Genomic DNA, 72,089 nt, shown 5'->3' on the forward strand with positions numbered 1-72,089 from the left:
TTACAACGACAGAGCATGACATTAAATATTAGCGAGTGATTCAAAGATTTGCCTCCTGGAGAAATCGAAGGGCAAAGTCTCCTAGCTTCGAAGCAGACGATGCTCATTGCCCAAACCCCTAAATGAATGATCCTCTTGGGTCGAAAGCTTAACTTCCGCTTTTCGGCAATGTTAATGCTTAATTTAACAGATATTAGCTTAGGGCTGCTTCGAAAGTGATATAGCGCACAGCCGATGCCGTATATTATAAGAAAATGCCTTTAATGTTTTACGACAGTGATGTAAAAAGTTTGGCTTGCGCTCTTGACAGCAGGTCCACGCATAGTTACAGCAACTACGATGAAAAGCAAGCATATGTCTGCTTCTTTCATGTTACGACTAGGACCTGGGACGGCGCGTCCGATAGCTGGTCTTGTGCAGGACACTAAACACTACAATGAATACCACTTACAGAGTGTTTGCCGATTGAATCTCACAGCGGTACAGCATTCGTCCATCGTATTGTTTATTCAATAGGGAGTAAGACTTTGAAGCAGCACAAAGCGGTTATACAATGGCTACATTGAAGAACTCCTTCCACGATCTGTGATCTAACTTTGTTACTGGATAAAACTGGTAGGACGCAATGAGGTTCTGATAAGGTAAGTGATAACGAATCATGCTCCCATCCTATCTCTATAAATAACTGTTGGGTTTCCTGTGGGTTAATGAAATTACCCTGTGATCCCTTATCATATAAAGGAAATTAGCGGGTATTAAAATGCACTTTGAGGTAACTACATGCTCTTATTTATTGCTCAGAACAATATCAAATTAGTCACTGAATCCCACCGCCTGCCTTCATCGAAATTCATTTGGTGAAATTGTATTAATAGAAAGGACCCTTGTGGTAATCAATGTTCATGATTTGATGCCCAATTTGAATTCCGATAGCTGGTTTGTCTTATAGTGATATTGACGTAGACAGGCTACTATTTGGGTAATATATAACATTACAACCACTATATGTTTATCACATTAACGATACCAGGATTCATATTGTGAGATGTAATGTGTACATCAAACAGCGTCTGTTTCTAATTAGTGATTACCTAATTAGCCTGTTAGCTGTCTTCCACTGCGTTCGTTAAGAAACTAACAGCGGGTCACCAAGGGCAAGTTAGTGGTTCTGCCTGTCGAGGGTATTGCAGGTTGTGTTGATATATGTGGGTCTGGTAACTGAAAGCCGACAGACTGATTTTATCACGTACAAACTGCCATTAAAGCAACGTGTTTAGGATGGTTTAACGACAGTATGGTATCTCAAATCGATTTAGCATGATGCGAGCTGATTAAATGAACACCAAAACAAAAAGATCAAACAGTTATAAATGATATTTTGTCTCATATTATAGAGAAACAAGTTAACGCATGACACTATCCAGTATTAATATATTTGCCTGTTTGTAATATCGTAATCGCTCTCCGGCGTCGAAGAAATATTATGCTTTTGCCATTGCCTTTTTTCAATGAATGTGGCTATTTAAGCAACGCACTATTTTAAAAAGCGCTACGCTGTGGACATCGAGGCTTTTACATGAATTTATGGGTGTTGTTCTTACAATGCGTTATGTTAAATTTTAGAAAGAATACTCTAAGTACAGTCTGGGCCATTCACGATAGTGGATTATAATGTTTTGCTCACCGAAGCATACTTTATTTCGAAAAAATGTAAACATGATTATTTTATGGGCATTTGGCATTGCAACATCCAGTTGGAACGTTTACATATTTTCCTGGTGATGTATTCTTAACATCAGTTTAGTTGCTTTTTTGCCAAATATGAACAAGTGTTTTGGCATACATGGGAAAATGACGTATGTCGTAGTTTAATGTCACATGCATGTACTATGGCAACAAATGATCCAATTAGACAATATTTTCTATTGTTTTCATACTTCTGAACACTTTATTTCTATGTACTGAAATATTCAATATGAGGATTTCTTTAACTTAGTTTACATTCATGTGTTGCATAGTAGATTTACTGTTTGTGTTAATTCGACCTGACTGAAAATGACTGCGAAATGATATTATAGGTTTGATATAGTTACTCATCTTAGCCCCCTACATATATTTCCGAACACGCAATTTGTCAGGTAACTGAGTTTGAAAGTATATTTATTACGCTGTATCATGCTGCTGAACAGAATTAATTTCAAAATTCATTTGGAACATTGGTGTTATTGTTTCCAACGAGCAAACCAGAGTTGAAATTTTTCATTTTCAAATGTCTGATTATGTAAAGATTGCAGCCACTCTCAGACATGTAAGGATATATGTGAAGGAAAACACAATTGAACAGTACATCATTGTTTCGACCATAGTTATGAACACCACTGAGTCAATTCGTATTGAAATACAACAGAACTTGCAGAGATCATGTCAAAACGTCTACAAAAGCAGGCCAGTCTCTAAACCTAACGATCTGTAAGTTAGTGACACGACATTGTAATAAACACGAATAAGGTATAATTCAATAGAGAACAAATACGGTAGTAGTAGTGACAGTTCTCAGCGAGATTTGAGAAACGTGTATTCATTTCCCCTTCGCCACTTGACGTGTCTGAATGCATATGATTTCAAATTTAGGCTTGACCCCGACACCGGTTTACAATGTGTTTGTGGCCAAGCTTACGAACAAACATCGAATACCTCTTCAGTGGTTAGTCAAGCATGTGTTTTATTGACTGGCTTTATTGTCACGCTTTTTTGTCAGTGTTAATATCATTGTTCAAATAAATCCTATCGCTTCACCCACGTTTGGGCTTTGGTTTCCTATGAGGTAGTATGAAGAAACAACAACGTAAACATAGACACCTGTTCTTGTTTACTCATGTCAACATAATAAACAAACAAAGTGACTGTGCAAATATGGCTTTGTTGTTGCACATTCCACAGGTGTGACTTTAAAAGAAAAGAGTGAACATTGAGTTGATCATTGCCATTTTGATAGTTCAGGTACAATGCAAGGTATGTGTTGATTATGCAATGGCGAGGTCAGAAATGTGTAACATTTGTGTTCTGGCTAAGAGACGCATAATCCATTGCGAATGACAGCAATGAAAATTGAATTGATCGCCGATCATTGCCAAGTTGACAGTTTAGGTATGATGCCATGTATTGGATATACAATGGTAAAGTCATAAATGTCTACCATTTATGTTCTGGCTGTGAGATGCATTCGTCCATCCTACACGTAACAGTCAAATATCAGCCAACACAATGTCAAACTAGCAGTGACAGATATGATATGAATGAATTACTGTGAATGAGGTATGACAGGTAATCGACACAAAAAAAACATGTTCTTCCTTCCCGGTAGCATCCGCACATAAGAATAAGTGTCAGTTGCCTAACGTCGCAGCGCGATATCTGCATTCCCCTCTCGCTCCGAGAACCATCACCCTTCTGATACAGGAGCCTGTGTGATTTGTAATTCATGTAGTTTTGAAAAGAGTTTGTACTTGTACCTTTCAACACATCATACATGTGTCTATATGCCATAAAGAATGGACCAAAAGAGCATTGAATTCACTGATCATATAATCGCTACACTCTGAGAATACAATGTAAGTTAACGCTTCTGATTCTCAAAGTTGGCACTGTTTCTTTCCATGATGAAATGCTACACCCATGGGGAAATTCTCTTCAGACATTTATTTCTCTAAAATCAGTCCCATTTTCGGCTTATTTAGTAGTGTAACCAGCATCACTCAAGTTGGACAGATGCACTGCTCCCTGTACATTGCTGCTGAGCTAATCTGCTTCGTACACAGTCCCCTTAAGCGTCAAGCTACATAAAGAACGGGATAGGTTTTCATTACATTTGCCTTCATTTGACTCATCACTTAACGCGAACACTCATCAGAAAGGCTACTTCTGGATTTGGGTAGATAATCAGAAGTATTGGATTTTTTTTGTAATGTTGATGTCATTGGTTACCGATAAGCATGACTCCCCCTGAACATTTTTAAAGACTTAGATTGTAAGCATATATGACATATTGATCATGACTTGTCTGCGGTAATGTGATACCAATGCAATGGGACGGCACTGGTGCGTTAACTGAGGGAACCATAGTGTGAGCACATCGTGGTAAATGTAATTCAGCTCTAACAACACCATTTGCACATCATGGCCATTCTTCAATACTTACTTAACCGTCTCAGATGCCATAGCGAGATGGCCTATTCATTGAGCCTTACAAAAACTCAAACACGCGTCTAAACAAAACATTCGCATTGGAAAAGCATCGAGAGTGCTTAATGAAATAATTTAACCACAAATGGATCATGTTCTCGCAGCGCGAACCGTGTACACCCCTGGGTTATAAACAAGCAATGACTCTATCGTTCCATCGACCAGACACCAGAGACGTGTTTAATATGTAAACATGAACTTTTTGTTTCGTATGTATATGTTCCGTCCACTCAGACGTGTTCATTAGACAGCAGTTTGGACAAAGTGTTTCATCTAAACTTTCATTAACGTTCGTCTGTTTGACATTGCAAGTACACTTTAAGATATTACCAGCAGGGGAGTGTTACATGAATATTTCGATGTTTTGTCCCCTTCTGCGAGGGACAAGTCACTTGTTAATGTTGCCAATGGTGTCATGGGTGAAAAAAATGTTTTTGTCAAAAGCTATGTAGTCAGCAGTCTCCCTGTATATAGCCGAACCTCTCTCTTTTTTAAAAGTAAATAAAACAACATGTCATTGGAGAATAAAGTATCAAGCTAAGAGGATTTGGTCTCAGAAGCTGATATATCTCCCCGTGATGTTGTCGGATCTTACGATAAACAGTGACAAATAGAAGCAAGTTTGCAACCGAGTCTCAACGGTTTCATTTTCTGAAACTGTCGGCTTGAGGAACAGATGTGGACGCTTGAGGAACAGATGTGGTCGCTTGTGTATGTTTGTGGGAGTGCAGGGATAGGTACCATGTGGATATTTTAACTTTATTGACCAACTGGTATGACAAAAGTCCATGTCATTTCCCAGCTACGTATCTGATATACATGTACTTGAATATTCAATTGGTAAACATAACACTGGCTAATTCAAATTGCGTGCACAGACACACCTACACGCATGGACGCACGTACGCTTGCGAAATTTAATACGCATATCTAAATAACCACAACGCTTGGTACAGGACACATATCAAGTGAAGCTAAGCAGCGTTGGCCTCTTAATGCTATTTTACGGGTGACTGTGTTCGACACTGTGACTCCAAGAGTTCCACAGCCTCGGGATTGCTCTATAGTGAAGCAGATGGGACAAATGTAGTGTAGACAAGAAACTAAAAATTATGCATCTCATCACGCTTCTAGGATGAGATGGTCATGTGACTGTTACACTTCAAGTCATACAGACGGGATTGCTATTTTACCTCCCAGGGTGGTGAAGTCAAAGAAAACATTATTTCGGGTGTGAATTTGACGTATTATAAATGAACATTATTGAATATTGATATTGAGTTTTAGCAGAATTATTCTTTTGGGTTATCTAAACACATACGTGCGGAGTTGTTCGTCTTTAAACACGTTGCTCGACAGGTATCCTTTTTTCATGCATCATTTCCTTTAACAACAATGCATTTATTGAATACCAATTAGGCCAACTGTATCTATGGGCGTGGTCCCATGTTTGTTACCGTGCATTGTAACAGGCTTGAGCTGACACATATACACTTGTGTGCTTACACCCAATTAAAGCATGTGAACTGATATGTTTTCTCCGCAAGGAATTATTGATCACTGTTACATGTGACAGGGGTCGATTTCAAATTGAATAGGCCTTCCTGAACAGCTGCTTGTTTTCTTTTCCATGGAGTGAATTTCCCGTTTTCGTCACATTTTTGCCATGCATGTGTTGTGCGTTGGTTTAAGTCTGTAACAGGTGAGTGACACAGCCATCCATCTTCCTAAATATAATACATTGTATTCATCTATCGCCGTTCATGTGGACATATCGATGCCAACAGTAAATTATTAAATCGTTATCTGTTTAAGGTATCGTTATACATTAAACGACATGAACAAACCCGTTTAACTTTTCGAGAATTCGCTTTCATTGCAATTGTGCACTTTTGGATGATATTAAGATGCTTAAGACTTAGTCTAGTACAATGGACTTTGCTTTTAGAAGGGACTGCTTATGATTATTTACATGGTCTTGACGTCTTGGTGTACATTAATGATTGGAATTCTTCAAGGAACATCTACGTGAAAGAATGTATTTCCCAAATGCATTGATGCCAAGTGTCACACGAGGCCAAATAACCAACCTTCCAGATGTACCTTGCATTTGGCTGCAACATTTGCATTTATTACACCCGTCGTTAAAGCAAAAAATGAAGAACATATGTCCTTTGTTTTCATATATTTTTTAATCTACACGAGTTGTAAATTTTGTTCTTTGGGGACTTGGAGTTTAGAACCCTTTACATCGTGTATGACAAGGTTTAGAATTAGTCAATAATAACGCTCTTAAGAATTTAGTCATATGTAAATAAACGTTCCATAATGACAGAACTGAGAATTAAATTCAAAGCTATATAACTGCATTAACTGAAGTAATACATGGGAAACTGTCCACCTGACGAAGGCCAAGAAACAGAAATGTGAAAAATATATCAAGAAGTTTTTATCCATTTGAAGAATCTCATTAGCCTGAACTGTTAGGCATTCTACACGTAAGTGTTAGGAATGGATCTTTGACAGTGGTATAAATGTCTATACCGAAACGTCTGTAGTGTACAATAAAATTGCCCATTAGACTGGCTTGTTGGTGAGGAAGCAATTAATAACATATGGTATGCACATAAATTGTATCCACACTTTATCGACGTCTATCATTTAATAGTTTAGTAACTTCACATACCACAGCTTAAGAGGCCGTGGCCTAGCTTGGTGGATAAAGCGTTCGCAGGTTCGATTCCTGGCATGGCTAAAATGTGTGATGCCCACTTATGGTGTGCACAGCCGTTACATTGTTGGAATTTTGCTAACAGCGGCGTAACACCCAATTCATTCACTCAGTACCAGTGCGTGCGGTTGTAAACATGATGTGAACTTAAAGTAACTGCTGAACGTAGTACCACCCTCTCCCAGCCGTGCACGTGTATGGGTTATTTTTAAACCCTTTTTCATGTAATCTATCGTATAGACTATACAATTGCCTTGTGCCCATGGATGTTTGGACTATCAGCATACAATTAACCTTTGGACTGACATCCATTATAAGGCAAGCCGACTGTGGTATATACGTGATTATTTTAAATGGTTTCCAAACAGATGGGCATTCATGTTGACTCAGTTTACACACATTACGGAAATGTGTTTGTCTTGTGCCATATACATGTAAAGTTTGTTCTTGAATTGGACGAGTCTCTTTGAATGTTTCTCATGTATCCACCAAGGTACTGGCATATTGATTACCCGAAGGTAACTACCTAGGTCATGCATTCCGAGAACCGATATTCCAAAACTGGAAGTCTAGAGCAAACGGCATGAGTTGTCTGTTTCGCCAAAGTGAATTATTTGTATCTTGATGTTTCTCGGTCAGCACATTGCAATGTAGGTCAGGATTGTGAGTTCACATTAATTCGTGACCCGAATTTGTTCCTTATGACGCTTAATAATTATTATTCTGATATCGTCTCAGTCTTCTTAATGGTAAAGGATACTTCCTTTTTCTAGAAGGCGTCCAACAGGGGTCCAACAGGCGTCTAGGAAGACGTCTTGTGATAGTGTCCAACACCAAAAAGTAAATATTCTTACTCAGATAAACAGAACAGAATAGAATACTAGTCAGTTGTAAGTCTATTGTAATTGAGATAGTATCCAACACCAAACAGTAAGTATTATTCACCTTACTGATAACTAAGACGCATTTCGTCCATACATATGTTTCAATCCTACTCTTGATATGTTTTCGATATTTGAGCGTTTTGAATTGTCAACGCAACATGGTACAATATTGTGATACTAGTTTACATTTAATGTCTAAATGTGTTTAAACCGAATTTTAGTAACCGATAAGAATATATGATTGATCACTTCAAGACTATCCCACAACGATAGGATTGCCTCTTGTGACGTATGCCTGATGTCACTGCTATATGATTATATGCCCCCATTTTTCTACTTGTTTCTAAGAAGATTTTTACAACAGTACAGTCCGTCTGAGTCACAAAGGTGAACCTTCCTCCAAAGCTGACAGTTACATAAAAAGTAGGGACACGATATTCTGCGACTTCCACCCTATCACTGTGACCTCAACCCCATTGAAATGATATGGGGTATTGTCAAATGAGATGTTGCCAGATCAAACACAACTTTTAGATTACGTGACGTAGAGGTTTTGGTGAAGGAAGCCTGTGGTAAACTCATATCGACCCAATACTGCAGCAGCAGAGATCAGTGTGAACTAGAATGTATCTGATACGGTATAACACGTCACAATGTAATTCTGGACTCACGAAAGTCCAGAAACTGTCATCACTGAGGCCACTCTCTCACAAGGGATTTGGCTTTTGTAATGTGATAGTGTAAAAACTTAACTTCAGTCTGAAGTCCACTCTTCAAATTATAGATTTAGTTCATCTATGTACATGTAGACTACAACAAGAGAGAGTTTTTCACGTGTCTACGTAGTATTTTCTATTGTACATGTTCGCTGAATAATGTTTATTATAACGATGGAAGCAAGTGCTTTAACAATGAACATTAACATGGTAATAACCCATTCAGGGATATCTGATATTGGCCTGGGAAGTATTTAGGTATACCCGCAGACGAGTATGAGCAGGACACGTGTTTTGTACATAGAAAAAAGTGTAACTTCATACACTGGTAACACAAATCATTTCGAAACACTGAAACTACCACACATGAATAATTTTTGTGTTGTGAACATTACGGACAATAAGCCATAGAACATGTGAGGAAAGGCAAATGTGAAACGTGTTGAGCCCATTATTCTACTCAGGTGTCTATAGAATTCAACCCATTCTTTTCCAAAACAACAGCTTGTTAGTTAATGTTACAGTTTACACAATGAGATCGGTGTACGGTGAAGGAAAAATACCCTGTGCCATCCCAGACGGACGCCGATATACACAGACACACACAGACACACACAGACACACACAGACACAGACACAGACACACACACACACACAGACACAGACACACACACACACACATATATATATATACATATATTGAGGTTATGTCCGACTGTCTAGCCATTGTTTATTCTTCATACATATATGTGCCCCTTAAGGCACTTTCGTAATGTGATTTGACACAGTCAGTGTAAAGTTTATGAGTTAGAGTTAGGACCTGATTCACACATATTGACGGGATACAAACGAACCCACGTCGCAATAAAAGACATGATTCCATATCTCTAACAAACATATATCATTCAGGTAGGGAATATTCCATTTTACGAGCATACCAATAACCAATGCCAATGGGTATGGAAAAGGAAATATATGTCCATTCAGATGTAATATTTCTATTGGAATGGAATGAATTGAAACTTTGCTCCTTGGCTTCATCATTTGCACTTTTGTGAATGGTATACCACACTTACTTTAATATCAACATTCATTAATGGCAATGAACATTTCTTGAGAGAGCACTTCTTTACTCTTAATCAACTATACTGAAGTTTTAAACGGTATTTTGTAAAAGTACAGTCACCATTTCTGTCCAGGAATATATCAAATACTAGTATTAAGGAAGGTAAAAATTTATTCTAAGTGGGTGTGGTTGACATCGTTTACCGTCACTGTTGAATACTGTTAGCTTAAGTCACTCATGATAACGAAACAGACTTTATCGCACACTTATGTCATGTGTTACGGATACACGTTTCACAATTGTGGGTGTTCAGTGATTTTGTAGCGATACACCCAAACACAAGTAGTCAATATCTTTAGCAGTGCGCCCAATACCCGCATGCTTGTTTGGCATGGAACTGAAGTCCTATGATAGTTCGATCTTTATTAGTTGGATGACATTTTATATCCGAAAACCTGATACATTGTAAGCCATATGATTTTAACTAGTGTTTCATTGACAGATAATTATAACAATAAACTATCTTATATTTCCTGAAATGTGTTTACAAATTTATCATTCAACAGACAGTCCCCACCCACCGAAAACTAGCCCTAAATCGACGGGTTTGCGTGTATAGCCTTTCTCATGATCATACGATGACGTCTTCCCTCAGTTCCAAATTTGTCAAAATCATGTGTGAATTAATCACTTTCCAACTTTGAAACATCACTCCGAATTGAAATATTTCAACGTTATTTTGGAATGCAAGTCACGCACATGGAAACTGTGTTCTGAAATATTTTATTACTGGTATCGGCGAAAGTTTCAAACCAACGGTGGTCGTGCATTCCCCAAGACTGAATGTCAAACCGTGTGATCTTTCTGTTTAAAATTACAGCAATATTCCTGACCACCATGCCTTTGGTGTTTTAATTTCACACATAATGAGGTACAATCGAGCATGTTATTTTTGCGAAAAGATCAAAGGGCGTAGCGTGACTCGTTAGAACCCAGTGCAATCATTATTAGATACACTCGTGAAGATCCGGGCTAGAATTGGTCTTCTGTAACCCCTGATTGTCGTAAGAGGCGACTAATAGGATCAGCTGGTCGGGTTCGCTGACATAGTTGACTTACGTTCTCGTATCCCACTTGCGTAGATCGATATTCTGTCGATCACTGGATAGTCTGGTCCAGACTTATTTACAGACCGCCGCCACACAGCTGGAATATTTCTGACTGTTAGATATCAGCGACTATTAGATATTGATTCCCAACTACTTATTAATGTTATGCATGTAATTTGATGGAATGACCTCTGCTTTCTACAAAGATTGCTTTTGGTAGAAAGAGGCGTGCCCCTTGCACATATATTTTGTTAAACTGACCAGAGTCAGGGAATATTTTGTTGATACTACTGATGACTCACTACGACTGTCCTTATCTATTGTTGCACGTCATAGGGTTTACACAGGTCATGCTATGGACTGCTGAGCGAACTTTAAAAAGACACAACAAACGCCACCCCCTCCCAAGTAATAGAACGATATATACTGGACAAAAATAGTTAGGGATGTATGCAACGTTTGAAATAACGAGTAGTGATCTATTCATTGACTGACACACTGAATTTCAGTCATGAAAATACCAATACCCCTAACTTTTTTTATCCAGTATATATCTGAATCATGGTTGTACTTAATATGATTGTTTTTTGTTCTGAATCTAAAATAACAACATCACGGAGTATTTCGCAAGCCACTCCCACTGTTCAAATAGCTATTTAAAACATGCTACCTCATCCACCCAAGTCAATACAAAACCGTTCAAACTTTTTCAATAACATCTTTGAGATTAAACAAACCCAATTGCGTTTTATTACAGACATTTGCTCACTTTATGGCACATTCAGCGTATGACTCTTAAATTCCAAAAGCTCTAGGGAAATAAGTTTGGGAAAATGTCTTCGAAGAAAAAGTACAAAAACGGTGTTTGCTTGAAGAAACCCCTTTGGATCTGTGATCTGACATCTAGTAGAAACGCCTTGTGACACAAAGCGCAGTTAATAGAGGACAGAAACATCACAGACTTGAATGTGGCATATTGCTAGCATACTTATAATAAGAAGCTGTTTCGATGCTTTGCCACGTTTGGTAGCGATTGTAACTGCTTCCTGACTTTGTTTGAGAACCGCAACCTTTCTTTTAATGTCCTCACTCCGTTTTTGATCTGAGGTAGTGGTTTAATTTAGTCGAATAAACCGTTCACGCAAGTAATAATATCAGCAAACCCTTTGGGGAATTCAAGCCATCTGAAATACAAGTGGAGTTTCAAGTCAATTATAGAAATTTTCTAGACGGTTGTGCATTTGGATTAGGGTTATTTCGGTTGAAGATCTAACGACACATAGCACACCGCTCTGTAATTTAGTGACAGCTCGGAGTGTTATGAGTATCTATCTTATCATGATGTGTTCATCTTCTGTACAAGCAGTAGATGTATTTACCTTCATAATTCAGAAGACATATGTGTTCCTTCTCTGAACTACATGTGGCAAAATGCAACCGTACTCATAGTATATTACACCAATGCCAGAAAATAACAAGTTTTCGTTATGCGACAAAACAGATTTCATAGTCTTGAGAATTGTAAACATCAGTGGATAACTGAAAACATCAGCCATACAACCAGGTGTTTTCGAAAAAGGTAAACATGTCTTTCACGACTGATGATGAGGAGTATTTGTCAAAACCTTATTCTTCAGAAGATTCAAGATTACGTTTGGTTAGGTTTCAGGAAAATCTCAGTATTATTGATCGTTGATCAAATGAAATGCATACTTCAGAAAGTAAAGAGAAAATAATTTCATATACAAATCTGCTGAAAGCCCAGTCGAGTGTACGATCCCGACATGTTTCTGTTAAAGGGTCATCGCTTGCTGCGCAGTTGTTTCACCTCTCACAAACACACGCCAAGGCAGGTCTACTGTTCACCTGAAAACACACGGGGAACACACTGAACCTTGTATTACCGCATACAAATGACAAGTACTTTCTGGATTGAGAACAATGTAATGTAACATTCTATGTGAAGCTGAGTATAATGTATACGCTAAACCTTCCCCGGCAGTCTTCTTCGAAACGTATTTGATGTATTGACGTTCAGGCTGGAAGGATTAACTGCACTTTGACTAAAACATCTACTTCGATGTCACGTAACTGCAAAACAGATTCAGTTAAACAGAAACGACACAATAATTATCGACACTCCTTGAAAATGTATTCTGAATTACTCACATGTTCTACAACAATCAGTCTTGCCATTTAAACTTCCTCTTGTTGTAATGATATACCACCTTCTACAAGGAAGCGGATGTTAGTGTATAATGACTGTACACTGTCTCCACTGGAAGAAGAGGACCTGCCGGTTTGATATGGTCTCACTGTTCAGGAAATTACCTCCTTTCTCTATTATCCGGTTCTTGTGCCTCCCCATTTCTCACCGGACGCGTCAGTTGGTATCGTTGAAATATTGGTGTGAACTCAATGGAGCCTTTTGCGTGTAAAACTTCCATACTTTGCCGGATAGTTTAAAACATTTTTGACAGTCGATTACACTGAAGGAAGACTATAGGAAATTTTCAGATTTTTAGCTACTGCTTACATTCGGTAGGTTCTGTCCTCGATTGAGTATTTTCTTTGTTCCTGTTTCCGAAAATACCTTACATTGCATGTCCGAAAGGATGCCACAAATGAAGTATGCAAGTAAGTAAGTTATATGACAATGTTTCAAGGAAGTGTTACGTCAGATGCACTCTTGTATTGTTTTCTTCTTGAACGTAAGGAAACAGAAAATAACAAATGTCTATACCAATCCTCAAACACATAATATCTTAAAATCTACTGATTGCCTGGCATATTATCTATAATCAAATCAAAACATACTTTTTTCGACTTTTTCCGTTTCAAGCTGGTTTTGTTTTCACTATTCATTTATTCCTATTTTGTACAGTGAAACATGACAGAATAACATATTGAAGGCATAACCGCAGATGCCATTCATCTGAATAATATCTATTTGAGAATGATCAAAATTCACCAGTGATGGATTACAAAAGGTCGATAATCAATATACATTAATAACGTATACGTTGAATAGACGTACGTGTATACATGTTCTGTATGGAAACGAAAAGTCACAGAGATTGCAGACATTCTCTTCAGAGGATTAGTAAGAGCAGAAAGAATAAACCGACTGAGAAAATTGTAATTTACTGGAATAGAAATAAGGTTTAAGCACAAGACAGCATCATGCTTCAAGATAGCATTTCCATACACTCTGATTTGTGTTTGAGTGAGTGAGTTCAGTTTTGCGCCGCTTTTAGCAACATTCCAACAATAGAGTGGACACCGGAAATGGGCTTTTCTTAATGGGCCAATATGGGGAATCGAACCCGAGTTCTCGGCGTGACGAGCGAACCCCTTAACCATTAGAATACCCCACCGCCCATTTGTGTTTGAAGACAGATGGCCAAGTAGTCTTGGGTGCCATCGTTCGCCTTGAGTTGCGTCCCTTGGGCCTGACATAAAAATTCCATAATGATGGGGTCAAATCTCAGGAACCGAGTTCGTACACGGGTTTCACCATAGTATTACATGTCTAGCACCTGCATCACTTCCGACCCTTTTCACTCAATTACTTGACATACTGTAATGTAAGAAGAGTGCTCTTCAAAAATAATGTTACAGGAATAGTTACAAGTTCTTAATGTGAGCGATAATGACGTTGGTTTCGAGACTAAACTGACAAGCAAAAGAAAGTACACAGATGTAACAGTTTGCTGCAATCTCAAATTTGCGTTCTAACTAGTTAAAATATTGACGAACCCTTACTGAATAGAAGGCAACTATCAAGTTTCATTTGCCAAAATGCAACCAAAATCATTTGTTCGTGTTTTGTACGAATTGTGATTATTGTCCAATGTACGAGGACTTTTCGTACAGAGGGTATAAAACCTGTTTGTCGTAAAGACTGAATATCAAAATGACAAAAATATCACGAGAAAATGCCAAGGTTGTCGTCGGTGCAACGAGAGAGGTCTAAGGAGTGTAAGAAATGGGTGCTTCCAACAGCCAAATTGGAAAGACATTGGGTTGCACAAGACAAACCATGATTCGGCTGGTTAACCGTGTCAGTATGACAGGCAAGACATGTGATGGACTCAGAAGTGCACGTCCCAGAGTCACACCACCCCAAGAGCATCGCTGTCTGCTGGTTTTGTGCCTATGCAACCGGATGGTGATGGTGACGGTGACGTCACCAGCTGCCACATCATTGTGTCATGACGTGAGCCGGTTCAAAGTGACAAGACGACTTCACACTGCTGTCACACGGGCCTACCGACCGCTATGTGGGCTTGACCTTCCAGCATCGTACTGAGCGTCTGGAGTGGTCATCATTACATCGCTGTTTATTGTTACAATGCCATTTTGTGGATGAAACATACATTTTCCATTTCATGAAAATAGGCTTTAATCTTGTTTTATTGGAAGAAACACAACCTGTGTACTGTCTTTTGCTCATGGGTTTAGTAAACGATTTGTAGAAAAAAAACAGGTTTTTTATATGACTTATGAAAGCTCTAAATACATCAATATTTTGAGAAATGATTGTTTTGCATCAAAGGTGCAATTACTGTGCAGAGTTGACATTATCCTTATTAGGGTTTGAATCACAGAATGATCTTGATGGTTACGGAAGGTTTCTCATCGATATACCATTGCTGCTTCGCTACACAGTATCATACAAACATGAACTTGAATTCTCCCCAATTGTCAGCCGGATATGTCATGATAGAACTGAAATTTGTTCCAACTATAAACACAGATCGTTCACTCATTCACATATCTGAGTCACACCCTCTACATGAGTGCTTTTCTAACTGTTCAGGCTTTCCGAAGGGTCATTATTCAGTTTGCTAACATTTTTATTGACATGAAACCTTGAAACTGGACATAATCAATTATAATGTTGATTCGAATTATATGTAAAATCGATTGAAGTTACATTGAAAATTGTACAGTAAATTTCAATTGCTGATGCTTTCGTTTTGAGAAACCACATCTCATTCTCACTAGTTGCTTCACAACGTCGTAAAATACATTTTACGACTCCCGTGATGTGCCAACACCCAGGATGAACCTCATCTGTTGAAAGGAACAATCATCCGTACGAGCAATGATATTTAGTTAATTTCTGCGAATATTTAACTTTAGTATGTCCTTAAACTTTCTTAACATGCAGCTTTAATTTCCCACGGCGCATGATTTATGTTCCGTCGGATGCTCACAGCCTCAGTATTCAGGAACGTATGCGTTTGGAATTAAATGAAGCGAGATACAACGAGGTCTTAACATTGGCCCGAGACCCCAGCTGCAATTTATCAATTTAACTTCAGTTACCCGAATGCTGAAAGGCTAATAAGAACGGAGACTGCGTAGCGTATAAACATGATAATCCAGTTAGGTCATTGGTCACTGAGAACAAGATGAGAACAAATGGAGGCAAACATATACATTATACCAGTATGTTCACAATTTTGCTACTAATAGACACCAAAAATATATTTTAGGCCTTTAAATATGAAACGACACATGACAGTTTTTTGGGGCCTTGACCCCTTGAGATTCGTGGTGGCACTGACTTCCAGCATGTTCATGCGTGTGACCCTACCTGACATACATTTGCACGCTGTAATTAATTGATTGATCATACATCAGCACTATATCGTGACAGCGCCAATGTAAAGGTTTCTTACGAGCAGGGGGTTGTTTTAAGGTTCGGCGAAGCCTGTGCATTATATTCCTGCATATTTGTGTAATTGGTGGCAACTGATTATCTGTATGTCAATATTCGCTTGCTGCTGTGATAATGCACATTAGAACTTCAAAGAATTTGTAGGTTATTATTAGCTGAGCGGAGAAAACGTTCGAACAACAATAGACTTTAACATCCACACACCAGGCTGAAAATTGATGAAATATGGAAGTTATTATATCAACCCAGATCGTTTATATTCTACATTAGAGCATATTCCAATAACCGGTGCGTGGATGGGGTCTCTCCGCTAAACCTGTGTTTAGTGATTGTAGAGATATTGTATAAGTTCCATAGAAAGCAGTTACATTATTCAAAATATTCTTTTAGAAGTAATGAGGATTCTATACGAGTTCACCGTGATTATCTATAACATGAAATAAATCACAGAGCGCACTCCACAAAACCGATTTGATCTAAGACTGACCCTCCTTTTTGAAATAGAATTTACGCGACGCATTAACATAAGAGTTTGTGAAACGCCTCTGGAGTCTCCGTCATGGCGACGTATTTCTTTACAATTACTGAGGGTTCTGTAATTCGGTGTGGCGAGGTAAAAGGCTCTGAACTATACCTTACAACGCTTCCGTTTGGTGCCTCCGGCTCTTGCTTTTATTAGCTTCTCTCAATTTAGGAGGTGAAGCATTTCCTGTGTCAGGGATCTAATGAAAAGCCTCCACTCCGAGGGAAAATACCCGTTTACCACTACAGGTAGTTTCTTGGACCATCTCAAGACGTTTCAAGACCTAAATATTGAACACTTTTCTCGATGCAAATTACGGTCACAGGGAAAGCCGAATTGAGCTTTCTGCACCTGTGTGGTCATGAGAAAAACATTGGCTGCCTCCTCTACAGCCTACACAACATGTATATGTTTCAGTTGAAGGCCAACTCATGCTATCGGGTACCCATTTACTGCAGTGGCAGAAAGGTATAGTTACAACATTAAGGATCTATTATATTAAGATCAGTAGATCATGCTAACGGCTAACAACAATTTAACGTCACAAACAGAGAGAATTTTATCATACGTTCATTCTCAAATCTCTTGTATCATATTATATTTCTATATATCACAGCTAAATCATCATTCATCGATAGTCGTGTAGAAATAAACGCAGCTATCATGTGTATAGCGGAATGTTATAAGTTGTACAAGCACTATGCCAATGGAACATTTACATTGGCATACATCTGCAACCCGAAATTCCTCCACATGCCCTTTAATCTCTGTTAACTACCCATATAACCATTTCGCCACTGTCAGTGGTTTGGCAGCGTAATAAAAAACGATTTCGAAATTCTCAGACAGTTAAATGAGAAAATGGTTTCAGTTGTGATCGAAGGAGTCTTCGATGTCAGCTTAAATCAGAACTACGGATCCTTGCATGATTGCAAATGGTTCTCGTGACTTACTGAAACGGGTCGTTTGTAATTACATCTTGTATGCAGGGCTGTCATCATGAAAACAGCCTGTCGGATGGCCAACGAATGGGTTTGACTGTAGGACTAGGCTTGTCGACATTACCGTAACACACATGAATTAGATGATACTGGACGAAAACGTGGGTTGAAATGAGACATGTTTGGGGCACAAAATAAGGTCGTTGGTGCATTTTGGAATGAAGTATGTCTCTATCTGATAGCAGCATGCATTTGGGTCTCACTGAAAGAAATAGACGATTTTGTTGCGTAGTACTGCGAAAGGGAACATTTGCAAGGGATATTACAAGTGATCACTGCCACTGCATTACGCCCGAGGTAAGCTTGCACAAAAATCGTATTTGTGAGAGACGATCCAAAGGCTTGGCTCACAGACTTGTTTCATGCATCTCATAGTATCCAAATTGCATAGTTTGATGCTCATGATACTCATGATGTTAATCACATGATTGTCTGACCCAGATTCGATTATTTACACACAGCCCTCATACAGCTGCAATATAACTGAGCACGGAGCTGCAGAACAAACAGATATATACAGATAAAATTATGACACGTTTACAGTCCTCGGCAAACCCCAGTCTCCATAAATCTTATGGAATGATCTCAAATAGCCATAAGTATTAAGAATCTAATTCACAGGGCAGGAGAGAAAATTACCTACTTTTAATATGTGGTTGAAACCAAGTCATCATCACATTCACCAGCGCTCACTCATCATCAGCAGATAAAGTAAGCCTCGATAGCACAAATTTCATGAAAAGCCATTGCACGCCATTCAACATGATCTAATTCCAGCTCTCGAAATAACATTTCATCACCTTAAATGGTTTTCTGAAAGACATTGCACACTGCCATGTCTGCAAACGCAGTAATCAAACACAGAATCCAAATATACCCAAGTGTCTATCTTTGTCGACATCCAATAGCAGAAAACAATCATGAAAGTATCCGGTTTCAGAAGACCTAATGAGCACTCCCGAACACAATTAAGTCCAGTAAAATCCCCAACTCACCCATGCAATCATCACGAAAGAATGGAGAAACAAATAGCAAATTACAAGTAGTCATTGAAATAAGGTAAAAGGTAACAGCGACAAAGGCATCTAACAACCAAGAAACATGAAAAATCCCTGATAATTTAAAAAAGGACTTTCTTCCCAGGGAACAGGATCACAGTTTTCTCTTTGTGTGGTGCACTATGGTCCATTGGTTTGTCTTCATTTGCCTTCTACTGATTCCACTTGTAACTCAAGTTTGTTTCTGTTTCAATTTGTTTCCACGGAAGATAGTCCTGTCATGTTGGAAATACACCACCAGGAACTAGCTAGTTGAGTGTTTAACACGACGGAATAACAGGACGTGACGCAGTTAGGGTTCCCTGTTACAATTGTCGCCCAGTAATTGATGCTTGTCTTCAGTCTCGACTGAAGGGATCGGATAGTCTGGCACAGTGACTTAGGTGGCCATACCACGGCGAACCATTGCAAGTACTAAAATACTAATGAAGACTTGATTACTTGCATGTCGTCAGTACAACGATCGACTGTTGCCTGGTGTTGAATAATCAGCAAACAACTGCCATTGCTAAAGAGCATGTAGTATCATACAACACGTGTAGCCATTTCGCAACTGTCGCTAGGTTGCAGCGATATGAAAAACGATTAAAATTTCTCAGACAGTTAAATGAGAAAATGGTTTCAGATGTGATCGAAGGAATTTTCATTGTCAGCTTAAATCAGAACTACGGATCCTTGCATGATTGGCTCTCATGCCTTATTGAAATTACTTCATGTATGCAGAGCTGTCATCATGGAAACATCCTGTAGGATAACTTACGAATAGGTTTGACTGTAGGAGAGCTGTCATCATGGAAACATCCTGTAGGACGGCTAAAGAATAGGTTTGACTGTAGGATGGCTAACGAATAGGTTTGACTGTAGGATGGCTAACGAATAGGTTTGACTGTAGGATGGCTAACGAATAGGTTTGACTGTAGGATGGCTAACGAACAGGTTTGACTATAGAATGGCTAACGAACAGGTTTGACTGTAGGATGGCTAACCAATAGGTTTGACTGTAGGACTAGGCTTGTCGACACTGACGAAAAAAATGAATTAGATGATTCTGGTCAAAAACGTGGTTTGAACTGGAACATGGTTGGTACATTTTGGAATCTTCGTCAGAATGGACGAATTTGTTGCGTAGTACTGAAAAAGGGAACATTTACAACTGTTGACACAATACCTACAAGTCCATACTTGTTAGGGGCGATCCAGTGTACTGACACGCTGACGTGTTTGAAGCATATTGTATCCAAATTGCGTAGTTTGACTCATGACTTCAATCACAGGACTTCCTGGTCAAGACTCGATTATGTACACATATGGCTGCAATACAGGACACTACATAAAAAAAGTAGCAAATTTCAGCCTTCTTAACACTTATGGAATGATGACAAATAGCTATAAGAATTTGGAATCAGATTCACAGGACTGGAGAGAAAATTATCCAGTTTGGATGTCTGACTGAAAGGCGATGATGTAAAGACCAAAACGCTGTCCACCGGAAACCACCCTATTCACCATGAGTTCACCTTTCACCAACAGATAAAGTAAGCCATAATAGCCAGTATTACACGAAGAGCCATAACACGCTATACAATTCCAGACCTTGAAATACAGTTCCATCACGTTAAACGGTTTTCTGAAAGGCATTGTACAGAAATCAGACAAGTCTGAAAACCCAGTAATCAAATGCAGAATCCAAATAGACGACAGTATCTGTAAACGCCTAATAATATTCCCACATCAACCATGCAAACATTACGAAAATAAACAGACGTAAAAAGGAAATTACAAAATATCATAAAAATCCTGAGAACAAGGTAACCACAAACAGAGATGTGAAAATCACTGACTCTAAAAGGAAACTAGCTCATAGTTTTCTCTTCGTTTTGGTAGACTGTACTCAATTATTTTTATTCATTTGCTTTTTCGTGCTAGTTTTTATTTCATTTTGTTTTCTACGTAAGACAGTCCTGCTCTGTTGGAACATCTCCTTACATTCCGACTGAACAAGCTACCTGAACGTTTGACTGGATGGAATAACATGACGTGACTCAGTTGGGATTCCCTGTTACAATTGTCCCCAATCAACTGACGCTTGTCAGCAGACTCAACTAAAAGGATCATATGGTTTGGCTCGATCACTTAGTTGGTCGTACAGGACAACGTCGAACATTGTCAGTACTACAACCGACCGATTTGTACAATAAAGACCTGATTATATATATTTTCATGTTTGCTTGACTATTATGCGATGTTGAATAACAAACACACTCATTTGCTGTGGTAAAATAAAACGATTGTTGATGTTGTTGTTTGCAACGTCGTCTGTTGAAGCGTGTGATCCTAGTTAAATGTGTCTGGATTCGGCTGTTAAGTTTGTTACTTTTGTGCCAAGCAGCTGTCAAGTGACGCGTATCGTCTTATGAAAAGCCGTGTTTCACATGATGTGAGTGTGGAAGCAAGAGACTACATACTTAATGCTGTACCTGCTGTGGCTAAATCAGGGACTGTATTGTGAGTAAAGTATGTTACAGTTTCCATTTTTATATGCCTAATCTGATTTTCAAAGCACATACAACAAGTATTGCTTTTGTGCTTTTACAAAACAACCGTAGGTGGTGCTTGAATACTGCGCGTGTGTGTACAACACGAATACAACTACTGTTGGGTTTTTGTTTTCCCTTGTCACAACTTCTGTGAACTTTCTCATAATGTTTAGTTTTCTGCGGTGAAAACATAGACAATTCATAAAGATCTTCCAGGTAAGGGATGTGATGGAAATATATTTCGCAAAGAAATCCATCAGTGTGTTTGAATACTATGCTTTTGCCATTATGTTTAAAGAATCAATCACCCATATTGAGGAAAACCGCAACGCGAGAGAATAATCTGTCTCGAGTATCTATGGAAACATATTCCTTTGGGTGTGAAAGGCAAAAGAGTGTTGAAATTGATACGCCAAAATTACAAAATAATGGCATCATTTGGAATAAAGATATTTGCAACACTAATGTGCTTGCTGTTGATGTATTGTCCTCGGGACACGCTTGTGATTCCCAGTGGTATGATGACACATCCACTCAACATGTTCACTCTGTAGGTTCTGCCTATGAAGAAAAAATATATTGAAAGGATCCCGTTAAAACGAAAGATAGTATCTGTTTACAAAACAAATACTACACAATCTTAATGTAGTAATTGGTAAGTTGATATAAATACAAAATTACGATTGCAATTGACGACGTATGTCTCTTTAAAGTCAAATGTCATTTCTGATGGAAAAATACAATTCTGTGAGAGTCAGGCCGTTTACTTATTAATAATCGTCGTGCAAGCGGGATTACTTTAACCTTCCAGTAATTGAATTTCTCATTATTCATGAAGATCCAACCTTTGACGCTTACATTTCTCACTTCTGATTTACAGCTGAGGAAGGTTTCAGAGAGCGTCATATGAGCTTCAAATATGTTCTTTTTACAAAAAACCCTATCACATGTGTAGTGAGTAGTATATGTTCTCTAAATGATGTCCGAGGTTGTGTTTTTCTCAGTAAACAATTGACTCGCCTTTGCGTGTGTTTGCAACAGGTGCTACCGGTTAAGGCTGGGCGTGCTCAGCATTTCGCAAGGACCTAGTGTCATGATCGTTTGATGGTGATTCGTATCCTCTAGACATAGTCGCAATTTTTGCATAGACTCGGCTTTTAACTTATATTGTTTCAAAATGTTATATGATGTATCCTTACATAGTGTACTCAAATTGAAAGTGAAAGTGTCCATTATGCTCTCGAAGTTGAAACAGTGAGTGAGTGAGTTTAGTTTTACGCCGCACTCTGCCATATTCCAGCTATATGACGGCGGTCTGTAAACGAAGTTGAAACAAGGTATACGATTATATAAATAGTTGTGAGTATAAAATCTTAAGATAAAGGTCACATCCTATATGACAAGACAAAGGTAGGAGAGCACATCGCGAAGAAAGGACATGCAGAACAGAAGATACTATATAATGGAGCTGAACAGAACAGGGCGTATGGGTAATGGTAGAGTATGATGAGAAAGAACATAGCACACGGAACTGAAAGAAGAGAACAGAACAATGTAGACAGAATAGGTTACGGCAGCACACAGCTGGCTGAAGGCAATGCCAACTCCGCATAAACACGTTGAACATGTAAAGATCCACAGTGCATTTTGTGACTCTTCAAGGAATGCTATTACAATCTCGGAATCTGTGTTACTACCTCAGTCAGATATTTTATGTTACCGAAGATGGCCCGCTTCAATAGTCTATTGACAAGGATTTCAAGTGGAAAAATGTAACGGTTGCAAAACGCAAATGCAAGTATGGTCTCTCGCATCCCGATCTAAGACCCAAAACGTATATCAAATCAGTTTTGAAATCCTTGCATACGTTCGCAGAGTATGTAAGCATTGATTCTGTCATGATCGTATGAAACAGCGTGCAGAACCTTTCCCACATTCAAAAATATCTCTCAAAGTTGGATGTCCCAGCAAGAGCGTTACGTTCAAATCAACGGTTCCTTCTGTTTGCCAAAATCAAAGTTTAAGACCTTCGGCTCCATATCTTTCAGTATTCCTTCTTTTGGGAACTCTCTCCCTTTCACACTGAAGTCAGCTCCAGCACTTAAGTCCTTCAAATCTGTGCTTAAAACACACATCCTCCAGCGATATTACTATTGACTCGGTGGCACTAATTGATATGCACTATTACAGAAAGCCACGATCGCTTATTACCCCGGGGCCCATGTTCTTCCTACTCGCAGTACAGACAGCAAATGGAACTTCTTCCAGGAAGCTCTGCCAAATCGAAATCACCTGAAACTTTTGCGAAAACGTGACCCTCCCTATAACTTTGGTGGATGATAAGGGCCATCGCCTTTTTCCCTTAAAATACGACCGTGAAAATGCGAAAGAGAGATAACACGAGACAAGAAGGTGATGGCACGAGACGAGGTATATAAGTGTAGCTTCCAGCATTACCCAAAGTGTGAGGAGGGCTATTGTCCTTGAAGCAAGTCTTCATGCTCTCCAAGTGTCGGTCAACAGATTGGAAGGTACTAAACCAAAGGCACCGAAACCAACGAGAGTTGGGCAGCTTGGCACTTTGGATGCAAGGAAAACACGAGGCAAGGACTACAAATGCAAACCTGAATACGTATGAGGTATATAGAATGCAATATACCTATCCTTTTTGTTGATGCCATATTCATGGGTTCCATCACAGATTTGCCTCCAAGTACAAAGCCTGGCGTCCACTGACACTGTGTAACACAACAACCGTCCACATGCAAAATCAAAGGGACTAGTCATTATGAGCAAGCAGAAATATTTTGTCAAGTTTTCATTCCAGACAAATTCAAACACGCGAAATAATCTGTACGTTTGATGAAATACACCGCACATCAGCCAGATGCAGTTGTGATTCAGAAAGCCTTTCCTTAGAAAAATCGCCCATGCTTTTTATATGGTTTCCAGCAGTAGACAACAAAATTAAAATTGACGTTAAGATTATGTCATACATTCAAGGAAACCGTAAAATGTGGACAGGCATTTTCACTAAGTCTTGACATGCGTCAAATAAAGGTCACCTGACAATAGTTTGTGGAAGAGACGGTACTTTAATGAAAGCACCTTCTCTGTTATCACTGGTAAATTGACAGGAAACCGAGGGAATTTAGACGACTGCGGGATCATCTTATATTGTGAGGGTTTTAGTCTCCATAATTGCTGGTTTCGTCCAATCCACAACACTAAGAGAATAAAGCGGATATTTGTGGCGTTGACTTCCAGCCCTGAACTGCTGACCTTCTCCAGTCTACACTTGTATCCCGCCAAATGCTATTCATCTGTGCGACCATCCTGTGGTTTGTCTCTAACCTGCATCCCTAGGTACGAGTGGGCCTGACGTTCCAGAAGTCGTTCAGTAATCCCCACAGAGTATCCCAAACCTCATTCAACCACCTATTCCATCCCCAGCCACAAATAAACGCATTGAATCTTTATCTCCATTTACGATCAACAGTACAAATTACATTGTGGATTTGCAAGATGCGACTATATTACGCTGAGTAGCTATCAATTTTTCAGAATTAATCATTGTAACAGTTTACAATGTTCGACCACGCTGATACAAAATAGGAGATTTCATTAATACCTACAAAAGTTATATTTTCTTGTTTTGTTCATGCCAGGTAGCTACCACAGAGCCACTTTATATAGTTTGGTTCTCCATGGAATATGCATATTCTTACGTTCACTACTGATGCCTCGGACATCAACCTTTAAGCATTATGTATACCGATTTACCCATGGGACGATGCCAGTATATTTGGACGTATTCTAAAAGCTAATTCACGTACACGTGACAATGATGTAACTGAATACACTCTGCACAAAATGAAAGAGGAATCGGTGTTATTGATGACGGAAATACCATGATGTTTTATTGTAAGTATACATGTAGTTTATTTTTAGAAACCTCGTACACCCATATACGATATAAAAAATGTTCCTATTGTATATGGTGGCGCATGATAGGTGTAAGAAGATGTGAGTGAGTGAGTGAGTGAGTGAGTGTGTGAGTAATCTGGGTCTGACACCTCTAATTCAGTATTTTAGTTATAGCTCAAAACGGAAACTTAATTCAGCTACACCAGATGTATGTTTGGGGAAACGCACTCCAGGTCTCCTTTTCTCGTGAAACACCACGAACATGGGCAAAATTAAGGAACAGCTATATATTCTCACTCAAAGCATCAACACGTTTCCTACTGGATTTACAGATCATCAACTGTAATTTCATGATGAATTTAAAACGTATTATATCCTCATGTGCCCTCAACACAAAACATTTATCTTCTGAATTTATATGATCTTTCCACGTAGACATTTATCACTGATGCGGAGAGTTTACAAGCCAGCCGTTTGTGTTCTGGCAGAAGTCGTTATATTTTATATAATTTAATTTAGATTTATCTGGATATAAAACCTTTCTAGGAGGTGAAATGCGGGAGTAACACCTGCGGTTAGTAAATTCTCCTTTATCGAAAAGGAGACAGATAGAAGCAATTACCTGCTATTTCTGCGACAGACACAATTCCTCGCGGGGGGAAGTAGAAATTAATGTGCATGTGTTATTGACCATGAACAGGTGTTGCTGCATGAATACATAGACTAGTGTCAGCTCAAAATGCAACATTGTCTTTAGAGAAATAAATAATATCAACAATAAAGCTTTCAATGCATACAACTTACGAAAACGTGATATGAAACACCAGTCAGTCTATCCATCAACATAATAATAATCCGCATGTCGGATTCCATGGAAACTAGGGTATCAACAATCTCTTCTCAATGCTGTAAAAAGATATTTCAGTGTTTTCGGGGATTCTGCAGTATCAGGCTCTCAGAGATATTCTGTAGTAGTAGTAGTAGTAGCAGTAGTAGTAGCAGCAGCAGTAGTAGTAGTAGTAGTAGTAGCAGCAGTAGTAGTATCGTGCTATCAGGGACAATGTTTAATGGCAGTATCATGTTATCACTGATATTGTGTAGTGTCAATATCATGTGTCAGGGATACTGTGTAGGGGCTGTATCATGTTGTCAAGAATATTGTGTGGTACTATCATCATATCACTGATACTGTATTAGTGGCAGTATCATGTTATCACTCATAATTTGTAGTGGTAGTATCCTGTTATCATTGACACTGTATAGTGGTAGTATCACTGATATGGTTTTCATGTTATCGCCGATACTGTGATATGGTTTTCATGTTTTCAGAACGTCCAATATTGATAGTGAGTGAGTGTGTTAAGTTTTGCGATGCACTCCGCAATATTCCATCTATATAGCGGCGGTCTGTCGATAATCGAGCCTCTAACAGATAACCCAGTGATCAACCTCATCGATCTCCGCATTTGGACATGTGGTCAACCAGCGCTTCCTTTCACAAAGCACTAAGATCGTACGTCACCTAAAGTAATCTTAGTGCAATGTTAAAGAATGGGAGTTAAGGTCAACCTTAGTAAAGGTTTCTTGATGAAAGAAGCCACAATCGGTCCCGTTAGTTGTCTCTTATGACGAGCGTGGGTTACATAAGATCAGCCGACACCCGGATCTTCAGAGGTACAATATTAATTGTAGTTTTACATAGTGACGCCAGTTCAAATTTTCAGCAACACTGGAAAGCGGATACCTTAACATGCTTGGGGACCAAATGCAGTAAAAACAAAAACAGAAAAAAACACCATTTACCCATGTTCACAGGTTGCTTGATTGGATACACTTTTCGTGTAAACGCAGCTGTGAGCGTAAGAATTGTGTAGCTTTAAACAATTCTATAGTCTGTTTGTTCTTTGAAAAACGTCCCTTTTATAAACGTAATTTATCTGACTTAACGTAAGAGATCTTCCACTATGTGCCAAAAAGTGTCAATTCTGCAACACCATATTGACCCACAGGGAGTGTCAGCTTCAAACCGATATTGTACACTGCAAAGAAGCCAATTCCGTTGTTACCCTTGTAATGTGTTGTAATTAATAATATGATTTCAAACTCATTAAGAAAGACAACTTGTTCAAACTACAGAAGTTAAATTTAGAAATACATGTTATAAACATATCTTCCTTGCAGGTGTTTCGTTCATTAAGATGTTAAAGAGAATAATAATCTCTTTAAAAATATGCGCATATAAAAACGGCAAACATATCACGTCAATTACTTTTTACGTGCAAAAGAAAGTTAATGACGTTAAAAAGGTCATTAATAACAGAAATTATTTTATCATTTTTGTAACGAATGGGGTAACCTGTCAGCGTTAAGTCATACGACTTGCTGATTTCGTACGAATATTATATTTGAAGATGGTGTTTTCCAATAATGCTGCCGACGTAATCAATTGTGAATATCGGCTGCTTCATTAGTTCATCATGCAAGTTCCTGTTCGTTCTTCTTGGAACCAGGGCCGTGTAAAACCTGACTTCAAATATCAATAATTAAATCAACAATTGGGTCAAAATGCTGTTGAAAAATATCGAAATTATTGACTCCTAATTTAACTCACCGGGTCAAGAGGTTCTGTAACAAACGCATTTAACAATTCAAGTGCATGTAGCAATTCATCAGTTAATGGGAGGAGGTTTGAAGCATGCATAACTGTCACGGTCAAGATGTGACATCCGTTTGAATCTTTACTGTCACATTACTTACTACGATCTACGTACTTGCCACACCTGTACAATAACCCTCTGTCACATTGAACGTATGACTTTGGATGTCCTCAGACTAATATATGTGGCAATACAGCTGATGGCATCACTGTAATGAACCTGAAACCTTGGTCACGTGGTACTTTGAGGTATAATGACACAAAGTTACAGTTACTGACACTATGTTAATGACATTGGCATTAGATTGACATCTGGAGGCATGAGAGTGCCATATCATAAGGTACTCATATGTCTGTGCAAATGACATGTGGTGTGTCACTAACATCTGATATGTGTCAGTGACATCCATCACATGTATTTTACCAGCAGAAGAAGGTATATCAGTGACAGTAGCTTGGTGTATGACACCAGTAGTTAGGACATTTTGGATGCATTGTGCGCGTATGTCGCGCGTATGAAGGGATGCAAGGTCGCGATGCGAGAAAAAAAAATTAAAGCTGGTATCTGATTCCACTAAAACTAATCAGATCTATCTCAGAAACGTTTCTGGAGTCTTGCTGTCATTGTGATATTGATAACTGTAATAAAGGCACATGCATCACATTGCATCATTGAAACTCATAGGATTGAAGAGACGAAGCAGTTCGACCTATCAGGCATGTGCAAAACAATGTCATACTCTCATATATTATCACTTGTTAAAACACCTAATATGCAGTGTTGCACATTAAGATGCAAGCAGGTTTGCGTTCAAACTGAACTGGTTATTAAAGGAACATAAAAATAACACTTGTGGTTTGCTAAAACTACCGTTCAAATTTGTTTAGCATCACCATACCAGAAATGACAGAACCTTGACAATCCAGTAATGCGTCTTTAGAATCACATCTGAAAGGTCTGAAGCCTGAACTAAATTTCTAACCATCTTCAATAAGAGAAATAGCTTCATTATCCAGCTGTTAATCAAACAAAGTGTATGTTTTTCTGTCATGACTCACAGGTGTAGTGACATACTTGACTAACATATGCTTTGCAGCACGCTTTTAACGTCATCCAATGATGCTTCCAGAGACGAGGTTGACATTCTCTTTAAAAGGAAATGTGACGATGTGAACAGAAGAGACGTGAATTAGGGTACGAGTACCTCATCTTCTTCGATTCCTCCCTTGTGTGAATAAACCAGGAACTCAATCGATTACGTGTTTTTGAAACATAGCACATTGAGGACCAGTGCTTCACAAAAGTCATCAATCTCCTACCACTGCAGTTTATTAGCCGAAGTGAACCTGTTCGAATCTTCAGGGCTTATCAAGAGATGAGTTCCTTCCAAATGAGGCACGATATTTTAGAAGAAATGCCAGCTTTAAGTTTGAAAGTTGTTGAAGCATCTGGGATAATTAACATAAAGATGTACACGAGTTGGACGACCAAGTATGCGGAACAAGGGCAGTGAATTGTCTAAGTTACGTCATTTACTCTATACACACACGCCAAAACAATATTGCTTCGCTAAAGACAAAGGACCCTGATTAGAAGTTGTACTATCGTGAGTACTTATTTTCCAATTCTTGCTAAATTTCATGTAAAAGTATAAGACCCTTCAATAACTTGTGGTTTATCATTTACATACTAGTAAGTACTTAATTATTGTTACACTTAAGGAGCCAGTAATTCATATTTGTTTTTATTAAGTGTATACAGTTCCTATTACAGGGTCTTCTCAGTTGTTGGGGTGCGTGTCCAAACACGTTTCTACAATTCCCTGAACGTGTCTGTAATGATGTAACCCATGCGTGTTATATGTTCCACACATAAGGCTATCTTCAGATAATTTAATATAGTTTTTTTGAATATGTAACTGCAGAAATTGCAGAAATATTTAATGAACACTGACCACGATGCGGAATATCCACAAAACTGCCCTTGTCCGTCTATCCTTAGGTTTCTTTGGATGGCGTGTGAGCTGTGCTTTGTCATTGTAGCTTTGCATTGTTGCACAATCTATATTGTTAATATTATTGCTACTACACGAAGTAGACTGTTGTAAGCATGTAATTCCATTCTTTAGAGCATACCCTACCTTTAGCTATTTGGTTTCTCAAGTTCCTCAAAACTTGCAAACCTTTGCACTGAACTGTATCACATAACATGTTTATCCCACCGAAAACATTGTCGTAATAATTTATCTAAAACACGATATTGTATCATATCGTAACACAAAACTGATAGGAAATATTATTGTTGAAATTTGAAAGTGTGCAGCTGAGATAAAGTCAGGGAGCTTTCAATTTAGATTAATAATATCCAGGCCAGTAAACAAGACGTAAATGAAAACGGGTCTCTGTATTGGCTGTAAATGTCCTTATCTGATTCGTGTCTCCTTTATTACACGTTTCCGTTTGCCTCTCCAAGCGAGAAATTGATCGATTTAGATAACTATTAAATGAGGAAATAGTCATTCAACAGAAGTGGAACTAGAAATTACAGACAATTGTTTCCTCCATAATGTTTGACAAAAAGAAGAAAGAGAGCATTGGAATGACATGAGTTTCTTGTTTTCCCCTCAACATCATTACCGTAACAAAAAACGTTTGCTATTGGTTTTCTTCAATTACAGAACATCATATAACTTTTTGCTACGGCGCACAGATTCTGCTCATAATAAGGAACAATCTGTTCTCACAGTTCGTGAAAGGGCACGGCTAGTTTCTGAAAGCCTCAACAAAACAACTGGGTTTTTTTTTCAATATGACATTAGGCATCCTGAAGAACAGTTCTGATAACGAATCTACGTTGACGACCCTTCTTCTGTGATATGTACTTTCGAAGTTTTCGTGGCATGTTTTCCGCATTTTTCGCACTGAACGACTTAAAAACTGTTCGCCACATTTACAAATATTAAGTAAAGAAAAGATTATTTTCTTTCATTATCATGCGACAAATGTATAAAACACACAGAACAGACTTCACGTTGCAAACAGTAGTGAAAACAAAGAGTTACCTCCCTTACATCAAGTTACCGACATGCCTTTACTCATATGAACAAATGTCAATTACCAATATCTCATGACTGTTGAAGGAACCGTGAGATAAACTTTGTCGATGCCGCGTCGGCTTCTATAACTCACCAGGTCTGTCGTTGTATCTGATTCGGAATAATCTGGATTCAAAAGTGGAACGACGAATTTATGTAACTGATGTTAAAATCACACTTCTATCCGTGTGTAACTCTCAGATAAGAGTCACTGATGATTTGCTACTGTTGATTTGACTTGCTAACGTTAAGTCACGCTGCCTCTTACAAAACCAAGCATTACCACAAAGAAGAGAATTAAATCAAAAGTCAGAAACATTGATTGAAAAACGAGCGAACTAAAACCCTTCTCGAAGCCCTCCAAGATCGAAGCGTCTGGCGATTAGGCTAAAACCTACATTTAGTAACAAAGGTTAAAAGGCCCAAGCCGGATTAAGTCGTGTGTAGCAGGACCATACTTTTCCAGGATTGAATTCACATGCTGCCCATTAAAGCTCCCTTCAGTGCCTCAGTCTGGAACAACGTCACCAAGTAACATTAAACGAAATGTGAGGTTAGTTCCTTCCGGCAGTGCAGTCACTGACTTGAAATTGAGAGCTGATGTCACCTGCACTTTCTATCAGAGACTCTCGGTACCTCAAATCAAACAGAGGCGTTAGGGGCCTGAGGATATTCAAATGTTCCTCATGGATGTATAAAAGGTTTCTTCAGTGCATGTGTACAAAGTCATGTACTTACTCAGTATTCATGCAGCATGAGAATCAATTTACATATGGCATGGGAAGAACCTTTCCTCAAAAGTGGTCCTGCATTATTTGTGGTTGAGGTTAAAAGTTCATACATCTTGTGCCAGGCTTCTGAGTGGCAGGATATATTGAATTATAATATGTTTTATTTGAGATTACGCTTTCGCAGTAAAGTGCAGGTTCCAGAATATGGTTGATTAAGGCTCTATCCGGAGCACGAACTCACAGTGCAGTACCTAAATGTACATAGTGTGGTACATACATCAGCGATCTAACTCATCAACCCACCGCGGCTTCCAACAAAATGGTAGTTTAGATCAAGTACTAAGTAAACCCCTCTCACCAGCACGTCCTTAAATAAGTTATGTTTTACAGAAAGTGGCCAAGTATATCATATGCTATGTTTAGGATTCTAAATCACAGGTAATGCAAAAATAATTTTATTGATGTCGTTGAAACGTCTTGGTATTTGTCCTAGTACAAGTAACCTCGGATTACATTTCAAACTTGGGAAGAGTGTGTGAAAGCTCGGGTATTATCGCGGATACATAATGGCTATAAGATCCTCTAAGACCACCATCAATAACACCAAAGTAGCAGTAGGGTGTCACTAGAAGTTAGTTGAAAATAAACTACAATCATCCGATGGTTCAAGGTAATGTGTAAAGTTAACTTGATTTACACGCAGGCGCCTGGATCAGTGTGTAACCCGTTGTTCACTTGGGTGACGCACATGAGCAACAAGTACAAATATAATACGTGGAATACCATAGATAATTATACACAACAACTTCATTTCAGTGAGTGTATCCTACTTCACTGCTTGAAACCCCTCGATCTTTAGCAGCTCTGTGATCCCTGTCTGTGAGTGATCGAGTTCAATGACACAAACACTGGTATATCGATCTACAGGGACAATCAAGCGGATTTCTGTATAGGTTACAGGTCAACAATATGCAAGCCAGCACGATTAGAAACCTAGTTAATAATGGTTAGTGGAATATAATCCCATGTAATGTAAAGGTATTTAGAGTAATATAGTTCTGTTGTGTCGGGATAAGGTGATCAAGCACTGCCACCATCAGATGCCGTCTGAACTGTCCGTGCAGATACGGTTTCTTTCATGAGCGAAACCATTTCATATTTGAATATATTAAAAACCCATATCAGCAAAGATGAATACCATCATATTTCACTCTGACGCATCACAGTGCTGTCCATAGTACTACATCATTAAGATATGGAGGACAATGTCATGAAAAAGCTGTAACGCTAGATTACCACGTGCCCATCTGCATCTAGTTACTGGTTATCTGCGCTGACATCATTCTTGTCGTTATTGATATCAACGTCGTTACAGCAATGTGGCTGTCATTGATGCGTGATGTTAACTGTCGGCTTATGATGAATAACTGCTGCAAAGCTAAAAACGCAGTTTCGTACAACTTTGGACGTTTGAGTTGTGTAGATGTTAGACCTATCATACAAGTATACATCTGAGGGCGATGGTTTCGAATCACGGATGGGACTCAACCCAACAAATGATTTAGAATCTGTGTAATCCCAAATATAACAAATTATATTTCACCTCTTTTTCAATGGCACTGTGTAATCATAACCAAAGAATGGAGAAAAACACGTTCATAAAATAGCACCTGCATGCATGCAGACTATACAACTGACATTATTTGGGGTTTTCCTCCCACAAGGGGATCGGATGGGCACACTCGCTGACTTGGTTGAACCGCCATCGTATTCTAATGGCGTAGATCGTAGATCAATGGATTGCCTGGTTCCGACTCGATTATTTACAAACCGCCGCTGTACAACTTGAATGTTGAGGGTGGCGTTAAACTACCAGCTCACAACAAAAGCAGAAATGATGACACGATGCCATTTAGAAAGTGGTCAAATGCAACATATGTCATATTTGGGATTTCACTTTCTTAGTAAAGTACAGATTCTAGTACTTTTTTCGGTTGAGTCCCATACGGGAAATGCTTTTCAAATATCTGCTGTATGAAATGTCATTGGAGGAAGTAGGTAGAACAGTAATGAAATATGGAACACCAGAGAATGATCAGTCCCGCGTATGTGCCGGAATAGGTTCCGTGTTTAGTGAAGGCTAAACAGCGATGACAATTGAAAGGATGCACCCCTGGAAATGTGTTTTGAAAAAGGTTAAGCATGTCCCCCTCGACGAGTAATACCAGATTCTCTCGCGTTCCTCATTAAAACGGTAAATGTCAGTGGGTAAGGTGCAAACACTTTGTAAAGGTCTTGTCATTATGCGTCATGTTAAACCAAACATTACTATAGAATTGTCGAATATAGAGTTGTCAGATTACGAAAGCACATAGACTTTTACTATTGGGGATATACGAAGTTACATAACATTGTGTCTCAGGAAAGGAATAAACAAACCACTGCCAAGTTTATCAAAAGGTCATAGGGCTGAACATATCGCCGGAACAAATGTAAGTCCAAAACTCAATTGTGATTCTTGCAGCAAACGCAACATCATTTAAAAGAACTAGACTATAGTCGACTTCAGGTAACTGAATTTACTACCAGATTCTCGCCATGAATTCGATACTGAACAAACGTTATGGACAATAATGCGACCCAAACACCTAATTATTCAAAGGTCTATATGTTGCACTGATGCTTTCTGTATCAAGAATACAATTCAGGATAGATTCGTTTCGTATTAGATTTGATATACTCTGTATAAGAAATATGATGATTTACTTAGGAATAGATTTCCTGTTATGACAATGTGACACGTTGACACTAATAGTGGGTTAGTTCAATAAACACACGAGTCCGTTGTAGGGTTGCTACACTCAAACATTCACTTCCGGATAGCCATAACCCTCTAGTGCCGTATATAATGCTTGCTACTAGTCAATAAAATCATGTTACGTTATAAAATCATGTCAGCACTATTGTGTGTATGTGTAGTTGCGTTCTCGGGTTTTCAATACGTCTTTCATTCAATAAGGTTGAGTTACTACTTGACCAGTGTCATAAGCGTGTGTACCCAAGAGCCGAAATGGAAGCCCTCCCCAAATATCACTAAACTTAATATGACTTCTCATCTATTTCTTACAATGTTTACGCAATTCTAAAACATTCACGTAATTACAGAGTTCATTTCCCCGCGAGTGCTGCTTTGCACTGGCAGGCTAATCTAATCATTCTTTGTTGCGACCTTAACAGCTTATAAAGTAGTGTTGATTTCGTACAAATCAGAAATATAAACTTAGTATGGCCTTTGTCGATGAGAAAGTTCCCATGCATTAACGTTAATAACATGATTAGATTCTTTTAATAGTTTTACAGGAGAGGATAGCATGCAATAATTTCAACTTATCACATGTCTGCCTTTGAATTTGTATTGTGATTGTGTTTGTTCCTGGACGGCATGTGAAGAAGGACTGACGCAAAAACCGATTGTGTAAATAATTTCGTATGAAAGCTTCTGACACAGTGCATCTGGGGCAGAACATATTACTAATACACTTTGGGAATGGGTAGGTTCCACCGTTTCCAGGACGACTTGCTACGACATCACGGTCGTTTTTTCCTGTTTCATTACGTCTTCCCTGGCCCTCTCATCAGTACAGCCTATACTACAGGTGTTTGAAGCCAGTATTGTGTCTAGATCTCTGACAAAGTACAATACAAACAAGAGTTTAATGGCTTATGCTTTCCTACCTTCTTTTATTACCTTTCTGTGTCGTCATTGATGTACCATATAAAGTAATTGTATTTCTGTCTCACAAAGAGTCCGGCAATGTCACTTGTTTTATATAACTCCATTCCATGACAAGAGAGGCTTATATCTCGATGCAGACAACCTTGAGTCGAAGTGCCTGTGACCTTTCCAACAAACTACCCGTTGTCAAAACCTGTGCACAAATACACCATTGCCCAGTTTATATTTGGTAAATAGTTTCCAAGCCAGACAACATGAAACTCTATCATCAGTGAACTGCAATGTGTTTTATCTTGAATACGATCATATTCCTGTGACATTGATAAATCGAAATGCCATCGTTGTTTGACCACAACCGTTTGTGGTGATATCTGGTAGAGCTGATGCCATATGCAATTGTTATGAGGAGTGCAATATAATGAAATAGCCATGATGGTATGTTACTTCTTGCTCCTTTGGCTAACTGCCATTTACCTGCCCAAACATCTTTGTCCGTTGGATCTTGATATCCAGGTCATCGCATGTGGGCACGACTCCCAAATGACATCAGTTCATCATTAGATTACTTTGAAGCGGCTGTCATAAAGGCCGGGGACATGGGAATTACTTTGCAGTACCAGAAGAAACATCTTATAGATATTGGGTTGTTACAGGATGGTAACCTCACTTTGGTAGAGGTTTCAAACTGAAATGGGAGTAGAGGTGTCGTCACATCATTGGGTGCATTTACCTTGACAAGCGATTCGTCTCAGTTAGTACTAATTTTGTTAACACTAATTTTCCTGGTTGTCATGGTGGCACACGAGTTCTTTCGTGACCTCCTATAATCAGATACAGAGGTACCCTGTACATGAGGTGAGATGTAGTGGTGTTTAGCCGGGCGTCCAAGGCTGTTGCCCTTGTATGACCAAGTGCATATTCGTGTGTGGCTACCGTACAAGGCCTGTGTAATTGTCGACAGGCCCGGGTTCAATTTCTCCACATGGGAACATTGTTTGAAACCACCACCCACCCACCCCCCGCACCACCACCCTCCCCCCCCCCCCCCACACACACACACACTGCTTTTGTCCCCCGTCATGAACTACCCGCGCAAAACTCAACTCACTCACTCCCTCAGTTTATCAAGAATACCACACACAGACAGATCATTCTGATTCAGTGTTTGCTTAGCCCCAAATCCTCCGAATACCAGACAGGGAAATACTAAGTATACATCCTGTCACGACGTTTGGATAACCAACGCCATTACACTACAAGCTGCCAAATATGTCCATGACTATATAAAGGAAATAATCTTGAACACGGCGTCAAAATGGTGTCTCTTTGTTCCCATTTTAACAACTTAGCATTACTGCATTTGCTATCAATACCAAAAACCCAACTAACAATGCCAATTTTCGAATCAGTTCCAATAATTACTTTGTTATCTTTTCTTAAATTGAAATAGCCAGTCCGGCTGCAAGCCATTCAGGTAATACTTTGAACATATTGCAATAATTTCCGGAATGCTCAGGAAAAGTGTTTATCTTTTTTTTTTGTCAGAAACAGTGATATGTTTGTAAGCCATGACCTTCTACTTTCTACTTGTGATGAGACATTAACTGCGTAGGTTCTGCTATTGGATTAGTGTAGGCGTGGGGCCTACTTTTGTTTTGTGGTCTTATCAACAAACTGAAGGTATACACTCTCGTGTGTCTCCCCTCCTACACACACACATACACACACACATAACTGTCACTGGCATGCTTGTTATTAGTACCAAATACTGGAAGTATAAGATCCGTGTGCCTGAGCATTCCCAGTTGGACTAACTAGAGGTGGCGAAGCCATTACTAAATACTCAGCGTACAGGTCCAATTAAAGCTTTAGTTACTCTGTTCAGTTGGCAGCATGAGATACTTAACAAGACCCAAATCCGTTCTCATGAGAGCTTGTAGAGGTGAAACAACTGAACATGACCTGGAGGTTAACAGTCTGTTGTGGCTAATGTGAAACACTCTTGTACTCATTTTTTACTGACGTGTCTACATGGTGTCACGTCCACTAACTTCGCTTGTTGTTGGCATGCACCTGTTGCTACTTTGAACGTCAGCACAAACATTATACCGGCCAACTTTGTGCCAATTTACGGACCAAAGCCAAACAAGTCACTGACCTTTGTGAGCATAACACGTGAGGATCTGAAGAGAGTTGAGAGTTATCTAAAAGTGTTGTTGGATGGAATGTTTGTGTAAACGAAAATATGTCACTATCTGCACAGGCTTGTTATGCCTACCTCGTATAGTCCAGGAACAAATTATTATGCCACTGTTATCACTCCGAAGCATGTACGCTTAATGGAGGGAAATATAACGATTCGGAACGCAAAGAACTGTCGTTATTTCGTAATTCTCGGTTATGTCATGACGTCTTCATTTCCTGTTTGTATTGTTCATAGTAATGTGTGCGTTAGACTGTGTTTGTTTCAAGACGCTAAAATAAGGAGAAACGCATATAAGGTGATAGTAGTAGCTCAGGGTTATCACAGGTTTTCTGCAAAATGATTGTAAGAATGGACATCTTTGGGTCTGAAGTTTGCTTTGTGGAAAGTCTATCATTGTGCTTCAGTGGGGTGTTAATTACTGATTTGTCTCGGAAAGGATGCACTATTTTATGCTACATAATACATCTGTAGTAACACAAACAAACACTGAAGAATACAGATTCGTGACACAATAGGTATTCACGTTGAGTGTTATTAATTGAATGCTTTCAAATTGTTTAGGGTCTTCGAACATTAATTCCAAATTGGTTTGGAAAAATTCTCTATTCGGGCCGGTCAATCAGAGGTATCAGATCACAATACCAACCTCTGTTTGAACTATCCGATTTGGCAACCGCATCATTGCTGATGGTAAACTTTACTGAAAAGCATTTCTCTGTCATTTATAGTTGGAAAGCATTTTTAAACAATGATGATATTAATAGATCTACTAGGAAATGACAATGTATTACGTTTTAGTTCAAAATCCATTTTAGCTGAGGTACATCTGCAGGTAAGCTTGCTCAAATTGACAAAGTATCGGTTTCAATTTTTCCTTTTCTATGAATCATACATATTATACAATCATTAAGCATTCGTTTAGATGATACTGTAAAAACAGCTAAGGGTCTTTTTAACACTGTTCGTTCTTACTTAATTATCGGCCTTTTAAGGGACATTGATTTCATTCTGATTAATATGTTCTGTAGACAGATGTATTTTAGTGATTGGTAGTTTAGATTAGTAACATGAATTGTTAGTGGCTGTACCCTCAAAAGGGGTTGAAGTACTGTAAAATTATTGTCCTACTGAGGGGGTACTTAAATCCCGACACTCTCCAGGTCAGTGTAAACAGACCAGGATTTTTAAACGTGGATTCTTGTTATTTTAATATTGGCTAGCATTTATTACACTTCTCAGCGGCTGAAGGGATAGTGTAAATCCAACTAGGGTCCATGCAGGTAACAAAGGTACTGCAAGGTCCCAAGTATGGTGATCTAATTTTAGTTGTTGGTGATCTATATTGTGTTGTCCCCCTATAGTTAAAATGTTTTGGATTTAATTACTAGTTTTTCATGCACATCTGTGATGTTCTACTTATTTTGCTGTCCTTCATTTGACAGGATTGTTTTATCACCCGTTAAATATTCTTTATCTGTTTATTGTTTTAGTCACGTTATGGCTGAAATATTGCCAAAGTGACTTTAAATTTTAACTCATTCACTATTTAGATGAATATGTGTGATTAATGGATATTCTCTTGCAAGGTCACTGACCCCTGCTCATTACGCGATGAAAATGTGATAAAATGTATTTCACCGATGTGTGCATCGGAAGAAATGGGTAGCATTTGTGAATGCAAACGAGCTGGCTCACATCGGTCTGTATTTAAACAGTAAACATATTCATATTGCATTACAATTCCTAGTTTGTCAAGTTCAAATGGATCTCATCATCATGGTCCAAAGTTTGAAAAAAACGTCGCGCACAGGTTTACGTGAAACGTATGCAAATGGTTCAAATCGATGTTTCCGTTTCACACACTCGTCAGCCATATCCCAATCCTTTTACGACAAGTCTATGCATTTGCACGTCTCTTTGATAATGGCTTAACTTGAGTGGACAGGCGTGTATGCCCTGTCAGGAATCACTCTTCATGGCTTTTCATTGTTTGCTTCGAGGAACACACAAGGAACGGTGTGATCATTGATAAAAAACTACATGCACACGTTCCAACAACACAACATTCATTTTCAGATTCTTTTTAACCAAGATGCCATTTAGGCATAGAGGTGTATACCTTCCGTTGAATGAAGCCAAAGCCAACTAGATTGCCTGTCTGGATACATTTAGTGTTTTTCCGTGGTACCATTGCAAGGACATACAGAAATTTCTAAATGTCATGGAGTTATAGAAGTGCATTATTGTCACACCAGGGAAGAGGATATTACATGTTTCAGGGGACAGAACCAAATGAAGCAATCACTAAGAAATAACATATATTTTGAGAATGTTCCTGTTGATGTTAACACGTACAAGGATCAGCTAATTGTATTGTGTGTGACACACCTGTGTTCAAACTATCCTGCTGCAAGAGAATGGGTTCATTTTGTAAAACAGAAAGTGTGTCTGTGAAATAGAAGACGTGCATGTTTTGTGGTGTACACGGTACAGGGAATAGCATTTTCAATGTGCAAGGTAGGTAATCAATAACTACCTTTACATATAAAAAAGTGAAACATTCTGTTTCCAGTGTATATTTTTGTGTTTATTCGAAGTACTACAAACAACAAACATGCGCCGCACTAACAGATTCATTTGCATTTACCTTGAATGCATGCGTATGAATATGACATATGTCTATGCGCGGTTACACTGCCAGAAGAAATAGCTTTTGACATGCACATGTATGTTGATGAATGATAACTTTCGATTGATATCATACACTGTTACCTGTAATGTGAAAAGAAAGTGTCTGTTTTGAAAACGCTTACGATACAGTAGGTAAATATGCCATGGGTAGCAGATGCAAAGTCTTAAAATGTCGATAAGAAGTATGGGAAGAAGACGTTTATACTCATATCATACTGTACTTGATATTGTCAGCAAAGTACACAAGATTGCTAAATATTTGCTTAGGGGTCCAAATGTTGCCATAAGGTCTCAGCATAAATAAACATTTATGTTTCTACAAGAAACAAGAAGGAAGTAGTTTTCAGTCTGCAGTAGGTGTAGGTAACGTGGCTCGGCAATATCTACCTCATACGTTATCACCGGGGTTTTGGAACCTGTGATAAGATGGCTAAGGCCACACGAGGTAGAGAGGTGATTAGTAACCGTACACTGTTGGCGTGTGGCGCGGTAGATGAGAAGTAAGTTAGGTTCGGTGAATACAGCAGTGTCTTTTTCTTGTAGGTTATCCTATGTCGGCTGCAGAAGTATGAAACTGCATCATTCAAGATGGCGAAAATAGGTGTCATATTTGGGTTGTCGTTCTTCGTGTGTTTCAGCAATGAAGTGTCAGCAGACAAAGGTATGTTATTACGACCAATGAGATCTGAAACAAAATGTAGTGTACAATCGATAACCAGTCGCATGGGATATTTATTATTCATCATGATGGGTAATCATATCAAATCATGCGATCCTTCGTCTCTGACATGTGAGTAATATGTTATTAAATAAATCTGATGCACTGTACCTTTAGGCTCAGATATTTCATTATGACATTTGTCAATCATCACGATAACATATTGTGCTTATTGTCTCATGGATTAATCAAAATATGAAATGTTTCATATGAATGATTTTGTCAGTAAATGTGTTCAGTATTTTTTAAGACAGCTTTTCAAGTTAGCATATTGTGCTTATTGTCTTTTGGATTAATCAAAATATGAAATGTTTAATATTAATGGTTTTGTCAGTAAATGTCTTAAAAGCTAAAAAAAATCTTTTTAATAATATGGCATAATTCGAGGTTTCAGTAAATATTTTTGGATATACGATTTCTGGTTATTTGATGGTTTCTTCCAGAGTATCAGATTTGCATCAACAAGAGTGCGCCGATATTGACAGATGAGCAGAGGTTGTACATGTCCCTTATGGCTGGATACGACAGACATACCCGTCCCGTCTACAACGCTTCCCACTCCGTCGACGTATACATTGGCATTACATTAACGCAGGTCTTTGACGTGGTGAGGAAATTTCATTTACTCTAAGTATTACCGTATTATCAAAGCCAACTGACAGTCCAGCTCATATCCCATCCCCGTAAAGGCAGGATGACGTCAAGTACCATTTGTTAACACTTTCTGATATGATCCGACCGGACATCGAACGCTTTAAACATTTGGCCTCAAAGTCGGTAGAATATTGGACTGATGGTATTAAGAATGATGTACCTTTCTTGAAAGTCATGTACTAAATGATGTGTAGTTCAGTAGCTTTATCATAATGTGTGAAATTATATTTTCAGGACGAGAAAAACCAGGTCTTAACTACAAATATTTGGCTAGATCAGGTAAGAATACTGATTTTAGTCACTTTTATGATTGATACAGGTAACTATGGTATAAAATCAAGCACTGTTCGTAAACAATACGTTTATGACTTACTGGCATCACATCTCTTCTACTGACTTCTGTTGATGTCATACATGGGTCAGATGTGGGATTCGAACCCAGGACAAGAAGATCAGTTGTGTGATGCCTCTGACATCTGGACGACCACGTGGTCAGGAGGACGTTGAATCAACATTCCTATCCTCAGCAAAAGCTTACATCCGGGCTACGCGTGCTAGTGTATGGAACTCTTGAGACACAACAACTGTTATCAACTAACACTCCACAGAAGGGACAATTTACAAAGGCAAAACCCGACACATGTGAACATAAAGCTAATCTAACCAACATGATTGAATCTATTCAAATTATTTCTGTCTGTCATCTCAGTATTTTTATGCAGCTTTTGAACACATGAATGTTGTTTTTATTAGTGACTCGTATTTTCATTCATGTGGGATAAGAGTGAAGTTAGTGCGACTACATCCCAACATTTGTATATTCCATGCTTTCTCTAGATTTCCCCTGACATCTAGTAAATATCAATATGACATTAATCAGATTATTTCGATTCATCTCATGGGAACAGACGTGAATAAAACTGAACCAATGTGATATAAGTCTTCCTGAAACAGGAACAGATTTTGTTTGTCTGAGAACAACCTCCAGAGAAATATTGATTTTGGAACCAGATAATATCCGCTTTCTAATATTAGTGGTATTAGTACTTGTAACACTTACGATTTTTCATTTTCTTCGCAAATATCATTTTGTTTATATTTACAATGTTTAAGGTCAATCTGTTTGTCAAAATATTGTAGTGCATTTTACATTCAGATCTGAATTAGATAATAACCTTTACGTCCTGACTCAAAAGCACATACTATCTTCTTTCCATCTCCCCGGGATGTAATTCGAGGGGAATATAGCCCGTCTGTAATCATTTTGGTTCCGGAGAGTAACTCAAAGCCATTCTTTATCTGTCAGCAACAATTGGTACAAATATCAAACACCTATAGTGGTGCCTTTGCTATTTATAGATTTTTGTCATTTTAATTTTTCTTGGTTTCCATGGAAACGATTTGAACATAGTCTCAAAGGAAGGGGTGACCTTGTTTCCGTAGCACGACTTTCTTTCAATAAAAATCAGATATACAAAACAGAACCTATCGTGGTGCCTTTTGCTATTTGCAGATTTTTCTAAGTTTCCATTGAAACGATTCGACCATAGTCGCAAATGGGAGGGATTGGTTTCGTTTCCGGAGCACAACTCGAAAACCTTTCAATATCTTTTAGATCCTGGCAGATATATCAGGCTGATCCCAAAGTGGTACCTTTTGCTACTTGCAGATTCTTCTCATTTAAATTTTTCATCATTTCCACGGATTTGAACATAGTCTCAAAAAGACATCATGCTGGACTTTAAGTAACTGTCAGATGATTTGTTCTTACAAATATGTGGAGCCGGGGGATTTGTCATCTCCCGATGACTCTTGTTATAATGTCGTAAACCGATTGCCTATTGCTTTCGTGGCATCATGGTGCATTTTTAATGCTTTGCAGTCTGACATCATGGTGCTTTTTAATGCTTTGCAGTCTAATTAGCTTTTTTGTATGTCTTTGTACATCTTGGATGAAATGTACTTAAACATGGATCGTCCATAGTTTCGAAAAAAAATATCGTTGCAATTAACTCAGCTGCCGAGATTGGCGTTGTCGGACCGTGATTACAAACATTACTGGTAGCTATTTTCAACACGAAGCGCTTGCCTTGTGATTACAACATATGTATGGGTCGATTCCCCGTTACAGCCTCATTCTAATAACGCGATGTGAAAGGATTAATAAGGAGGATGGGTAAAACAATTCATAACAAAAACTCCATGATGAACCACTTACTTTAATGAATCACAGTATGATAATACCTAGTGGCTTAACTCACGATATGCTGTGCGGTATTAGAACATTAGATATAATGTGTAATAGTTGAAGGATTCCCGTGAGGACTTTAACACTGTGATCATTCAACATGCCCTAATTCTGTTTGGCATGTATCAGTGATTCAACTGCGAGTTGTCTTCCAACTGATTTATCCAATTACAAACATTAGACACCAGACCTTATCATATTTCGAATAATAGTTGCTGGTAATCACAAGGAGGGTTATTACTCTTGATGTATAATCATTCATCGGTAAACTTTTGTGAAATACTGTCTTGCAGGAGTATTTTGGACGATTGAGTTTACTCTGCAATAAAGTTTGTTGCAGTAACATCTTTTAGAATAAACTTTATATTTAGACAGGTACGCATACATATCCTCTGACATACCCTCTCGCTACTACACGGGCATATGTACGTCTATTGATGTAAGAGGCTTTTCATAAGAAAAAAATACCCTGACTTTGCATGTGTTTAGGATGGTGGAACTGGGTCGACGCTCCTTTCCTGAGATACTGGCATCGTCGATGTTTGATGATGATCTATTAAAAAGGCACAATGTTCTTACATTCGTGACAACGACTTGCATGAGTTACTGGAGAATCACTGCACTCTGAGAGATGAATCTGTTCCGTGCATTCTGTTAGCTCGTATCATAATGGTGTACTTCATCTGTAAATGATGCAGTGTGCTACGACTAGGGCCATTAATGACGCCGTACCCATGAGGTCAGGTCATGTATAATTATTGCCATTCTCACTGTCTCCTTTGCAGGAATGGAAGGATGAGAAGCTGTACTGGGATCCGGAGGAGTACAATGGCTTGAAGGTGCTCAGGATACCATGCAGCGAGATTTGGAAACCAGATATCGTGCTTTATAACAGGTATATTCCAGTACAAGTTTTCCTGACAGGAATTTGGTCCACAACAACGGGGTTAGAAACCGAACACGCCATAGCGTGACAGCAATTGTCAACACGATCTCTTTTTTATATTTGCATGACGTGAGTGGTATTGATATTCAGTATTGTGATGGCTATTCCGAAATATCTGCCCTTCCATTGATCATTCAGACGCTCTCGATGCCCTTTTAGAGGGAGATGTTTCAGAAATGGTCGCGCGTTGGTTTTTTGTCAAATATCTTTCCATTCCTAGACACCCTTGATGTTTCCACTAACTGATATTGATGGACACATATCTTAATAATTGGTTAAGAAATTGACAGCCTGACATTTTGTCGAAAAGGACGAGCTAAAAATATGGATGATAAAAATAATTAATTCATTTTGTGAGCTGGCTTTTAGATCCTAAAAAGTGTTTTAGTTTTAGTTCAATCTGTTTTAGCTATTGTTATAAAGAACGAAATTATGCAAAAAGCAATTTGACCAATATAACAAAGAGGAATCGATTGAAGAGATATTTTGAACAGATTAAGAAATGTAAAATTATGAACAAGGGCTGGAAACACTTTATTTCAAAGGATGAGGAAATCCATACCGATATCGTCAATAAGTTCATATAATATATACTACTAATGCCAATACTGACATATCTCTGATATGTTTAAAATAACTTTGTTACAGCGCGGAAGACTATACAAACGGCTATATGCAAGCTCTAGCTATGGTGCAATCAGATGGCACTGTCTTCTGGCCTCCAATCGTCAAACTTAGAAGTACTTGTCAGATCGACATCACTTACTTCCCCTTTGATGATCAAGTCTGCAAAATGAAGATAGGCTCGTGGGCATATGACGGCTTTCAGGTGAACGTCTACAACAGATCGGCGACGGCAGTAGACCTGTCGAATTATGTCGAAAATGGCGAATGGGACTTGGTGAGCGTAGAGGCAATCCGGAATGTTGTATACTACCAGTGTTGTCCAGAACCGTTTCCTGACGTCACCTTCACCATCCATCTCCGACGTCGTACTCTGTACTACACTTACAACGTCATAACGCCATGCATTATGCTGTCGACGTTGACGTTGTTGGTTTTCTGGATGTCACCTGAGAGTGGAGAGAAAGTCACACTGGGGTTGACAGTTCTTCTTGCGTTCTCAGTGTTCATGCTGCTGATTGCTGAGAATATGCCTGCTACGTCAAGCTTCGTGCCACTCATTGGTAAGCATGGGTGTTCTTGACCTCAAGGAGAGACATTATCGTATTTAGTTCATACAGTGATTTCATAAGAGGCGTATGAATAATGTCCCTCATACTATAGGCATTTTACAAGCACAGAGAGATTGTACGTACAATTGGGGCAGGGTTAAATGTATAGACGATTGTGGTATACTGAGTCCTTCTTCACGCAGCAGTAAATGGGACCAAGGCAGGATGAGATGGATATGCCTCTGTCACCCTTCTAGAAGCTCACAGCCAGCATGGGTTGAAAAGTCCTGCTTAGGGGTGACAGGGTCAATCGTGTGCAAACTAGTTCACTGACGGGGTTAATAATAATGTAGAGGCATTAATACTGAATCGGACCAATAATAGATACAGATAGTATAATTGTTATAAAGACATAAACGAAGTATTTTGTAATCGGACGTTGTCTGCATGAAATCTTAAATCGCTTGCTTTGAAGAATTACTTAGGATTAATTACTTTTCACGACGTTTACATTTAAAACATAAAAACCGCAGTCGTCTAAATAACATGACCACCATTAAACGTCTCAGCAACATGACCACTAATAAACGTCTCAGCAACATGACCACTAATAAACGTCTCAATAATAAGATCACTCTTTTAAAACACTATTAAACGCCTCAATAATATGGCTACTATAAAATGTCTCAATAATATGACCACTATTAAACGTCTCAGTAATACGAACACTATTAAAAGTCTGAATAATATGACAACTATTAAACGTCTCAATAATATGACCACTATTAAACTTAGAATCGATGTGATCTTGAATGTGGTTGCGTGAATTCTTAACTGAAATCTATTCAGTTTTGAAGAAAAAAGAACCGATCTCAATTACATATTGATCTCTTGTGGCCATGACCATTCTCACTGCTTCATGTCTATCATCGGGGATTGTCTCCTCGTGGAAATTCATCAGGTGCCGTTGTAGAAATGCATGTTTCTTTGTACCAAATATGAAAGTAGTGCAAACATGTTAGTGTTCGTATAGGTTCTCCAGAATCTAATGTTTGAGTTTAATCAGTTCTACTGAACACATAAGAACGTTCAAAGCTTGTAGATGAGTGAGTATTTTAGCCGCAACACGTTGCTCTTATTCACTGGATGTAATCATGCTCAGATCACAGTAATGGAATGACCATATCAATATTTGTGGAGGTGTACATTGCAATCAATATCTCGAGTAAAATTGGGAAATGTAGCATTTTTGTCATGGATCTTAGAAATGACGTAATGATCTGTGAAATGACATTGATAGAAATCCCTAGGCTTTTATGAATCATTGCCGGTTGTTGTTGTGTGTGTTTTCTGGAAACACCGTGTTTCCACAGTTGTTAAGGAAGTAAGTAGACTGCATTTATAAAGAACATGCCTATAGTGAAATGATGAATAAAGCGAACTGTTCCTTTAGTCACCATCACCTTTGGTATATATTGACCAAAATAAGTGTAGCCAAGTACATTTATGTCGAACTGGTGGTCCGCTCGAATTCGTTACAACCGTAGTTTCTGTCTGTGTGCCAAAAAGGATTGCTTGCAAAATGCAGCACTTTCATTCACATCAGAGAATGGTTTTAGGTGTGTGCTTCATGTAAATAGAGAATGGGTGAAAGGATGTGTTAGTGTCTCGGAGTAAGAAGAAACGTAGCTGCACAGCGAAAGTAGCTGATGTAGTCCAAACAAAAAACCACTCTGACCTGATACGATTACACATACCAGCCCGGCCCTATATTGTGCAAACACTTGACTGTCATAGTATATTGCGAGAGGCATTGCTGGCTACATGCTGAAATATTTTTAAAATGTTTTGTTATTGCAGGTATCTATTTGACCAGTGTGATGTCCTTGACATCATTCTCGGTAATCCTTGCGGTGACGGTGTCTAACATCAGCAGTCACGGGAAGAAAGAAATCTCGGTACCGAGATGGCTCAAGAAACTTGTTATCATCCTCGCGAGAATAATGTGCAAAAAGCTGTACTTCATCAGACCAGTATTAGCTAACGAGGGAGAGGTTCTTCGATGTGGAATGCGGGGCGGCAGGCAGTTTTATAAAGGAACTGAAAATAACTTTTCAAACGATTCTGGTTGTGGCTTAATAGATTACGAAAATGGCGAGCCAACGTCTCATAGAAGATTAGATAACGTGAACACTCGGCGAGAGTATAGGAACGTTGGTGACTTTGACGAGGTTTTGGCGAGGCTTCAAGAACTGATTTTTCGAGAGGAGGAGAAAGAGAAGGAAGACAACATGTGCCGGGAATGGCAAGAAGCTGCAGAAGTGATCGACAGATTTATGTTCTGGGTGTTTATCACAGGTACAGTATCAGTGACTATTGTTCTACTTATTGTCTTGCCAATGACAAAAACAGAGAAAACAACGTGAATGTCAATGTCGTTGCAAATAGCTGCAAATGATTCGCTTCCAACGAACGGTTTATGGTGCATTCTGGTGATGCATCCAGGAGATGGCCAGTTGAATACCAAATGATCCATTTTCGTTTGAATGGAAAATCCGCATGTTTTTGGATACAATTATTTGCTCATGCTCCAAGCTTAGACGTGACTCTTTTATTATTGGCTTTATGTTAATTTTGCCCAACATACTATTATATAGTTACATCAATAGTGGCTTTGTATAAGTATATCATTGCAGTCTTCAAAATGTTATAACCGATGTATATATCTGCACACGTGGTCTCGGTGTAACCGAGGTAGAACTGTCACAAATATTGCTTTCCATTTTTCATAGTATTTCTCAAATAATGCCTTCCCGACCATACTGTAAACTAACCTCTCTCATATGACTACTTAATGCAACTAATGGCGTTTTAGCCCATTTAGGACCATATCAATAAGCTATAAGACATAGTTAGACTAACAAGTAAGTCAAAGTATATTTTAGATACACCAAAGACATAGTGTATGGCCTGTAAATGTAGAACAATGTTGTAAATAAAAAGTGTGTATTTTTTATGCTCGTCTTTTCATTTGTTCACAGTTGTGTTTCTATTTTGATCAAGTGAAAGGGTGACTCTTACTTTGACAAACCTCGGGCAGAGTATAAATCTTGCTTAAAGAAAATCTCGAGCTCAGAGCTAAATGCCTGAAACAAGGTCAAAGTCACCAATACATGTGCAGGACCGGTCCTGTCCTATTCCTTTGGAGTAGTTCACTGGACAAAACAGGACATTCAGGGTTTTAACCGTATGTCCAGAAGGATCATGTCTGATAACAGAGCACACCACCCTAACTCCTCTCTTTGTCCTTTGTATATGCCAGTTAATTCTGGAGACTGGGCGATGATTAATGTGGAGGGTCTTCATCATAGACTGTTATTCTGTACTTTCGCACATATTTATTTATCGGATGACCCTCTAGTGATGCATGACAAGACTCATGATGAAAACAAGGAATTAGATAGGTATATTAAGCGTGCATGCTTGTTGGACATAATCTGATATCTGAGACTGATGTTGTTCTTGGCAGTGTACTGCTGGACGGTACAACGATGGGAGTAAACAAGATGACGTCCTTTGGCACGTCTGCCCATAGTTGGTCTTTTGTGGAGAGGCTTTCTGAGAAGCCACTGCATCATCTGTATATGCGGTGTGTGGAACAGAACCTCTAATCCAATCAACTCCTTCGCCTGGATGAAGTCAGCCGGTCTCAGATGTTAAACTGAGGGGTTCTTGCTTCCCAAGAACAGTCACTTCCCACTCGCAATCACCTAAATGTGATCCTAAAAGAAAACATCTGCATGAAATGTCGAATATGCAATGAATTTACAGAGACTGTCCAACACTCAGTGGATGCCCTTCCTTGACATAAAAAACGTATCTTAAAAGACATGATGGCATTGCTCGTTGCGCCTACTGCCTTCTTCACCATGCCTGTGGCTTTGACGCCGAGATCCATCCATGGTAAGACCTTGAACATGTCCAGGGCGTCATGGAAAATAATGCCTTTAAACGTCTGTGGAATAGGCCCATATATAGCCTCAGGAGAATGCCAGTCAACAAACCACATCTTGTCCTTTTCGACAAAACCAATGAATGTATTAATAATTCATTGCATTCATTGAATTTTCTGTCCCTTTTGAGGACAATGTGATTGGCAAGATTCAGGAGAAGCATCCTAAGTATACGGATCGCATTTGAAATGTCTCGCTTGCATCCGAAGAACACTGTGACACGTGAGACTCCTTGTGCCCTTGGTTTGTTACATCATGATCTCTTGGCACAGAGAGGAGCCCGGGTTCTCCACCGGGAATACAGCCCTACTGGCACTCTGGGTAATGCCGGAAGCTGCAGTGTTGGGAAGTCTACATATTCTCTGGAAAGTGTTTGGTGGGTTCGACTAGGCAGTTTCCTGGGAGAAGTCGCTGTCTGGACTACGTATAGAAGGGGCAAGGGCTATTCGCCGATGATGAGCCTTATCATCCTGACTATACCATGACCACACGAACCCTCACTGCTGCATATTACCGTTTAATTTCCAAAACATAATATTGCTAATTTTTGGTCTTAGAATTCAACGCGATGCCTTTCTCTGACGATACATTATCACCCAGACGGATTTGTACTTTCAAAGTTGTTACTCCGAGCTAAGCACGATCGTACACGTGTTGGCCCTTACATCCGCTTCTCAGGTAGCCATTGTAAACTGATGGGTGGACTGAGCCCAGTGTGGACGAAATGCCTTGCTCAAGGACACAACACAGCATCAGACCCAGGTCACAAAAATGTTTGGTGTCTCCACCGAGATTCGAACCCGGACCTTTTGTTTGAGAGGCCAGCATGCTACACTTTGATAACAGATTCACGGGGTTTTGTCAGGCGGCTCAGTCGTCTCTGAAGCAATTCATTGTGATGGGTTGCTTCCCTCATTTGTGCAAGGTCCATTTCCTGGATTGTTTGACATACCATCGTAAGGATGATGATGCTAATATTGCTGAGACCATACGGGCGCCTGTCGGTCTCATTAAAGATGTCAGTATCTCAGAGCTCCACCACCGGTACTTTAAGCTGACAGGCAGTGATTAAAAGACTGTAAAACTTTATCTAGAACCTTCGCACTGTTTTCTCTGAGAGAGACCAGGACGTTGGCATACATAGGGGAATAATTTCAAACCCTTGCCCCTAGAAATACGCGAACTACGCAAATGAATATTCAGCGGGAGTGTGATAAATCTGCGTCATGTGGACTGATAGAGGTGGCGTTTGCACACACATTATGCAAATGATTGAGATATTGGAGTGCTTCGGAATTACTACAAACCAGACATAGGAACTATAGTATGAACTGCACTTCAATGCTCTCTTCGAGTCACTGGCCCTCAGTTCATTTAACATTTTGGACGTATTATATGACGCAGCTGTGGAATAAGCTTCAGGAATTCCTCGTGTGTTGTCACGAAAACTAAATTCACGAGGTGGGGATAATTTGGACCATCCAGTCGGTTATCTGTTCATTATCTCCAATACAATATACAATCAGAGTGATTTAGATGTATCACACAGAAATTGGATTCATACAAGAAGACAAAATGACCATGAATACAGCTTAAATGTAAAATACTGGTAACATGAAACGCAAACTGGATTATATATGAAATTATCATTAATGTCTATTCACAGGAAGAGGTGGTAATCAATTGAGGCTACTCTGCAGATAGTAAAGGCAAGACTGGATGGTTATAGCAAAGGGTATAATTCTTTAAGTCTTTGATGTTCTTTTCTGTTATCTGTATATCTGTCATCTTTAACTGTACAATCTTCATAGTGACCACATTTCATTAGGCTGCACTCAATAACACCACACATGTTTATTCCGAGTAGTTTGCACAAGGTGTGAGCCACAACAATTTTCTGTCATTGGAAGTAACTGGAACAGGTTCTGTTGTTGACTTGGCATTTAGAGAACACATTTAACATGTCATTTGTGAATTTATTTATATATCTAAATGCTTTTGTTAAAGGATGATTATACGCATCCACAATTTTCTGTGATCCAAGAATATTAGAAATCCTCCTCAGCTTAGTGTGAGTGTATGCTTTGATCTATACTGTTTCTGCTACTCCTTTCATCATTGGCCTTGAGCATTTCACATCCGATCTGTCTGATGTACAACAGAAAAACATCTAACATTTATATTTATCCGTTAAAATTAAATGATTTGTTCTTGCAATGCTTAGTACCTACATTTTGTTCTAAAAGTAGACGTCTTTTTTTAAATAAATGTCTTTTGAAATAACGTCTGAATAAAATGACGATCACAAACTATTGAATTCCCTGTACTTCCATTCACATTTTCTGAACAGAACAAGCATACTGTTTAATCCCCATGAGTCACAGTAACAGTTTTGTGTATCGATTTCTTTTCTCTGTACAATTGTTCTTGAAGGGTCTGGGATACTGTCATAAATTCGGCAGCTTTTCTACTTCCGTGCAGAGATGTTTGTCGTCAGATGACTTCAAAACGTCAACGCCAGAAACTAATTAGTCTGCAATATCCACTGAAACATTCTTGTGGGCGAAAGTGAAACGTACGAACAGGTCACTATAGCTTAGTAATGTCACCAGGTGATAGCGCAAAATAGCTGCTTATTTCATAATGTTGATGTTTATCCTTCTTTCCAATCAAAGGTCGAGGACCTCATGATCCTTTTAAGGGTCAGTTCACTGTAGTACTGTGTGTACAAACAAATCGTGGAGTGTATTTTTCATAAGCCTTGATGGCATGATAAAGTGCAGTAAATCTATGGCGTGTGTCCTGTCATCTAACAAACATGCAACATTGAACATACAAACTGCTCGGGTATTCAGGTCCGACTTATGAACAGTGAACTGTTTGTTGTGGATATTGCCTGACACAAAAACAGTGTTACTTTTCTCAGGATATGAACGACACAAAAATGTTCTTGCACTTTACAACAGGCCCACATGTAGCCACCAATCTTATTTATAATCGATCTTAGCGCTTAAAGCTTACAATCAATTTGCAATTCCAACACCAAAGTCGTAATCCATTTGTCTAAAGCGATCTTAAAATCGATCCTAAAATGTCATGCAGTTAACTCTCCGGAAATCGAAATCTTCAACGGTGTAAATTGTGTGAATTTTTCATGGCAATCCACGTAATTTCCATTACACTGAAATACGAATATACACACTTCCTACACATGCCCCAAGTCTTCTCCGACTTCTGTAATAAATATATAGTAATCCTTTCGCCAACAATGTTAAACATTTGTATGTTTGACTTGTATGCAAACACCTATATTAGGGAACAGACTGTCTTTTGAAACCGCACCATAGGTCCTAAGTGCATTCGTCTCTTATAGTAATGGCTGCTCAGATCATGACGACCTGCACAAGACACAGAACGACACAAAGAGACAGTGGATTAATCTCACAACCGATCCAGTATTAACGTAATTTCTCTCATGTCTTTTTACCCAACACCTTTTTAAATACTCTATTCAACGGAATGTGGTTTTGCCTTTAATCTCAACTTCTGCTTTCACACGGTAGTGTAATGGGTTGCCATCACGATTTACGGTATCTCTGAAGGTGAATTGTGAGGCTCGTTCTTTCTGTACTATAAAATGTCAGTGTGAACCACCGGGTTAATTAAAAGAAAACTGCATGTCTGTCACGGAGATTCATTGACCACCCTGAACCCAGACACCCATGGCCCATTGGCCTGACTGTAACAGATACAATCTGCAAACCTTTTCCATATCCATACACAATATATCTGCTGAAAGGAGAGTAGATCTTCTCATTATTACACAGATAGTAACACCTTTTCCCACAATGTTAAATATCTATTTGTTTGACCTGTATATCAGTACCTATTTTTTGGAACAGACTGTCTTTTCGAATTGCCATATCAATCCGACGAACATTCTTCTCTTATAGTATTGGTTGCTCAGATCATGGCGACCTGTACAAGACACAGAAGGACACGGAGATCGTTTGATAAGTTCCATCACGATTTACGGTTTCTTTGAAAATGAAATGTGTGACTCGGTTTTTTCCGAACTGTAAGATGTCAGTGCGAGCCATTGGTTTAATTAAAACCCCCAAAAGCAACTGTATGCCATCTCGGCACATTGATTCATGGACGAGATTGGTCTTAGAAACTCCTTCAGATCATAATAGATAACACCTACAAAACCCTTTCCATTATCCACAAACAATATCTGCTAAAAAAAGAGTCGATTGTACGGTTCCAACTATTTTATGAACGCGTGTTTGTTTCTGTGTTTATTTAACGCCACACTCAGCAATCTTCATGACAAATTATCATTATCTCCATAACTGGGTTGTACATGTGAAGGGTAAGCCTGAGATGATGATCTGAAGAATGTGTGATGCCTGCAACGCAAAGACTGTTTCTAGGAAGTAGACACATTCTAACCAATATAGACAGACTGAAATAATATTACATTGGGTATGTTGGATATGCCAGGGGCGATGTGAAACTGAAAGCATATCTTGCATGTGCAGACAAATATATGCACTCTATTTAGTTCTTATGCCAGCACCATGTATGTGTATATGGACAATTTCAGTAGAATATTACCAAGAAACGTTATGTAGAAGAATAATGAATATGTATTTATATGTGTATGCACGATTCGTAAATCACAGTGTTTTGCATCTCTAGAAACTTTAAGCCCTCAAGCATTCTTAAATAACCTAAAGATTTGAATTGTTTAGTCCAAAAACTTGATTTTCACGGTTACTTTGTGATTCATGTCTGACAGTAACAGTAATCTCTGGTTCCACAACTCCACCCCTTGAACGCTTGAGGAGACACGTGCATGTGCATGTTATAATTGCTCGTAGAATGTGTCTACTCAGCAGGTTTTGGTTTCCTTAACCCCTCAGTGTAGTAAGTGAGGAAGCACTGCAAAACATATTGGTTTCACATTCTTCTTAAAACAAATCCAAAGTTGTTATCGACAACAGTTGTGTTCGTGAGTGGTAATAACCCTTCAGATTTGGCTTTAAGCTGAATGTTTACATAGAAGCTGTCGGCCGGGTAATATTTAATACGCCAAACCCACATATCGATAAATCTCGTGATCCTTACTTTCCTCAGTGGATCCTAAAGTGATCCTAACTTTGCTCTGTACTGGCGTATTCCACTGGCGTGCAAACACGATTTCGTCATGTGAAAAATCCTATGTCGAAACTGCATGTGGCGGTTTGATCTTTACATGCATGGTTTCTCCTGTAAAAGTTATAATATTGTTACTACAACGCTTTCCCGAGTGGGTGAGAGACGTGGTCATCTGGTTATCATCATGATAATGTTTTGAAAATCTGTAGAAAATTAATTCATGAACTGACACATGAGTAGACGTATTGTATACCGCCTGGTTTCAATATAAAATGAATCGATACATTGCAGCATCGAGACACCTTTTGTACGCTACATTCATGAATACCTCCGGTATGGCCATGGAATCTGTGCTTCAGTTAGGAAACGCGGACGGAACAAGATTTAAATGTATAATATGCATTTTGTCCAGCTTACTATTTATAATTTCTGCTGTCAAACGTGTTAACAAACTTACACGTGCTACGATTTTGATGTGGTAAGACTAGACATAGAAAAAGTCTTTCCCATTTTGAATTATTCGTACCTTCAGGATCATGCACACAGATTCTGCAACCGCTTCATGTCCAGTCTTACAAAGTATATCTACAACCGTCGTGGCTCTGCTGCTCTCAATTAAACGCCCACTTATTCTTATAATGCATTTCTATGTGGCACATCATTAAGTAACTTTATAATAAACAACCTCCATTCATGATTTATGATTAATTAAATGCAGTGGAACCAGACCGTAGACAAACAATCCCTTTCGTCTGGTGTTTTACGATTCTCGTTCTCGAAGGCATTCAAACATATCGTCACCGCTTGACACGGGTGTTCTATGATTCCAAAATACTTTATTTTGTTCTCATCTGAAAGGAGCATCTATGTGTAAATATATACCGGTATAGCATGCTTTGTAGAGAAGTAAATAGCACCGACTGCTAATTCTCACAACACAAACAAAGTCATTTAACACTACCTATGTTTCAGGTAAACTATAGTTGCTCAGGCACAGGATAGACGTGAACTCATGCAAATATCTCTCTGCTGAAAGCGATTTCGTTGTATGATATGTCAAACAATGATGAAGGCAGATGCCCGTCCCCTGCACCGCAGGTGGAACATGTTAGATTTAAGCTGGATTATAGTCCGGCCAGAGCTGAGGGTTGGCCATATTTTTCTTACTGCTTATCATTTAAGGCTTATTTATACGTCATCCCGCCAGATAAGAAGGTTCTGGTTTGAACCGTTTCTTCCACGTTTAATGTTATTTATGATTATTTTCACCTTTCTCATCGGCGTTACCTGAATGGCTTACCATTAGAGACGTTGCAGCTTACGTCTACCCAACCTTGTTCTAAGCATACATAAAGCATCTAGAAGAGATGACGTTTTATGCCAGAACATACGTCAAAGACGATTCTTGTTGACGGAATGTTGCTCCTGTTAGCTTCTCAAACAGGTTGTCAATGGAAACGTTGTTCTGTTCATGATACATTTAACTACAAATAATGGATAAGATAAAAGGGCTGAAAGGGATAAGGAGATTGAATGTCGATAAGGTACTGCATTTACTTATGTACTCGAATGAGAAGACATGTATTAACTTATTCTTTTATAATTATACCTCTCTCTCTCTCCTTCTCACTCTTTTTCTTATAGAAAGTTTTGCCTTCTCAGTTGGATGTGATGCATTCACATTTGGATCTGATGCAGTCACAGTTGGATCTGATGTGCTGGTGGTGTTCTCGATTGAGGCTGGGACGACTTCACCATTAGACAAGGAGCACATTACTGCTTCTGGACAAAGAACAGATTCCTTCCATTTCATGGTATCCTTAATGGAGCAACATTTAGACGATAGCAACGATCGCAAATTGATGCTAGTATGGAACTGTTTAAATCATCAGTGATAACTGTTGGGGTGACGCTATAACTATATGGACTTGGACGTTTTAGCTCAAAAACGTCGTTGTTGCAATGGGCTCGTTTGGAAGTCGTGGCAGAAGATGGGAATGTGGAACTGCGTTACACATTCTAGAGATTGTACTCGCTAAGTTAAACAATGTTTCCTGTTAGCCATGATGTACAACAGTCAAATCATTTATTATTTATTTGTTCATCGTCCTGGCTTTTGTCACATTATGTTCAAAGTTGTGAATGTGGAATTGCGCTCGACAAAGCAGGCAACACAACGTAGATGTCACGCACTGCAGAATTAGTAATACTATACATGTGCATTTCGGTATGTGCGAATATAAAAGTGACAAACGTTTCTATAAACGAGTTAATGGACTGTCGGTAGTAGGGAACGGTCCATCTCGATGCTGTTCTGTTTACGGTGTTGGAAGACGGCTGAAACATTGTCACAACCCATTCCACACTTGATCTTTAGGTGATCGGTCGACATGACTTGTCGCTGACGTAATGCATGTGCGATATTCTGTTTAAATAGCGATGCTTTATGTACGGTCCTACCGAGGTTGTAAAACACATTTCCAGTGCTGATGGCATATTGACCCTAAACATACAACGGGATGCATGCTTTCATATAATTAAGTTATTAATACTATCAAAATATAAGATGTAATGATCATCAAGGCTACGTTAGTGTCGTTAAATGCCTCTCCGTGGCAGTGGACGTGGTTCATTTGAGACCTTCACAATCCTTGTCAGTGCGTGCCCCATTACATTCCGTCTACACAAATGTATATGTAGATGTCTGTGCTTGGCCGTCATTGTACGGTGTCCTTGTTATTGCCTGCCAACGATACCTTAAACATGCACCCAGCGTCAATGTGTTCCAGCCTATATTGGAACTCGTATTCAGCTTTCCATGTGGTTAGTTGAAAACGATTTTCCAGACAGGAAGTTGCCGTGCAATGACATTCTAATGGACTACGTTTTGTGAACGTGATATTACGTTGTAGTGCTACTGTCTCCTCATCAGGTTCTATATTATGACCTATGCAGGTCTCAGACAGGTATTCTTATCTCGGACATAGTGTTGGTGTCATGTACACATATCGATGTGGTTTGTCCTGTTCCTGCCTGACGTAAATCAATGAACTTGGACCTACTTATGATCATTTTCTCGTCTGGATGAAGTCCTTAATTAGACGAATCCGTATAAAGTGACACATATTATTTATAACACAGCAGTGTCTATTCTGTAAGACACAAAATCACAATAATTTTTCGCTTCGGACGTACATGTTCTCACTTATTGATAATGCACACGCAAGAACTTCATAATGCAAAGAAACGGTTAGTTCAGTTATGAAGCTGTATAACCTCTAAGCCTGTCTCGCAGTTTGGCACGATGTCACTCTGCGAGTTCCTTTGGAATTTCAGAGTGACTGAAGGAGAAAGGCTTTAACGATTGTTGGCAGGTTCAGCTGGGGGACGCGCTGCTGTCAGTAAGAATGTACAGATATTAAATGACCCCAGAGCAGTACATAGACTGTGCACGTGCAGTTCGAACAAATTGTGAGCGGAAGTCCTTGCACACGTGTATGTAATATATCCAGCTGGTTGTGAATGACATTAGTTTTACGCCGCACTCAGCAATATTGCAGCTATGTTTTACGCCGCACTCAGCAATATTACAGCTATGTGGGGGCGATTTGACGTCACCTATGACACAAACCCAACTATTTCACCGTCGGTAGATACAAACAACTGCCAGTTCTCATCTGGAGAACCGTGATCAAATTCATTATTACACAGATAGTAACACTTTTCCCCACAATGTAAAATATTGTTTGTTTGACCTGTATATCAGTACCTATGTTTGGGAACAGACTGTCTTATCGAATTGCTTTATGGACCCGACGTATATTCTTGTCTTGTAGTAATGGCGACCTGCACAAAACGCAGGACAGGCAGCTAGGTTATTGGGCTAACATCACGATTTACGGTGTCTCTGAAGAGATAAATGTGTGACTCGTTATTTCCGAATTGTAAGATGTCAATGCGAACCACAGGGTTAGTTAAATCCTAAACAAACCAACTGTATGCCACCTCGGGACATGGATTCATATACGACATCGGTCTTAGAAACTAACTGCTGATTCCATCAGATCATAACAAATGAAAGCTACAAAACCTTTACCATATCCATACACAATATCTGCCAAAAGGAGGGTCTGTTGTACTATTCCGTCTGTTATGAGCATGTGATTGTTTCTGTGTTTATTTACCGCCACACTGAGCAATCTTCATGACAAATTATCATTTTGAGATCATAAATGATAATAGCTAACAGTCACCATGTAAGAGTGAATGGAATATCAGGACTGATAACATGAAGGATGCATGATGACTGTTGCGCAACGGCTGTTTCCAGCAAGTAGACATGATTTAATACACAAAAATGTATTGGACGTACGTTACATACACCTTGGGCGACATGATCCCATATGGCAAGCGGAACCTCTGTGTGCAGATAAGTATATTCATTCTATTTATCTCTAACGCCAGCGCCTTGTACCCTAATACAGGCAACTATAAGCTGCACAGAGGAAATTGTGAATACAATGTATATGTGTATTCAAGATTCGTAAATCGACCAGATTTCCTGCAAACACTGTCGTTTGCATTTTTAGAACTTTCCGATCTCTATCATTCTAAAATAGCTTGCAGATCTGCATTGTTTTGATCAAAACATGCGATGTTTTACACAGTGGAAAGGGTCCCTTGGATTTGATACAAATCTGGCAGTAACCTTTTATTCCAAACCTCCAGCACTTGAGAAGACAGGAGACGTGCCATGTGTATGTTATAATTACTCGTAGACCAGATAACATACGTTTGCCAAGCAGCTTCGAATTTGTTTCTTTAAGCCGTCGAAGTACATTCTTGCAATTTGAAACCATCTCTACAATCATCTTGGCTCTATTGCTCTCCGTTAAGCGCTCATTTATACTTATAATGCACCACATTCTACGTCACATGGTTCATTTTTCACCATCTTTACAATCAACAATCCCCATTCATGAGCTACGTATAAATAAATGCAGTCGAACCAGACCGTAGACTCACAATATCTTTTGTCTAGTCTTTTACGATTCTCGTTCTGGAAGACACGCAGATATCGTTACCGTTCATGGATTTCAAAATACTTTTTTGTTCTCATGTGAAAGAAACATCTATGTGAAATTTTATACCGGTAAATAGCACCGACGGCTCATTCTCACAGCATAAACAAAGCCACTTAACACCACCTGTGCTCAGATACAGGATAGTTAGAACTCATGCAATTTCGATCTCTGCCGAAAGCAGTTTCATTGTACGATATATCAAACAGTGTTGAAAGAAGACGTCCGTACCCTACAGCACAGGTGGCATGTGTCATAGATATATACAAAGATACGCCAGTAGCTCACTACAGCAATATATTCCTTTGGAAGCTCACACGTTATGGATATGTAGATCAGTTATACACATACTGTTTGACTCACTTGTTAGAGTACACGATCTGGAACACATTTAGATTTAAGCCCGATTGTAGTTCGGCCACAGCTGAGGGTTAGCTCTGCATATGTCGTGACGCTGCAGTTTAGATACGTAAATGAGATATTTCTGTCTTGCTGCTTATCTTTAAGACTTATTTATATGCTGTTCTGCCTGATAGGAAGTTTCTGTTTTGTTCCTGCTCTTCCAAGTTAATTTTGTTTGTGATTATTTTCATCATTTACGCCGGACCTACTTTCTCGTCTGCCATGGACGTCATGTGAAGGAGTTGTCGCAAGATATACACGTTACCAGTAGAAACATGGAGCATACTTCTACCTTACCTTGTTCTAGGCATACATAGAACATCTAGACGAGATGACGTAATGTGTCAGTAATGACGTCAAAGACGAATGTTTGTTGACGGCATGTTGCTCCTGTTAGTTTCTCGGACAGGTATTAATGTAAACGTTGTTCCATTCATGTTACGTCTAAGTGTGAATAATTGGTGATATAAAGGGACTGAAAGGGATAAGACGATTAGACGCATTGCAATTAGTTATGTACAGATCACCGCTACATACCATATATTGCTGGGTTTGGTGATAAACTACATATAAACGAACATTGTTATGTCTTGTGAAGCAGGGAAAAGCGTGGAAGGATCGATGTTGTGTACAGTCATGTGAAAGTTCCCATTTGGTTCTTGGAAAGAAGAATGTTGCTGTTGACAATCAGTAGTAAGGAACAGGCAACCTTAATGCAGTTCTGTTTATGATGTTCAAAGAAGGCATAAACATAATGTTATGTCCCATTCCACACTAGATTAATAGGTTATCGGCTGTTGGCCGAGGTAATGCATCTACGATATTCTCTTGCAAATGAGGATGCTCACAAACAGTGATGCCTACCAAGGTTGCAAAAACACATTACTTGGATGTGAAGCTGTATGAAGCTATTACAACGGGACGCATGCTTTCATATAAGTAAGTAGTACCATCAGATTACAATACGTTCTGATCATCTTAGTGATGTTAGTGTCAATGAAAGCATCTCTATCTCAATGAAAGTGTCTGTGCCCATCATTCATGGCTAACCGTAAAATTTGCGGCAGCTTCTGTCACGTCCTATTCTGTCGTCAGATCTTCATATGAGACGTTCACAATCACTTGCCAATGCGTGTACCAACTTACACAAATGCAGATGTAGTTGTCGGTGCTTGGCCGTCGTTGTGAGATGTCGTTGTTATCGCCTAGCAGCGATACCTTAAACATGCACCCAACGTCAACGTGTTCCAGCCTATATTGGTCGTATCCAGCTTTCCATGTGGTTCGCTGAAAACAATTTCAGAGGCACGATGTTCGAATGTTGCCGTACAATAACATTCTAAAGGACTACCTTTCGTGAAGGTGATATTAAGTTGTAGTGCTACTGTCTCTTCATCTGGTTCTATATTATGACCTGTGCAGGTCTCAGACAGGTATTGATATCTCGGGCATGGTATTGGTATCAGGTACGCATATCGATGTGGTTTGTCCTGTTCCTGCCTGACGTACATCAATGAGTGTAGTTACTTATGATTGATTTTCTAGCTTGGATAAAGATCATGCACTTAATTAGATTAATCCATGTAAAGTGACACACACAATAAATATCAGCACAGTGTGTGCCCATAAAACAAAATCACTGCACGTTTTCGATTCGAGCGTACATGTTCTCAGCGTTAAGAAATATAAACCCAAGCACAGAGAAGCTGTTGCTTCATTGATAAACCTGTATATCTTCTGAGATTTTCTTGCAATTGACGTCGATATTGCCCTGCGATATCCTTTGGAACTTCAGAGTAACTGGGGGAAATAGTTGTCATGTCCTGCTAAGGAGCGACGCACTGCTATAGGTGAGATTGTACAGATCTTAAATAAATGACCCCAAGGCAGTATACAGATTGAGAACGTGCTGCACGAGCAAAACATGAAAGGAAGACCAGTCACACATGTACACCATATTAGCAGCTGGCTGTGAAAAAGCCTAGTTATACTTAAACAGCTTAATGACACTATGTAATTTAGCGAGGCGAACTGGCTCTGAACAAGACTGCAGGCTAGTAATGTATGCAGTAATCTTCAGGTGTGTAGATGCCTAGAAGAATATATGTCTGTGCGTCGACCGAACTGCATGGTTCTCAACGTGACTTCTTTACTCAATAGAGGGTGAGTGTTTTGACGTCACGTATGACACAAACCCAGCTATTTCACCATGAGTAGCCACCAACACCAGTACTCATGTGGAGAACCGAGACCGGATCTTTGCTGAATGCTCTAACCTCAATTCTACTCCACCCTGCTGTCGGGTATTGCGTTTCGTAATAGCAAATACTCCTCACTGTACAACCAATTACTCTACTTAGGAGATGTTAGCTGTCTTCTACTCAGCAATGTGAATTGAAAGGGGTTATTGATTTTATGGCATTAAGAAAAGAACCAGACATTTCATTCCGAATGTGTCTGTTAGACTGACGGCCTCATGTTTGACATACGTGATACATAACTGACATAACTTTTTTAACAATTATTTGCACAGGAGGCATTAACATGTACACGCACACGCAAACGCACACGCACACGCACACGCACACGCACACGCACACGCACACGCACTCCCATACCACCTCACCTTCGCCTTGTAACAAGTATATGGTGTAGACTAACCAACCTGATGGTTTGTAACACACTATAGTAGTTTTAACAATGTTATATCGCAAATGTATATTCTTCCAACAATCTGCCCCAAACCTTTCTGCCCTGGTATTTACCCAGGAGGTTTCTTGATAAAAGTGCCCAACAAAAGTTTTCAAACATTTCCCATGAACAACAATAACCACTCAGTAACCATACATTTATCCACACATTGCAGTATAAGTGACTATCACTAAACGGCAACACGATATTATAGTTTCTATTACAGCTATCAGTAGCTGAATGCACAAAACGTTTAAGGAATACACCACTAAGCTAATGCGACATGTTTGCGAATGCCGACAAACGATATCTGATACCGTTATCACCCGACACATAGACCCCCCTTGCTGGGTTTCCGTATAGAAAACGTAAGAAATCGTATTCATCTGTCAACAAATTCCCTTACCACATATATCACATTCCAGCAAGCACTGACTAGACTTAAATCAACAATACACATGTCCCCAACGGAAGGTATTCAAAGCAAGTGAAAAGGCTCATTATCTTTTGTGTTTGAATAACTTTGTTTGGCGTAGTTACTACTGGGGTATGATTACTCAGTACACGACACTTTGCCTCCTCATTAAGTCTCTCTCTGTCAGGTGGCGTCTATGATAATCCCGACAGGCTGGAAAGGGCTAAAGCAGCACTCGACAAAAAATGTTGCAAATCAGTGTGTGTGTGTGTGTGCGTGCGTGCGTGCGTGCATGCGTGCGTGCGTGCGTGCGTGCGTGTGTGCGCGCTTGCGTGCGAGACAAATCAGCGTTGAACACTGGTGCAGTTGTGCTGGCTTGCAGTAAGGTGTCGTCTCCCGTCGAGGAGGGTAGATGGCTGGGTCAGTCGGTCGCCGTAGAGTGTTTCAGGTCTCATTCCGCTGCTTTGGTTTCAAAACCCACCCGGGAACATATTAAGGGCAAGTCGAGATTGAAACCCGTGATCACTGGTTTCTGGAGAGACAAGAGAAACCAGTTCCCCTCAGTGCTATGATGGTGACCCAGCGATCTCGTCTCTTCGATGAACAATGCTGTTTCCTTCTATAATTTAGTCATGTGTTTACCACTGGCTCGAAAATGGTTTCTTTCCAAAACGCGATGAATGTCTTGTCGGTTCAATATAAGGCAATATTAGACTGGATTTAACCGGAACACATGACCAGTAAACACCTGCCACCAAACAGTGCTCTAAATAAAATTTAATGTCCATGTGACCCTGTGACCCTGTACTCAGTATCACGATACAGAGGAGTTCACACACCTTCTCCAAACCTTTCAGACGCTACCTAAGCTTACCAACATAAAACCTAAGCTCACTAGGTCGTGAAGTTCTAGACACTCACATATCAACATGATCTGCTACTTATGTTCCTTCAATCTGTAGTAAAACAGATACATTATTTCTTAGTGTCTCAGTATGTACGTCCTCCGTCTTTCGTCTTCCTCCCATCGACAGTCAAAGGTTTGTTCACCTGGTTATAAAAGAGCTGACTGCATGTGAACAACGACCGTGAATCGTGCAGTTAAACTCACGTAAGGCTGCTACGTTCCATGAGAAAGATTTTTTTTTAACATTGGATACAGATTTATCGCGTTCTTTGTCAGTTTAATTGCCGTTAATGAAATTCCAAATTTCGGACATGATAGGTTTGGTGAAAATTAGATTTTAAAGTAAGGGATCACATTCCTGAGAAATCTTCGTTTTGGAAGTCGAACATGATTTATTAATTAGGATTAAAAATACTGTTTTCATTCAGTGTTCTTGCGGAAGATTCTTGTGGCCATTTGAATGTGTATGTTTACCACGTATGATTCACTGTGCTTGTGTCTCAGTGTACGGAATGTAATAACACTGCAAGGAGTGTAGTGATTGTGTAGAGGTACTTAACATACGGCTTTGGACACAGACCGAGATAACGCATTGTTCCTAGGGTTTTTTGTGTGAATGTAATGAACTCTTTTCATTTAACAAAGGAGTTGGTTAGTCGTGAACATTTCGAAACCCAGCATCACACTGCTAGTCGTTGGAGGTGACAAAATTGGATGGTGTGTTCAGACGGTGATCACACGAATCACTTTCCCATTTTCAGACACAATTCGTCCAGGTATAGATAATCGCTGACAGCGGGACTAAACTACAGTTGTTCCCTCTCTCGTACTAAGATTGAAATTACATACATAAATACATATAATAGTAAAAAAAGGAGTGGGCGGCTTTCCACATAAAAATATGAAATACATCAACAGATGTTTATTGTGTTTAGTTGTGTGTTGTTACAATGTGTGTGTGTGTGTGATATCAGCTCTTTGCGTTTACATTAGGAAACAATAAAACAATGCAGTAAATAAAAAATGAAACAGAAAAACTGGAGATCGAAAACATCTGGTTTCGAGTACATAAACATATATGATGCACATGTGTAAATCTAATGTTTCAATATTGAAGCCCGTCATGCCAAATGGACACAAAGTGAAAACAAACGGAAGTAAAGGTGACACCCATTTTACAGCACATTGTAAGCCTCACATGGCATATTGTCAATGAGTTTGCGTGATATACCATATGAGTCGCTGTACATGCAACAATGGCATTCCTTCTTCTAGTTACGCAAAGGTCGGTACAAGAGATGTAGATTCAGTGGGTGTGAGAATATCCTTCACACGGTAGGAAAGCGTGCATGTCACACTGAACAATTCAAGTTTTATTCCTTGGATCAACTTGAAATATGACATTTCCACATGTGTAACTGTTGAATATGGAGTACTCCAATATATAGAAATGTAGAACAACGACGTCGAGTCTAGATCTTTGCTTTTGTTTAGATATATATGCATCGGTCAATCAATATTCAGTGGCAAAGCTGTACAATCGTATTATTCTTACATTGGTGGGAAACTTTTCGAGGCACAAAAAAAAAACAGCGGATGTCTTCTATAATTCATCTCCGCTCTGCGTAGTGTATCCCTACAAGTCTTCTCGGATCTCAGGTCAATGGCTGCAATGAGAGGACAGTTTAGTAGGATACAAACCATTAAACACACGCTTCAACCACCAACAGTGCTTGTGAGCAAGTGAGAATCGATGTAACCGTCCACCACGAAGCTTTTCTGATACGTTCATTTAGCGCCCTTCATGTTGCTTAAGGAATATGAAACAACACCTAACAACTGAAGAAAAGTCGTTTATCCGAAAGATTGTAATTATCTTTCATGCAGATGTTATCTTTCCAAACAAATTTATTTATGTTACACCATATATCGAGAGAATATATTCAACCATGATACTTCGGCGTATGTTCTTAAGGAAAAAACCAAAACAACGGCTGCGTTTTCACATTTTGGTGTTCGTGGTCTTGGTTTCAAAGTCAGTCTAAAGAGATGTCTGTGAAAAATGTGTGGTACAGGAATGGTTAGTTTGGCGTATGTCAATCCAGAGACACCTGATACGATAGCGCAGCATGAAGAACTCGGGTTGTGTTTAAATCATTTCAGGCATTGTAGATAGTGTTTAGTGATCAAATATGTCTACTCTTCCATTTCAATGTATCTTATTGACTCGAAACGTTGTTTATGGAATCTCGAAACAGATACACGGAGTATTCCTCGATTCCTGTTCCAAACATGAACATTTGCCAAAGTGACTCTAACTAGGAAACTAATGCTGCCAAGTGAAATATATTACCAGCTCTTTTTGAATGTGTATGTTCTGGGAAACGGACAAAATTTCAAGTGAATCACACTTTCACTTCAGTAGCAATCCGTAACAGTACAAGAAAACTGCAAGCGGTTCAAGAATAGCTTTACACTCAGCATCACCGTAATAGCCTACACATAACCTTTCACGAATGAATAACAGATGGTATCGTTAATGATTGTAGCTCCACGGGTTGTATGTACTTTTCATGATGTGTTATGATTTCATGGTCCTTGATCATGAGTGTTGAGGGACATGAGTAATGGAAATGGGCTAATGAGATCGTGATACACAGTACATCAGTCTCAAGCTAAATATACATATATTCCGAGAATTTGTTTCTGCTTTCAAAAAATATTTTATAACTATGACACGACTATATTACATGGTAACTGACTGAACATATAATTTTTTGCTGTTGTTGTTGTTGTTGTTGTTGTTGTTGTTGTTGTTTAAGACTATAATATTATATTTTGAACGAAATGTATGGGCCCATTTGTTTTCCTCTGGACGCGGTTATTACCTTTCAGAAAAATAGTTAAAACTTCATTTAGGATAACATGTTGCCATATCTGTCGAAAGCCTGTCAGAAACGTGATCATAACGTTGAGTCACAGTTCGTTTTAATCATGTTTCTAGTTTTGCCAGTATCATAAAACTGCTGAGGAACATCTCAGACACAGTATTATATCAGGGTTTACTCCCACACAAAGATGATAAGTCCTCGTTTAATTCATGTTCAAACTGACATTAAAATACACTCACATATATCCGTCGAAGTTCTTGACCCGATGGTCGATTTGAGCATTTGAGCAAAGTATGTCCTGTTTATCACGAGAACTATATGTGTATTGATGGAATCAAGGTCCAAATCGTCACGGGGGAAGCAAAATTATTTTTCAGAGGTAAGGTGTTTGGATACTGGTCGCCATTCGACTTATCAGAAGTTGAGAAAGTGCGTCAACAACTTCAACACTGAGAGCGGTATATACACGCGTTATACCACCGTTGATTAAAAATATACATGGTAGATTAAAGTCTTCGAATATATGTTTGCAATCATGACTCCTCACAACCATTAGTATGCCATTGTGTGATTACAATTACATACTACTTTAAGTTTATATGCTACCAAACATCAGTTGTCACCTACCTGGCCACATTCACTGAAGGGATTAGATTAGAACACTTGAAGACATAATTGCATTTTCCTGAGGGTTGCCAGAACAACATAATGGGTATTGGTATCTTCATATTTATAGCAAGTATAAACATAGAATAGGACATTTCTGTAACTGCGCATAAGATTTCAGTAACAAATACTACGATAACCATTCTCAGGTAGCAACTCTGACATGTCCATTGTTTGCTGAAGCAGGAGAGTAAAAAGTAATACATACTTCTGAGATTCGAACCGGCGATCAGCAAATCCTAATAGAGCTCAAGGATATGTAACTCTACATAATGAATTATTGCCTTTAAGGAAATCGACCACCATGGCTCCTTTACGGTTTATCGCCTTGCAAATATGTTAACATTTCAGAACAGAAGGGGCAGGTTTCATGAAGATGTAAAATGGATGAACGGCAACAAAAGCCATTGTGTTGAATGAGATCAGATGGAAATGTATCAGCTGTTGTGAGAGCCAGTGCGTGACGCTTCCGATCGATGCACTTGATTTATATCGCCATTAATCACGACCGTCTCTCTATAAAATATTTGATTGAGGCACAGATATCAATGACCTTCAAAGAGACGTTTACGTCTCTTGTAATATGGTTTGTTTCATACGTTCTGATCACACCTACGAAGTGCTAAAGGTAACGTTGGATGTACGTCCATTTTGTTGCTATCATAAGACATGCTATGGTCAGGCTGAGTCCGATCAGTTAGTCTCCGTGTTATACTTCCCGTGTATCACGCGAGCGAATGCATTTATTGAATTTTATTGTCACCATTATTTATGACTTTAACAACGATTCAAACTGACAGACATTTCTGCTCTGGAATCTACAGAGGGAGTTCGTGATAAATGAACCTGACAAATGTTTTCATTCATTTCTCCTTAAAAAAAACCAATAAACAGTCAAAACTCTTACGCATGCATGGCAGCACAAGTGACTATCACTATACGGCAACATGATATTGCAGTTTCTTTCTTTCTATGAAGCAATGGCTATCATTAACTGAATGCACAAACAGCTTTTACAATACAATATTTGGCTATTATGACGTGTTTGCGGATGGTCAAGGACGACAGAGAAAATACGATATCATTATTATTCAACACACAGACTTTCCCTGCTGGGATTCCGTATAGAAAAAAAATGTAAAAATCGTATTCGTCTGTCAACATATTCCCATACCACATATATCACATTCCAGCTTGCACTGACTAGACTTAAATCAACAATACACGTGTCCCTACGGAAGGTATTCAAAGCAAGTGAAAAGGCTCATTAAATATTCTGTTTGAGTAACTTTGTTTGGCGTAGCTACAACTGTTGGCTGTGATGGGATGATTCCTCAATACCCAATACCTTTACCACCCCATTCAGCCCCCTTTCTCTCGGGCGATGTCACTGATAATCTGTCGCTGCACGATGTTCCACGTGTGTAGTTAGACAGCGCTGATTAAGGCTAAACCTACAATCGACATACATGTTTGCTGCCAGTAAGGCAGGTTATGACAAACTACTGCTATATCATACTTGGTGTATGTTTACTTGTTGTATCATTCGGAGGGCCCAAAGTGATTAACCAACTCCCAATAATCTGATCTCACACATCTGATTCTATATTTATAGATGTCGGCTCTTTGTTATGTAATAAATGTTTTTGAACGTCACAGTGTCAAAGAAACAAATAAGCTTGAAAATGTTTGTGGCACACATGTGAATTCCTGATTCAGCGGATCACTGATGTAAACGATGTAAAGTGATATAATTCCCTATTTTCTCTTGTACCATTAGATGCTTGCGTTTACTCAGCAGAACAATCGATCTCCTTTTGCATGTGTTTGTGATGCACTCGACAGGTTGGACTGCGTCTTCATCTGGTGTTCATCTTCTTGGGAACACCTTTCCTCAAAACTATTTGATAGTGACATACCTTCACAACCTTCTTACATAGCCGCAATCGTACAACCTACTCCAAGTGATTTCTTCTGGAAGGTCACATTGGTTTATCAAATTGAATTGTTTCATCCTTCATCCGTACGAGGATCTGCTCACCACGGGTTCGAATCGTTCCAAAATAAAACCAATGTCTTGTCGGACCAACATACTGCCGTATTACCACTAACGTACATGGTATAGCCGGAACATATGGGGAGTAAACACAAGCAGTGAAGCAGTGCCCTAAATGATCTCCGATGTGTCCCTGTATTCAGAGTGACCATACTGCGGATTTCACACGAATTCTTTAAACCTTTCAGACGCTACTTGAATTCAGAAACGTGAAAACACAGTTTACTGCGACCTTGGGTTCGAGACACTCAGATAGCCTCCTGAATTGCTAACTACGTACCTCCAATGTATAGCAATACGGATACATTATTTCTTAGTGTATCGGAGGGAGCATCCTCCGTCTTGGCGTCTTCCTCCCATCGACAATCAAAGGTTTACTCACTTGTTTATAAAAGAGCTGTCTGCGTGTGAACAGCGACCGTGAATCGTGCAGTTAAAGATAGTTAAACTCACGTTAGACTCCTACGTTCCGTGAGAGAGGAATTTTTACCATTGTATACAAATTAACAGCGTTCTTCGTGGATTTAACTGGCGTTAATGAGATTCCAAATTTCCTACATGATATGTTACACGGAAATTCAATTTTGATGTAAGGGTTCATATCCCTGTGAAATCTTGATTTTCAAAGTCGAACATGGTGGAATAGAGTAGTATTAAACTCATTTTTTTCTTCAGTGACCTTTTAGAAAATTCATTAAGTTATTTGAATGTGTTTGCCCACAACGTATGATTCATTCTCCTGGTGTTACAGTGTACAAAATGTTATTACATTCCAAAGAATAATGTACTTTCGCAATAGAGGTAGCTAATGCTTGGGATAAGACATCGAATGACATTACAAATTGTTCCTAGTTTTCTGTTTGTATGTAATGAACTATATTCATTAAACAAAGGAGTTGGTTAGTCGTGAACATTTCGAATCCCAGCACCACACTGCTGGTCGTTGGAGGTGACAAAATTGGATGGTGTGTTCAGACGAACACACGAATCACTTTCCCTTTTTCAGACATAATTTTTCTTTGTCCGGGAAAAGAATATAGGCGACAGCGGCACTAAGCACTAATTATTCATATTCTTCATTTTAAGACTGAAATGATGACAATGACATATCATGACAGCAAAAATAAATATAGATCTGAGGGTGCTGTCAACGTTGTGATGGCAATCATATTGCAAAGACTGACCCGTCTGACCTGTGAAGTTTCTACACAAAAACAGGAAATACATCAACAGATATTTATCGTGCTTAGTGGTGTATTGTTACACAAATGTTTCAAATAATATGTATCAAATATCTGCTCTTTGCGTTTACATTAGGAAACATTTCCCTACAGAAATGTGAAAAAAAGAGAAAAAAAACAAAACACTGAAACACTGGAGATCACAAACACCTTGCTTCGAGTACACAAACACGTGACACACACTCTTTTGTTACAATATTGACATTTTTATTGATATACAACTT

The 72,089-nt window shown here is 39.0% G+C and overlaps 1 protein-coding gene across 1 annotated transcript; it reads left to right on the forward strand.

Moving 5' to 3' along the window:
* Nucleotides 1-313: 313 nt before the first annotated feature.
* LOC137279284 (neuronal acetylcholine receptor subunit alpha-10-like) lies at nt 314-49,353 on the forward strand. Its single transcript, XM_067811801.1, has 7 exons — nt 314-641; nt 41,142-41,259; nt 41,760-41,923; nt 42,205-42,249; nt 45,004-45,113; nt 45,813-46,351; nt 48,200-49,353. Exons 2-7 carry the CDS (start codon nt 41,187-41,189, stop codon nt 48,763-48,765), a joined length of 1,497 nt encoding a protein of 498 aa, XP_067667902.1. The 5' UTR covers nt 314-641; nt 41,142-41,186; the 3' UTR covers nt 48,766-49,353.
* Nucleotides 49,354-72,089: the final 22,736 nt, after the last annotated feature.

The sequence above is a fragment of the Haliotis asinina genome, chromosome 3 (genome assembly GCF_037392515.1).
Source record: "Haliotis asinina isolate JCU_RB_2024 chromosome 3, JCU_Hal_asi_v2, whole genome shotgun sequence".
Lineage (NCBI taxonomy): Eukaryota > Metazoa > Mollusca > Gastropoda > Lepetellida > Haliotidae > Haliotis > Haliotis asinina.

What these genes read in the sequence shown, in the direction of transcription:
- LOC137279284 (XM_067811801.1), top strand. Translation starts at nt 41,187, where the DNA reads ATGGCGAAAATAGGTGTCATATTTGGGTTGTCGTTCTTCGTGTGTTTC. An exon ending in TGAAGTGTCAGCAGACAAAG is followed by an intron (nt 41,260 to 41,759) that starts GTATGTTATTAC and finishes GGTTTCTTCCAG; the next exon opens with AGTATCAGATTTGCATCAAC. An exon ending in CAAATATTTGGCTAGATCAG is followed by an intron (nt 42,250 to 45,003) that starts GTAAGAATACTG and finishes TCTCCTTTGCAG; the next exon opens with GAATGGAAGGATGAGAAGCT.